Here is a 72,089-nt window from a genome sequence, read left to right as displayed (position 1 = left end):
CTTCGATCATTCAACCATATAATGTAGTTTCGATTACTTGTGTCTATTTCGTAAAACATTTATAAAAGCGCATGTATTCTCAGTCCTAAAAATATATATTGCAAAAGCATTTAAAAAGGGAGCAAATGAAACTCACCTAATATATTTTGTAGTAAAAATACATATGACTATATTGAACAATGCAGGGTTGGCCTCGGATTCACGATCCTATATTAATTGTATATCTATTAACACATATAATTGAAATCGAACGAGTTTATATATAATGATATTAATAATATGCTTGTTATATTTTATGTTATTTAGGTAAATTTAATATATTTAATTTATATATTTTATATATATACTAATATTTATCTTTCTTTATAACAGGTTATAAATAAAAACTTATACTAGTGTTTTTATATGATAAAAATATATTTATGTATCAATTGATATCTTTTATAACTTAATTAGTATCAAAAAAAATATGGTGATATGTATTACTAATATTATAGAAATGGAATTTTTATATACGAATATATATTTGTACTAATATTGATAATGATCAGTGTTAACAATTATAATGATATTTCTTTTATAATTTTCTTGAAAACATTATATTTATTGTTAAAAATCTATTTTCATAATCCTACTAATTTTAAAATAAAGGTATTGATAATATTAATAATCATAATGATAATACTAATACATAATAATAATGATAATGATAATAATAACAATAATAATAATAACAATTTATAATAAAGATCATAGTAAAAATAATAATAACAATAATAATAATAATAATAATAATAATAATAATAATAATAATAATAATAATAATAATAATAATAATAATAATAATAATAATAATAATAATAACAATAATAATAATAATAATAATGTAATAATAATAAGCCTCTTTAAAAAAATTTGTCACAAACGAGACTCGAACCCGCGACCTCTCGATTTCACAAACACTCCTAAACCATTCCACCAATTTCTATTTTTCTGAATTAAAAGAGATTTCGTTTTTATTTAACCCAGAATATAGTCTGTTCCCTCCTTCTTCTTCTTCAACCTCACAGTGATTCAATTCCATTCAGTAATTACCCAATTGAGTTACCAGATTCAATATGATTTTTAAAATAGAAACAGAAACCTTTAAAACATGTTTTAAATAAATTAACAAACGAGAATTAAAAGAAATCAAAACAGTCGCTGAAAAAAAAAATGAAGAACACAACTTCAATTTTTAAAATAGAGATGTTTTGAGAACTCACAATCTTCATGAAATATCTTCCAAATTGTTCCAAGAAACTGTTTGAATTATCAATTGGATCAGAAACATCAATACAAAGCCAAATTTTTATGAAGAACACGTCTGTTGACTATTTAATTTTAAACTTTGACTCTATAATTGGAACTCGATACAAGGAATTGAGAACTAAGATTTTATAGAAAGTTTTCTTGAAGGATTTCTAACAAAATTGCTTTGTTACATTTTTAAAAAAAATTTTGATTTCGCGTTTTCACCAAAAAGTTGCATATACAGAGTATTTATTGTGTTCATCGTGTTTTTGATAAAATTTATAAAGTTTAAAAGCAGTAATCATGTGTTTGTAATGCAGTTGATAGTGTAAAATCAAATGGTATCACTTATTACTGAATTGGATCGTTTATAATAGGATTCGCTGGTTGACAGAATATTACCCTCAGTACAGAAAATAAATAAAAATATAAAAAGGGTTGAATATGATGGCTAATGATTTTGAACCCTATCTGATTAAATTCGTGTATTACGTACTGCATTAGATTAGGATGGATAACAATTGAGGGATAAAAACAAGGAAATAGAAAAGCTCGATCGTGATGTACAACAGAAAGCAGATTCTTTTTAATAACATTATTTATAATTAATATTATTATTAATAATTAGAAAATATAAATAAATATATTATTAATAATAATATTATTAGTATTAATGGGAATAATACAAAAAAATTTGCTTATAATTATAATAATAGAAAGTAATGATAATAATAATATTACTAACCAAGATATTACTAATAATAATAATGGAAATAATAATAATGATAATAATATCACTAATACTAATATTAATAATAATAAATAATGGTATTTATAATAATAATTATAAAAATGATAATGATGATAAAAAAATTTTATTTTTATTTTTAATGATAATACCTAATAATAATAATACTAGTAATGACCAGTTATATAATTCATTTTTCATATATATATATATATATATATATATATATATATATATATATATATATATATATATATATATATATATATATATATATATATATATATATATATATATATCGTAATAATATTAATATTAATAATACAATTAATAATATTAATATTAATACTAATAATGGAAGTATTATCAGTAATATTGATATAACAAATTATGCTTATCAAATATCATATTTATATATTATGTATTGAATTAATAACATTAATAATACTAATATTTCTTTAAACATAAAAAATAATAATAATATATCAATTATATTTTTAGTTGTAAGTAAGATTAATATTAGTTTTGTCATTTTTTAATAATTTTTATTTTATATATCCTATGATAACGTTTATTTGATATTGAATATTATATATATTACTAATTGAAATTATATATATACATATAGATTTATAATAATATCATGTATATGGTTGTATATATATTCTATTTAATATAACTTAATTATTGTGTTTACTATTTTATGTTTTTAATTTTAATTGATTAAAATGTATCTTATTTATTCAAAATATTATCTATACACTTATATTTATATATATATATATATATATATATATATATATATATATATATATATATATATATATATATATATATATATATATATATATATACACACAATTGTTCATGAATCGTCAGAATTTGGTCGAGGTTAGATGAATGTATGAACATAGTTTAAAATCCTTGAAATTCAACTTAACAAACTTTGCTTATCGTGTCAGAATAATATAAAGATAAAGTTTAAATTTAGTCGGAAATTCCTCGGTCATCACAGTACTTACCCGTTAAAGAAATTTTGTCCCGAAATTTGAGTGAGGTGGTCATGGCTAACAATAAAAATGTTTTCATGACCAATATGAGTTGATAATTAAAGGTTTATCATCATTGAATAATAATGATAAAATAATTCGATTATTCTAAGAATATGAATGAAGCTATAGCAAAAGAGTGAATTGAAGAAAATAAGATTTTCCTTAGCTTTTGACGTAAACAGGGTTGAATTCCGGAATTCAATGGATTTATAGAAAATCTTCGAAATCAAAAAGATTTTATTCTTCGGTGAGTAAGGAATTTAATATCTCTATAATTAAATACGATGATCTACCTCGATTACTCTGTCTGATATTTCCATTATAAATTAAGCTCTTCCGTTCCATTACTCTCACCATTTCTATACTTTCTTTCTTAGTTCATACATCCAAAAGATTGTGAAAATGCTTAATCCAGATCTAATCCTTGATATTTTCCTAATTATCATTTCTATCATCCTTCTTTTCAATCTTCCACCAGAAGAATTTGTTTACTTCTACTATTACCTTGGGGTGATACTATTCTTAATTCTACCGTATCTTTATGTTGCTATTCGTATTAATATCCACGGTTTGTAATCTCCGTGTTGTTATTGGGCTTTATATTTTCTCTTATATTTTGAAGCTTTTTGCCTTTTTATATCTTCTCGACCTCTACTAAAGCGAGTAACGGTCCAGAATTCGTAAGTATGGAATTTCGAATGGTCTTAATGTTCTAAACAGGAAAGAATGTAATAGCACAATTTGATTTGTCAAATTACCAGAATTCAATAGATAAGATAGAACTATCAGGAAGATATATTCTTGATATGTTTGGAGATTAGGTAGAATGTAAGAGTCGTGTAACATGGCATATGATGACGTTATGGTCTGTGAATCATCACGTTTCATCAGAAACTCAGTATGACTTACTGTAATATAATCACGTTGATCAAGTGTCATTATATTATACTAACTCATGCATCAGTTTCCAACATTACTTCAATAACATTCATATTTTAAGCTCGAAAGTTTACAGAATATAGAAACTAACAGTTTTTATATGATGTAACACTGATAGCACGAAGAGATTAATGATTTCAGATAAGAATAGTTATAAAAATATCTTCAGAAATAAGGAGGATATTTATAATGAAAGATACGATGATATCTTGGAATTTCTAATATCGAAGGATGGTGAAGAAAATTTGTCCGCAAGAGTTTGGATTCAAAAGCAAGGTATTTGCTAAAGATTTCATCAGAAATAGAATCATCAGGATTCTTAATGTAGAAGTTTAGTCCTTGTGTTTTGTTCAGAGACTCCTTCATAGTTTGCTCAATCAGTTTTTCAGTTTCAAACTTTTTCTGAGCTTTGCCAATATACAATTCTTTATCATCAACTTTTGGCTGTTGAGGTCGTTTACCGTTTTTGTTGCTTCATTTAACTTTTTAAAATTCAGAGTATTAATTCACAGTCTGGGTGTTTTTTAGAATTTCAGAATGGAAGATCTTAGTTCTAAGAGATAAATGTTATATGGATACATATAACAGTTAATGTGGAAATGTTGCGAGACTCACAATACAGATTTGCTGATTCCCGGTAATTTGTATGGCAATTCTTGTTACAAGATGCGGATGAGTACATGATGAGACTTCAATAGATAAATATAGTGATTTGTCAGAGGGATTTAAACCAAGGAGCGACGAGGTTGCTGGTACATCTGCTGGTAATATGGTGGAATATAAAAGGTTCCCTGATAACAATAAAAGAGCACGCATATATATCAAGGTTATAGTAAGGCTAGTCCGACTGAAAAGTCGAAGTTAACTTGCTGGAGCTGTGACAAATTTAGCTAATTTGAAAAGAGATTGCCAAGTTATTTTCAGTAATAACAACGTTAAAGGAATTGGCACAGCTACATGTGAAACGTTTACTCAGTTTTCGAGAGTTTTTCAGGTGCATAACTATATGTATCAATCTTTCTTTCTGTAGATGAAGTGCGGTTGGTTCATCCATTGAGATGTTTTCAAGAATCATGAAAGGTTTGAACGCAGATTGTAATCGTCCAGATACAAGTGAAGTTTAAGATGAAGTCAAGTGGCAAACTTGAAGAATTGTTTAGTTTCATATGTTATAATCAATATTTTAATTCATTTTAATTATCCAATCTTGGTAGTCCACAGTTTGCAGTCTACATTAACTAACTCAATAATTCATATAAAGTTTATAATATTCGAATTAATTAATACGTATCGTGACTCGTGTACATGTCTCAGACTCGATCACAACTCAAACTATATATATTATTTGAGAATCAACCTCAACCCTGTATAGCTAACTCCAGCATTACTGCATATAATGTGTCTATGGTTATTCCAAATAATATATATAGATGCGTCGATATGATATGTCAAAACCTTGTATACGTGTCCCGATATTTAAAGTGAGTAAAATAAATAACAGAAATTAAATGACGATAAATAAAATTGCGAGAATTGAAATTGCGATAAATAAAATGCGATAAATAAATTGCGATAAATAAAAGGTAATACGGAATTAACAGTTAGCTAGGAACAATTAGCTAAGAACAGTTAGCGTGGATTCTTAACAAAATTTCTCATAGTTAAATTCTTTGTTTCTAACAAATTTTATTTTGTCCAATGTTTTCTTCATTATGCCACTTGTTGAATTCTGATAAATCAAAATCCAAATATGAAATTGAATGAAAATGATTATTCTGTGGTGAACGGTTACGTATATCTGTGGATGTAAGTAGGATAGTAAATGACTGTTGAATCAGATTTGAAGAATGTACAGTGTAACTTATTAATACGAAATCTAAATATTCCTCGGGTATTACCTACCCGTTAAAATATTTTCACCATTAACAGTTTATACAATAAAAATTTTAATTACAATCTTTATGAAAACATATATACATATATATTTTCTTCAGACGTAATCATGGATTTAATGAGTCAATGTGATATTAAACTCATCAGATTTACAGCTAGAACTAGAGTACATAATCTCTAAATCATTAGAGATTATATAATCGCCATGAAGGACGAAGATAGTTTATGTAGAATGATTCGTAGAACGATGATTATGCTTGAGGTATAGATTGCGAGGTTGAGATGTGTGATGATGTTGTTGTTGTTGGTACTGGTTATGCTGCTGGTGCTACTGATGGTGGTACTGTTGCTGTCGGTACTACAAGTGTTATTGGTGCTGAGGTTGGTGATGATTTTGGTCTAGTAAGTATAGCTTGTAAATCACGCACCATTCTTGTCAGGGTTTCTCTCCTACCCTCTATCATTTCTATCCATCCACTCATCTGATTCGATAGATATTGATTATCAATTCGAAGTTCCCTAACTTCTTCTGATATTCCCCTTCGATTGTTATTCAGAAGTAGAGGTTGAATATTTTTTGAGATTGCAGTAACGCGAACTTCGAGGTAGAAAACTTTACAAGAAGGGTGAATACAGTGTTGCGCATAGGTTCACCGGTGAGTACATCATTTTCTTCGATGTTAGGAGGTAAGTTTGGTTCGCGGTAGGGTTCGCCTTCTTCATTTCTCCATCGAGTGAGTAAGTCTCGGACCCATCCCATCTCCTCCAGAAAGAAAAATAGCTAAACGGTGGAGACACTTCGGGTTCATTGACTTCGGAGTCTACTTCAATATGCATCTCGAAATTGCTTCCGGAACTAATGGAATCTAAGCTAGGTGTAGTATCCATCTCTTATGATCAGTTAAAGGATTTTAGATATGAAATGATATTCGGTTATCAGATAATATTCTAATTATATAGAATATCTAATATAGTACAGAAGATCCCGTAGATTACGGAGGAAATTAAGGAAACGTGTCAGATAAAGTCTACAGTAACAGATACGCTGAGATATGGATTTGTCTATACACTATTCATGCAATCAATGCAGTAAGATGTGTCTAGACTAGGAATGATAAGCAGGTAATTTCCTAAGGATGATAAGTAGATGATTTTTGACACGAAATGATAAGCAAAACTTTTGACATGCAGACACGGTCGAAGTCCAGACTCACTAATGCATCTAAACAACTATCAGTTAGACACACTAATGTAAGACCTGGTTCGCTAAGACCACCGCTCTGATACCAACTTTCATGACCCGTCCTAATTCATCTGGACGAATAAATTACATTTGGTTACATCGCGAGGTACTTGACCTCTATATGATACATTTTACAAACATTGCATTCGTTTTTAAAAGACAAACTTTCATTACATCGACAGTTGACAGGCATGCATACCATTTCATAATATATCCAACTATAATTGACTTAATAATAATCTTGATGAACTCAACGACTTGAATGCAACGTCTTTTGAAATATGTCATGAATGACTCCAAGTAATATCTCTAAAATGAGCAAATGCACAGCGGAAGATTTCTTTCATACCTGAGAATAAACATGCTTTAAAGTGTCAACCAAAAGGTTGGTGAGTTCATTAGTTTAACATAAATAATCATTTCTATCATTTTAATAGACCACAAGATTTTCATTTCTCATAAATATACGTCCCATGCATAGAGACAAAATAATCATTCATATGGATTGAACACCTGGTAACCGACATTAACAAGATGCATATAAGTATATCCCCTATCATTCTGGGAAATCCTTCGGACATGATAAAACAACATCGAAGTACTAAAGCATCCGGTACTTTGGATGGGGTTCGTTAGGCCCAAAAGATCTATCTTTAGGATTCGCGTCAATTAGGCGTGCACTAATTCTCAAAATTAGTGATGTTCCCTAATTCTTAGGCTACCAAGAAAAAAGGGGCATATTCGGCTTCGATCATTCAACCATATAATGTAGTTTCGATTACTTGTGTCTATATCGTAAAACAATTATAAAAGCGTATGTATTCTCAGTCCCAAAAATATATATTGCAAAAGCATTTAAAAAGGGAGCAAATGAAACTCAACTAATGTATTTTGTAGTAAAAATACATATGACTATATTGAACAATGCTGGGTTGGCCTCAGATTCACGAATCCATATTAACTGTATATCTATTAACACATATAATTGAAATCGAACGAGTTTATATATAATGTTATTAATAATATGCTTGTTATATTTTATGTTATTTAGTTAAATTTAATATATTTAATTTATATATTTATATATATACTAATATTTATCTTTCTTTATAACAGGTTATAAATAAAAACTTATACTAGGGTTTTTATATGATAAAAATGCATTTGTGTATCAATTGATATCTTTTATAACTTAATTAGTATCAAAAAAAAATATGGTGATATGTATTACTAATATTATAGAAATGGAATTTTTATATACAAATATATATTTGTAATGATATTGATAATGATCAGTGTTAACAATAATAATGATATTTCTTTTATAATTTTCTTGAAAACACTATATTTATTGTTAAAAATCTATTTTCATAATCCTACTAATTTTAAAATAAAGGTATTGATAATATAAATAATCATAATGATAATACTAATACATAATAATAATGATAATGATAATAATAACAATAATAATAATAACAATTTATAATAAAGATCATAGTAAAAATAATAATAACAATAATAATAATAAGAATGTAATAATAATAAAATATAGTAACTACCTCCAAAGTGTAAGCCTCTCTAAAATTTTTTGTCACAAACGGGACTCGAACCCGCGACCTCTCGATTTCACAAACACCCCTAAACCATTCCACTAATTTCTGTTTTTCTGAATTAAAAGGGATTCTGTTTTTATTTAACCCAGAATATAGTCTGTTCCCTCCTCCTCCTCCTCCTTCTCCTTCTTCAACCTCACAGTGATTCAATTCCATTCAGTAATTACCCAATTGAGTTACCCGATTCAATATGATTTTTAAAATAGAAACAGAAACCTTTAAAACATCTTTTAAATAAATTAACAAACAAGAATTAAAAGAAATCAAAACAGTCGCTGAAAAAAAAAATGAAGAACACAACTTCGATTTTTAAAATAGAGATGTTTTGAGAACTCACAATCTTCATGAAATATCTTCCAAATTGTTCCAAGAAACTATCTGAATTATCAATTGGATCAGAAACATCAACACAAAGCCAAATTTTTATGAAGAACACGTCTGTTGACTATTTAATTTTAAACTTTGACACTATAATTGGAACTCGATACAAGGAATTGAGAACTAAGATTTTACATAAAGTTTTCTTGAAGGATTTCTAACAAGATTACTTTATTACATTTTTAAAAAAATTTCGATTTCGCGTTTTCACCAAAAAGTTGCATATAAAGAGTATTTCTTGTGTTCATCGTGTTTTTGATAAAATTTATAAAGTTTAAAAGCTGTAATCATGTGTTTGTAATGTAGTTGATAGTGTAAAATCAAATGGTATCACTTATTACTGAATTGGATCGTTTATAAAAGGATTCGCTGGTCGACAGAATATTACCCTCAGTACAGAAAATAAATTAAAATATAAAAAGGGTTGAATATGATGGCTAACGATTTTTAACCCTACCTGATTAAATTCATGTATTACGTACTGCATTATATTAGGATGGATAACAATTGAGGGATAAAAGCAAGGAAATAGAAAAGCTCAATCGTGATGTACCTTTAGGGTTCGTGTCAATTAGTGTTTCTCACTAATTCTTAGGTTATCAAGCATAATAATAATAAGTACAGAAATCCGGTATAACAAAACAACCATAGAATGTAGTTTCATGAACTTGTGCTTATTTTGTAAAAGATTTATAAATTTGCATGTATTCTCATCCCAAAATAATTTAGATAGTAAAAATGGGACTATAACTCACTTGTGATGATTCCCGAATAGATGGTAATAAGACTTGGCCTTTGACAAATTCACGAACCTAATAATAATATTCTTGTGTCAAAATATATATATAATTAATATTCCATACTTATGATACTTGTGATAATTTTAATTGTCCATTGTTAGTAGTCCAACGTTCGTAGTCCAATAGTCCGATAGTCCAACAGTATATATATATATATATATAAATATAAATGCGTATATTGTGTTAGAATTTACTAACACTATAATATATTGTCTTAATATAATAAGACACATAATATGTATATTGTCTGAAGCAATCCGCGACCCATTGTATACATGTCTCAGGCTCGATCACAACTCAAAGTATATATTATTATGTTAGAATCCACTTCGACCCACAGCTAACTCGAGATTACTGCCAATGGTGTCTTATAGTTCGTTCCAATAATATATATAGAAGAAGTCAAAATGACATGTCAAAACTTTGTATACGAATCCACGGTGATCAAGTCATATATGTATGTATATATATATATATATATATATATATATATATATATATATATATATATATATATATATATATATATATATATATATATATATATATATATATATATATATATATATATATATATATATATAGGTGCCTTACGATCTTTATTAAGACTATAATATATTGTCGTAGATGTGACGACCAGGAAATTTCCGAACAAATTTAAACTTGATCTTTATATGTTTCCGACACGATAAACAAAGTTTGTAAAGTTAAATCTCAAAATTTTTAAACTATGTTCATACATTCATTCAACCTCGACCAAGCTTCGATGATTCACGAACCATTATCTAATTGAATATGAATATGAATATGTATATGTATGTATATATATAGGTGTACATATTATAATTTAAAAAACATTAACAAAGTATTAGACGTATAATACTTATTATAAACATATTTTTTTTAAAATATATTTAGAATAATTATCGACGGAATTAAAAGATAATAACAAATGATTGAATTATCAGATACATTGAATTATGATTACAAGTCTTTGTTGAAAGGCCCACATTGATTTGAGAAAATCTTTCTATTTTAACAATATTCGGAAAATGGCAAAGTAATTTGTAAGTAAGAACAAAAGTGTCTATTATCAAGAATTAGACAAAAGTTAGTGGGAGATTAAATTACATAGTAATCATTTGATTTAGTTTCAAATGTACGAAAACGCTTTATGATATAATCGAACTTGAATATTTAAGATGTCTTCGATTGATTAATGTGAGATGGAATATTGGTTGTTAAGTATGTAGATAACTTATAACATGTATTTAAAACGTGTTTACGAATATTGAAGATATATATATAATTAATTTAGGGTCGTGAATCCGAAGCCAACCCTGCACTTGTTCAATGACGTTATATGTATTTTTACTACAAAATACAGTATGGTGAGTTTTATTTGCCTTTTTACCCTTTATATTTTTGGGCTGAGAATACATGCGCAATTTTTATAAATGTTTTACGAAATAAACACAAGTAATCGAAACTACATTATATGGTTGAATTATCGAAATCGAATGTGCCCCTTTTTAGTCTGGTAATCTAAGAATTAGGGAACAGACACCCTAATTGACGCGAATCCTAAAGATAAATCTATTGGGCCCAACAAACCCCATCCAAAGTACCGGATGCTTTAGTACTTCGAAATTTATATCATGTCCGAAGGAGGATCCCGGAATGATGGAGATATTCTTATATGCATATTGTGAATGTCGGTTACCAGGTGTTCAATCCATATGAATGATATTTTTATCTCTATGCATGGGACGTATGTTTATGAGAAATGGAAATATGAAATCTTGTGGTCTATTAAAATTATGAAATGATTATTTATGTTAAACTAATGAACTCACCAACCTTTTGGTTGACACTTTAAAGCATGTTTATTCTCAGGTATTAAAAAAACCTTCCGCTGTGCATTTGCTCATTTTAGAGATATTACTTGGAGTCATTCATGACATATTTCAAAAGACATTGCATTCGAGTCATTGAGTTCATCAAGATTATTATTAAAGTCAATAATAGTTGGATATATTACGAGATGGTATGCATGTCGTCAACTTTCGATGTAATGAAATATTGTCTTTTTAAAAATGAATGCAATGTTTGTAAAAATGTATCATATAGAGGTCAAGTACCTCGCGATGTAATCAACTGTTATGAATCGTTTATAATCGATATGGACTTCGTCCGGATGGATTAGGACGGGTCACTACAGTAGAACTTAATCACGACTATTATAAATTGTATTTCCATAAGTTCGGGAACAAGACATGTATAAATACATGTAGGATACAAGGTAAGTTAGCTAGGATAAGGTAAGCACCCATTTTTATTAATCAAAACAGTAGCTAAAAACAAACAAAAATATCCAATTTTGTTTTACACATAATTTATTCGTTACAAATCCGTTTTGAGTGATTCGACTTGCCATGGTTTTGTATAAAACCGTTATTTATTAATCTAAATATAAAAAGTATATGTTTTAGTCGAAAATATAGCTTAGGTGTCAAATAACAGAAGATAGTCATATCCGTCGTAAGAACGACATCTTGATGACCCTTTTGAAAAACATACTTTCACTTAGTGTTTAACCATGGATTTTGGATATTTTCATATCCATATAAAATAATATTTTTCACCAAAGGAAATATTTTAATTCAAAGTTTAAGATAGGTTTTTAAAATTAATCCCAAAACAGCCCCCGTTCGACTAAGATGGCGTATATTCGATTTTAAAGTGTTCGTCGTGTTTACAAGTTTTATATCCTTATGTTAGCTTGACATACTGTCATAATACTTGTGTTGAAGTATTTTAAAAGTCAAATTAGAAGGATTAAGTTTGTTTGCAAACAAGTTTAGAATTAATCTAAACTATGTTCTTGTTATTGTAAGTTATAAACTCATAATAAGATAGCTATATGAATATGAATCGAATAAGATTATGAATAAGGTTACTACCTCAAGTAAATTGAACAAAGTTGCTGAGATTAAAAGGATGTTCTTGATCTTTGAAGTGTAGTTGGTTTTGATTAAAAAGATTGGAAGTAATCTTGCAAACCTGGATGGATTATTGAAGTGTTCTTGAAAGAAATTTCTTATGATGTTTAAGGCTTGATTCTTGAAATGGTTTATGAGATATATGATGAAAGGTTGCTGAATACTTTGAGTATGTGTTTAAGAGTGAGTTAAAATGAAGATGTAAATGAAATGAGATGTGTATATATACACATACATACATACGTGAATATAGATATAGATATATGATATGTATAGTTTTGTTTTGTTACAAATAAGTCATGGTTAATGACAAAGGATGGTTCCCACAAGTCTCCATCATGTTTATACATGTCTAAAAACTGATTTAGGGCTGCTAAGATCAATAATTTGGTATGTATATACCAATAGTAAATACGTTTAGAAGCTGGGTATGATACGGGTATAAATACCGAATGAATACGAGTAGAATTCTTGATAGAATTGAATGAGATTATGAGTATAGCTATCTTTGTTGAGTATAAGTATGTTGATATATGTATTTAAGTCTTTCAAAAGTGTATTAATACATTTTAATACAATACATATACATTTAGTTTAAATTAGGGTTTAAGACTTCGAAAAACGTTACATATATGTATATTGTTTCGAAGTCTTTAAGTTAGTAGTCTCATTTTATATATATAACCAATTGTTAATATACTTAATGAGATACTTAAATATCATTTTAACAATTCTTAAATATACATATATCCATATATATATTCCATTAAATAATTATTACACGTTTTGACGTTCGTGAATCGTCAGACAACCTGGGTGGCCAAACGTTTGTATGAAATTCATTTCAAATAGACAAGTCTTAACAAGTTGGATTGATTAACATGTTGGAAACATTTAATTATGTAAATATTAATCTTATATATATTAGCGGAAAAATCCGGGTCGTTACATTACACACCCGTTAAATTAAATTTCGTCCCCAAATTTAGAATAGTACCTAGTTAACGTGCGATATCGGAAAACAAATATGGGTACTTTAGCTTCATTTGATCTTCTCATTCCCAAGTAAATTCAGGTCTTCTATGAGCATTCCATCGAACCTTAACGATTGGTATCTTACTTTGTTTGAGTCGTTTGACCTCACGATCCATAATTTCGACGGGTTCTTCAACGAAATTTAGTTTCTCGTCAATTTTAATCTCATCTAAAGGAATAATGAGATCTTCAGTAGCTAGGCATTTCTTCAGGTTTGAAACATGAAAGGTGTTGTGGAGGTAGCTCAAGTCGATAAGCTACCGGCCCAATGCGTTTTTCAATCTTGAATGGCCCAATGTATCTTGGGCTCAATTTCTCCCGCTTTCCAAAATGAATAACACCTTTCCAAGGTGATACCTTAAGCATAACCATATCACCCTCCTCAAACTCTAAAGGTTTTCTCCTAACATCTGCATAGCTCTTTTGTCGACTCCGGGCTGTTTTCAATCGTTCCTGAATTTGAATGATTTTATCGGTGGTTTCTTGGATAATTTCTGGACCTGTAATCTATTTATCCCCCACATCACTCCAACAAATCGGAGACCTGCACTTCCTACTATAAAGTGCTTCGAATGGTGCCGCCTCAATACTAGAATGATAGCTGTTGTTGTAGGAAAACTCAGCCAACGGTAGATGTCGATCCCAACTGCTTTCAAAATCAATAACACATGCTCGTAGCATGTCTTCGAGTGTCTGAATTGTCCTTTCACTCTGCCCATCAGTTTGTAGATGATAGGCAGTACTTAAATCTAGACGAGTTCCCAACGCTTCGTGTAATGCCTGCCAGAATCTGGAAGTAAATCTACTATCACGATCAGAGATAATAGAGATTGGTATACCATGTCTAGAAACAACTTCTTTCAGGTATAACCGTGCTAATTTCTCTATACCATCCTCTTCTTTTATTGGCAAAAAGTGTGCTGACTTAGTAAGACGATCGACTATTACCCAAATCATATCATAACCTCCTGCGGTTCTCGGTAACTTAGCAATGAAATCCATGGTAATGTTTTCCCATTTCCATTCTGGGATTTCAGGTTGTTGGAGTAGACCCGATGGTTTCTGATGTTCAGCTTTGACTTTAGAACAAGTCAAACATGCTCCTACATATGTGGCTATATCGGCCTTCATTCCTGGCCATCAAAAGTTTCTCTTGAGGTCTTGGTACATTTTCCCCGCTCCGGGATGTATTGAATATCTGGTTTTATGTACTTCATCTAGTACCACTTTCCTCAAATTCCCATTCTTTGGTATCCAAATTCTTTCAGCTAAATACCTGGTTCCGTCTTCTTGAATATTAAGCTGTTTTTCTAATCCTTTAGGTATTTCCTTTCCAAAAATTCCTTCCTTCAAAACCTCCTGTTGCGCATCTTTTATTCGAGTAGTAAGATTAGTATGAATAATCATGTTCATAGCTTTTACTCGAATAGGTTCTCTTTCCTTTCGACTCAAGGCATCGGCTACCACATTCAGTTTCCCCGGGTGGTAACGGATTTCACAATCATAATCATTTAGCAGCTCAACCCATCTACGCTGCCTCATGTTTAGTTTATTTTGATTTAAAATATGTTGGAGACTTTTGTGATCGGTGTATACGATAAACTTGACCCCATATAGATAATGTCTTCACATCTTTAATGCAAAAACAATGGCGCCCAATTCTAGATCATGTGTGGTGTAGTTTTGTTCCTGAATTTTGAGTTGTCGAGAAGCATATGCAATCACCTTCTTCCGTTGCATAAGAACACACCCAAAACCCATTCTTGATGCGTCGCAGTAGATAACAAAATCTTCCACTCTGTCAGGTAACGATAAAATAGGTGCCGTAGTCAACTTCTTTTTCAACAATTGGAAGGCACCCTCTTGTTCGAAAGTCCATTCATACTTCTTCCCCTTATGTGTCAAGGCAGTTAAAGGTTTGGCTACTCGGGAGAAATCTTGAATAAATCTCCTATAATAACCGGCTAAACCCAAAAATTAACTTATTTGCATTGGAGTTTTCGGGATTTCCCAGTTTGTGATGGCTTCGATCTTGGCGGGATTAACTTTGATTCCATTACTACTGACTACGTGGCCAAGAAATTGTACTTCATTTAACCATAAAGCTGTTCTTTTCTTAACAATTCTAACACAAGTCTCAAATGTTGTTCGTGTTCTTGGTTATTCTTCGAATAGATAAGAATGTCATCAATAAAGACAATAACAAACTTATCTAAATATGGACTACATACTCGGTGCATGAGATCCATGAAAACTGCGGGTGCATTGGTTAGACCGAATGGCATAACCATGAATTCGTAATGGCCATAACGAGTTCTGAAGGCTGTTTTTGGTATATCGACTTCTTTAACCCTTAGTTGATGATAACTCGACCTTAAGTCGATTTTGGAGTATACGCTCGAACCTAGGAGTTGATCAAATAGATCATCGATTCGGGGTAAAGGGTATCGGTTTTTTATGGTTACTTTGTTCAGCTCACGGTAATCGATACACATACAAAAAGACCCATCTTTCTTTTTAACAAATAAAATTGGAGCTCCCCATGGTGACGTACTCGTTCGGATAAAACCACGTTCTAATACTTCTTGTAGCTGACTTTGTAATTCTTTCATTTCAGTGGGCGCAAGTCTATATGGAGCACGAGCTAGGTGCGGCTCCTGGTATAAGATCTATTTGGAATTCAACGGATCGGTGTGGAGGTAGTCCCGGTAATTCATCCAGAAACACCTCAGGAAATTCTCTTGCAACAGGAACGTCATCGATTTTCTTTTCTTCTTTTTCAACCTTCTCGATGTGTGCTAGTATGGCATAGCAACCTTTTCTTATTAGATTTAATTTGGCATTACCCTTTTCTCCGTACACCATTAAGGGTAACCCGTTTTCTCTCGGAATGCGAATCGAATTCTCATGACAAATAACTTCGGCTTTCACCTTGGACATCCAGTCCATTCCAATAATTACGTCGAAGTTTCCCAATTCCATCGGTATTAAATCAATTGCAAACGTTTCGCTAACTAAACTAATTTTTCGATATCGGCAAATTTTATCAACCTTAATTAGTTTACCGTTTACTACTTAAACTATACACTTTTTATCCAAAGGCGTTAACGGGAAATTTAATTTGGCACAAAATACTCTACTCATATAACTTCTATCGGCACCCGAATCAAATAAAACATAAGTAGGTGTATTGTTGATAAGAAACGTACCCGTAACAAGCTCCGGGTCTTCCTGTACTTTCTCCCCATTAATGTTGAAGGCTCTCCCACGGCCTTGGCTATTTCCATTCCAACACTGGTTTATGGTATGGCCCGATTTTCCACATCCATAGCAAACAACGCCGTTATTATTTGTTCCGGCATTATTTGCTCCTCCGTTTCTATTTGGTCCGTAGACTTCACACTTTGCCGCAATATGGCCATTCCTATTGCACCTGATACACAACTCTCTACAAAACCATTCTAGATGAAACGTATCACACCTTGGGCATATAGTCCTTTGCTTTTTGTTGTCGTTGTTGTTGTTGTTGTTGTTGTTGTTGTTGTTGTTGTTGTTGTTGTTGTTGTTGTTGTTGTTGTTGTTATTGTTGTTGTTGTTGTTGTTGTTGTTGTTGTTGTTGTTATTGTTAGGGTTATTATTGTTGAGATGTTTGTTGTTGTTATTATTGGGATTGGGGTTGTTGTTGTTGTTGTAGTTTTGGTTGCGGTTGTTGTTATTGTAATTATTATTGGGATGGTTATTGCGGTTATTGTTGCGGTTGTTGTTGCGATTATTGTTATTGTTGGGGTGGTTGCGATTGTTGTTGTAGTTGTTGTTTTGATTGTTGTTGTTGTACTGGTGACCCTGGTCACCGCTTTCCTCCCATTTTCTCTTTCCCTATTTCATCATGGCCTCCTCGACCGCCTCTTTCTTTATCCTTCTTATAATTTGGCCTATCAATTTGTGGGATATACGGCTCGCTTTCTGCATTGTTGCAGGGTCGTTAGCACCTACATGCTCTTGGATTCATTCCGGCAACCCTTTTATGAATGCTTCAATTTTTGCTTCTTCGTCCTCAAATGCCCCAGGACACATTAAAGCCAGTTCATTGAAACGTCGCTCGTAGGTAGTGACATCTAACCCTTGGGTTGTCAGTGCTTTAAGCTCTGCCTTGAGCTTGTTGATTTTGGTTCTGGGACGGTACTCTTCCTTCATCATGTGCTTGAAAGCGGACCATGGAAGTGCGTAGGCGGTATTCTGTCCTACGTAATCCATGTAGGTATTTCACCATGTCAAAGCAGTACCCCTGAAAGTATGTGCGGCATACTTAACTTTATCCTCTTCTGCGCAGTTGCTGATTGCGAACACGGCTTCAACCTTCTCTGTCCACCGCTTTAGTCCAACGGGTCCTTCGGTTCCTTCAAACTCATTGGATTTGCAGGCTATAAAAGCTTTGTAGGAACATCCTACCCGGTTGCCATTGTTTCCTCCACTGCTGGAACCCGATTGGTTATTGTTGTTCATTGCATTTACCACTGCAGCCATATTTGCAGCGAAAGCTTGAAGTTCTTCTGTGTTATATTGTTGTTGTCTAGTAACAGGAGGAGCCATTTCCTTCAAAAATAGCCGAATGATTTAATCACATAGAATTTTTATAAGTAGCCAAAAAGTATTTTATAGCTTAATATGAACTTATTATTATAAAAGACTTTTCTTCATATTAGCGTTTTATAACTGTAATAATGTTCATACTTGGCAGCTAACACACAAATAACCTACTAAAATTCTAATATGAAAAACTATGGTAAGTTATTAAGTTAGTACGTAATAATAAGTTGTAATAATAATAATAAACCTTCCATGCTTATTCTTATTATTATACAATCATAAGGAAAATTACATCGCAAACTTTCATACAAACTTAAACATACAATATACTACATATTTCACAATGCATGGAATACAGGATAGCTGCCGATGGTTCAAGAACGGCGAGATTTCTTAGATGTTGACGTTGTTTCTTTCTCGGCCAAACGTTTGGATTTTCGTTTGGATAGTTCTTTTTCCAATTCCTCCCAATTGGTTCTTTTGGCTAATTATTTGGGAGCAAAACCACCAGTCGTTATACGAGCAGTCATTTTATAAACTAGTTTCTTAGATGGTTCAGGTGGATGATCACAAACATTTTGGGTCATAATAGGTTCATTGGGTTTGGGATCGGGTATAACCGCCAAAGATTTCCCAAATCACGTTGTGGTTCGGTAATTTCCACAACTTCTTCAGGATCCTCTTCTTCGGGTTCCTCCTCTGGATCTTCTTCCGGATCCTCTTCTGGAAATTGTGAATCTTCCCAATTTTCCCAACAATTTTCCTCTTTAATGGTAGTACCAAAAGTTAACTTTTCCGTTGGTTCATAAGTCGTATGCTTTGACTCAGTCTCCAAATCACTTGATAAGTAAATGAAATCTGAATCACTAGAGATGCTTATATGATCGGATGAAGTCATCTATCACATAATAGCAGGCACGTTAAGGAAATAATATATCTTATAATATTTACATATTAATATTCTTATGTTTCCAACAATTATGTTAAGCAATCATTTTTAAAACAAATACGGTCGAAGTCCACACTCACTAATGCATAAAAGAAATCCGTTAGACACACTAATGAAAAATTTTATGGTTCTCTAAGACCAACACTCGGATACCAACTGAAATGCCCCATTCATATTAATTATAAACGTTTCATATTAATTGGTTTCTTTGCGAGGTTTTAACCTCTATATGAGACGTTTTTCAAATCTTGCATTCATTTTAAAAAAAAAACAACCATAACCTTTATTATTAAATAAAGGTCTTAACGACATAATTTAGATTGTCTATCAAAGACAATCTCCTAAAATAAATAAGTTTTTACACAACCCATTACAATATGATCAAATATATTACAACAAACACTCCGAATGCAAGTTTAAACAATATAAACAATTATGCCGACTCCAAATCTTGACCTTGGGTTGGCATACGACAGCGGAAGCGTTTATAATATTCACCTGAGAATAAACATGCTTAAAACATCAACAAAAATGTTGGTGAGTCATAGATTTTATTTCTATATAATAATCATAATATTTAATAAGTCACAGGATTTCATTTAATTAAATGCGCAGGATCATTACAACTGCAAAAATCATTCATACGATGAGTCGCCTGGTAACCGAACTTAACATGGAGCGCTTAAGATATCTGGCATCATACATTCCACTATTTAAATGCATGACAAGAACCCTTCGAATTACTAAAGCATTTTCCCTATTCGAAAATGGGGGTGTTGGTGCCCGTAGATCTACCTTTAGGGTTCGCGTCAATTAGTGTTTTCACTAATTCTTAGGTTACCAAGCATAATAATAATAAGTACAGATATCTGATATAACAAAACAACCGTAGAATGTAGTTTCTTGAACTTGTGCTTATTTTGTAAAACATTTATAAATTTGCATGTATTCTCATCCCAAAATAATTTAGATAGTAAAAATGGGACTATAACTCACTAGTGATGATTTCCGAACAGATGGTAATAAGACTTGGCCTTTGACAAATTCACGAACCTAATAATAATATTCTTGTGTCAAAATATATATATATATATATATATATATATATATATATATATATATATATATATATATATATAATTAATATTCCATAATTATGATACTTGTGATAATTTTAATTGTCCATTGTTAGTAGTCCAACGTTCGTAGTCCAATAGTCCGATAGTCCAACAGTATAAATATATATATAAATATAAATGCGTATATTGTGTTAGAATTTACTAACACTATAATATATTATCTTAATATAATAAGACACATAATATGTATATTGTCTGAAGCAATCCGCGACCCATTGTATACATGTCTCAGGCTCGATCACAACCCAAAGTATATATTATTATGTTGGAATCCACTTCGACCCACAGCTAACTCGAGATTACTGCCAATGGTGTCTTATAGTTCGTTCCAACAATATATATAGAAGAAGTCAAAATGATATGTCAAAACTTTCTATACGAATCCACGGTGATCAAGTCATATATATATATATGGTGCCTTACGATCTTTATTAAGACTATAATATATTGTCGTAGAACTTAATCACGACAATTATAAATTGTATTTCCATAAGTTCAGGAACAAAACATGTATAAATACATGTTGGATACAAGGTAAGTTAGCTAGGATAAGGTTAGCATCCATTTTTATTAATCAAAACCGTAGCTAAAAACAAACAAAAATATCCAATTTTGTTTTACCCATAATTTCTTCGTTACAAATCCGTTTTGAGTGATTCGACTTGCCATGGTTTTGTATCAAACCGTTATTTATTAATCTAACCAGAAAAAGTATATGTTTATAGTCAAAAATATAGCTTAGGTGTCAAATAAGAGAAAATAGTCATATCCGTCGTAAGAACGACATCTTGATGACCCTTTTGAAAAACATACTTCCACTTAGTGTTTAACCATGGATTTTGGATATGTTTCATATCCATATAAAATAAGATTTTTCACCAAAGGAAATATTTTAATTTAAAGTTTAAGATAGGTTTTTAAAATTAATCCCAAAACAGACCCCGTTCGACTAAGACGGCGTATATTCGATTTTAAGGTGTTCTTCGTGTTTACAAGTTTTATATCCTTATGTTAGCTTGAGATACTGTCATAATACATGTGTTGAAGTATTTTAAAAATCAAGTTAGAAGGATTAAGTTTGTTTGCAAACAAGTTTATAATTAATCTAAAGTATGTTCTTGTTATTGTAAGTTATAAACTCATAATAAGATAGCTATATGAATATGAATCGAATAAGACTATGAATAAGGTTACTACCTAAAGTCAATTGAACAAAGTTGCTGAGATTAAAAGGATGTTCTTGATCTTTGAAGTGTTGTTGGTTTTGATTACAAAGATTGGAAGTAATCTTGCAAACTTGGAAGGATTATTGAAGTGTTCTTGAAAGGAATTTCTTATGATGTTTAAGGCTTGATTCTTGAAATGGTTTATGAGATATATGATGAAAGGTTGCTGAATACTTTGAGTATGTGTTTAAGAGTGAGTTAAAATGAAGATGTAAATGAAATGAGATGTGTATATATACACATACATACATACGTGAATATAGATATAGATATATGATATGTATAGTTTTGTTTTGTTACAAATAAGTCATGGTTAATGACAAAGGATGGTTCCCACAAGTCTCCATCATGTTTATACATGTCTAACAACTGATTGAGGGCTGCTAAGATCAATGATTTGGTATGTATATACCAATAGTAAATACGTTTAGAAGCTGGGTATGATACGGGTATAAATACCGAATGAATACGAGTAGAATTCTTGATAGAATTGAATGAGATTATGAGTATAGCTATCTTTGTTGAGTATAAGTATTTTGATATATGTATTTAAGTCTTTCAAAAGTGTATTAATATATCTTAATACAATACATATACATTTAGTTTAAATTAGGGTTTAAGACTTCGAAAAACGTTACATATATGTATATTGTTTCGAAGTCTTTAAGTTAGTAGTCTCATTTTATATATATAACCAATTGTTAATATACTTAATGAGATACTTAAATATCATTTTAACAATTCATAAATATATATATATCTATATATATATTCCATTAAATAATTATTACACGTTTTGACGTTCGTGAATCGTCAGACAACCTGGGTGGCCAAACGTTTGTATGAAATTCATTTCAAATAGACAAGTCTTAACAAGTTGGATTGCTTAACATGTTGGAAACATTTAATTATGTAAATATTAATCTTATATATATTAGCGGAAAAATCCGGGTCGTTACAAATAGATCGTCATGGATGCTAGTAATTGGATGCCTTCAATTGAAACCTACTGATTAGTTAAATACAGGAAACTTAATGTGATATGATAACACTTTATGATAAGGTCGGGTACTGTAGTCGTTTGATTTCGGATCAACGCTTAAAATTAAGTCAACTAATGCTTAATTTTAGATCCCAACTAACTTAGTTTTTTTTAAAAATTCATAGGTCCAACAAACACTAACTGAACTATTTCGAATGAAAAATCCACACCTACACGGACGACAATGCGTCCTGATAAGGTTTTCTCGACGACATGTCCTAGGGTTGTCGTCTGGTATAATTCGTGGTAGAAAGTTTTTTCGGACAAAACGTTGCATCTTTTTCGGACGACTAGGACCCACATTGACTTTTCTGGTCAACAGCTAACGATTATTTCCGAACGACATTTTTGTATGACATGTCGTTCGTAGAGAATATTAACTAAAATTAATTATTTAACAATAAATAAATTATATAATATTTTATCCATGCCTTTTCAGACGACATGCTGCATGAAAAAATGTCTGTCATTTTTGTCAACAATCAGCTTTGACAACCTTTTGGGTCACCTTTTTCTGACGACATGCTGTCCGGAAAAATGCCAGTCAATTTTTTAAAGGAACAGCAAAAAACTGCATAGTACCAACAGGTTAACACCGCACATTACCAAACACAACCTGCTATAGAATTTTTAATACCTAGGAAATCAAAACACTATAATAACATTTAATAAATGATTCAAATCTACTAAATTAAAACAATCAAAAGTAGTAATTACATCAAACACAACAAATTGCTCACCCTCCTCCTCCATCTTTGTCACTTTCCTCGTATAGATTATGATTTAAATTGAGAAACGGGAACATACCATGTAACTCTTGCATGATATTAAGTCCCAGATTAACAGAAAAAAATGGGGATACTATATTAAGCGTTTTTGACTCCATTGAACTCATATGAACCCTAACAACAACAAAACTCAATATCACATAAGTGGTATATGAGGGAGGTGAGATGTAGACAATCATTCCCTATCCGAGAATAAAGACAAGTCATTTCTCCGCCCAGAGTGCAAACACTCTCAAAAGTACAAAAAATCATCTCTCTCTATTCGACGGATAGAGAAATTACTTCCGAGTGAACTCATTTTATCCTAATCGACTCCATTTGAATCCATATTTACCCTAATTCATCCATTTGACCTTAATTGATTCCGTCTGACCTTATTTGAACTCCTATTGAACACAATATCTCTCGGAGGAGATTCAGGGAATGCAAACATACATTGAAATAAATCAAATCTATATAACAGTTTATATATATATATATATATATATATAGAGAGAGAGAGAGAGAGAGAGAGAGAGAGAGATAGACAGAGAGAGAGATTTAATCAAAAGGAAAGTACTTTTTTTGGGGGAAGTAATTTTTTTCGACTTTTACGAAATTGATTTTTCAGGCATCAAGATCACATGAAAATATGAACATTTAAAAAAAACACTTTGTGATGAATGTTATTATTTTGGCGGGAAAACGCTCGAAGAAAAAAAAAATAAAAACATACATCATGAGTAATATTATTCTTCTGAGTTTTTTTTTTAGGGTTTAAAAATTAGGTTAGTAATTAGGGTTTAGAAATTATAGTTCATAAATTAGGGTTTAGCTATTAGGGTTTAAAAATTAGGGTTTAAGGTTTAGAAATTAAGGTTTGGATTGAATTTTTAACATGAACGGTTTAGAGTTTAGGGTTTAGGATTTTTGGTTTAGGGACTAGAGTTTAGGGTTTACTTGAAATGCAATAATGATTAAAAATACAATATTATATATAAGTAAAAAACTTGACTTTCACATCATTTTACACGTGTTATTGGTAAATATTGTTTATAATTAATAAAATTTCCTAATTTTTCTAAATTTTTTTAACAAAGTTGTATATTATTATTACCCGCGGGTTTACCCACAGGTCACGGGTATCTGCGGGTCACGGGCATGGGCGAAATATTTTTACCCGCGGGCGGGTAACGGGTCTCTACGAGCAAAAAAACCAACCCGATTGGCGGGTCGCGGGTATATAGAACCCGTGCCCATTACCCGCGGGTGCCATCCCTAACTAAACCAAAACAGTAAACCCTAAACTCCAAATCGGACTAAATTTTTTTTTAAAAAAAAAAACTTCATATAAGATGAAAGAAAACAACGTTCAAAAGTATTATTAAGATTTAGGAATACCATTACTCATGATGAATATAATCAATTATTTCTTCAATCATTTTTTCGCCTAAATAATAACATTCATAACAAAGTGTTTTTTTTAATGTTCATATTTTCACCTAAACTTGATGTTTGAAACAACAAATTTCGATAAAAAATGAAAAAATTTACTTCCTCCCCAAAAACGTGATTCACTCTTGATTATGACCACACACACACACACACACACACACATATATATATATATATATATATATATATATATATATATATATATATATATATATATATATATATATATATATATATATATATAGGGGCAGGATCAATGGGGAAGTAACCAATCGGGGCGAAGCGGGGGGAAGTAAAAATTTTTTTTCGTTTTTTTTGAATTTTTTTTTCCGGCATCAAGATCACACGAAAATATGAACATTTAGAAGAGACACTTCGTGATGAATGTTATTATTTAGGCGGGAAAACGATCGACAAAAATAACATTCAAGATAATATTGTTCGTGAAGAATATGAACGTTTTTTTTCATGTTTTGTGAAGTAAAATTTAGCCCGATTTAGAGTTTAGGGTTTAGGGTTTAGAGTTTGGTGTTTTGGATTTATTCCATAAACCCAAAACACCAAACCCTAAACCCTAAACCCTAAACTCTAAACCGTTCGTGTTAAAAACTCAATCTAAATCCTAAATCTAAACGCTAAATCTAAACCCTAATCCCTAAATTTCTAAACCCTAATATCTAAATCCTATAAACCCTAATATCTAAACCCTAATATCTAAACCACAATAGCTAAAACCTTAAAATACGCTCGAAAAACACGATAATTGTTATATATTACTTTTTCGAGCGTTTTCCCGCCAAAATAAAAATATTTATCACAAAGTGTCTCTACTAAATGTTCATATTTTCATCTTATCTATAATGTTCGTGAACAAAGTTTTTTCAAAAAACGAAAAAAAAAAGTTTTTGCTTCCCCCCGAATGGTTACTTCCCTGTTGATCCTACCACTATATATATATATATATATATATATATATATATATATATATATATATACACACACAACATTAAAAGTAAGAAGATTCAAGTAATTTAAGAACATCTAACGATAGACTTGCTACCATGATTACTTTAAAAATTTTGTTTAGCCCTATTTTACGTGTTCTTTTCTGCATGAGCCTTGTTAAATTCGTCAGAGAAGCAACTTTCGAAAATGTCCCGTTTCTTATATTGTAACATTTTAAAAAATGATAGAAAGTAAATGCTCGATCTCCTCAATGTCCAAGAGTAAACAGAACTTTTTTATCACTTTAATACAAGTTGAAATCGAGTGGATAAGACATGTTTCCTTCTTTCCTATACATTAAAGTAAAGTCTAAATAGAATAATTAATAAAAGACAAAATTATCAAAATTGTCCTTGTGTTCATCTGTATTTTTATTTTTGTTTCATGTTTTAACAACGCTCCATTTGTCATCCTTAAATTAGTAAAAACGTCCCAATTTCGGCCCTATGCATCACATCTGTTAACTCTCTGTCAAGTAAGCCCCATATGCACACCACGTGACATTATTCCATTTATATTAAACGATTAACAGATCAAATTAGACATAAACCCTAATCGATTTCATCACCCCTATCAGCACGATCACATAAACCCAAATCAATCACATCTAATTCCATGAGTTTCTATTGTATTTGTGGAAATCAATTGGTTATTCGAATTTCAAAGAATTCAAAGAACCTCAGATGAAGGTTCTGTTGTTGCATAGCAACTGCATGCTTACATGGTAATCCATTCCCACCTCCGACAAGTACATGTCCAAAGCATAAGATCAACAATTTGCTGATCTAAGAATGCATCCATTACTTGGAATCTATCCCCACCATTCCAGGTAGGATTATACCTATTTGCACAGTTTTAATATGATCAAAGAACTGTGTTTCTGTGGGTGTCAAAATACCAGATGATCTGTCATTTACCTTTTGTACATTCACAATTCTTCTCATTAGATATTCTCTTACATACTCTAAACAAGTAATTATAGGTTTGTCCCTCCCATCCACCAACTTGCTATTAAATGTCTCATATAGATTATTTAATAACGTATCACAACATGCTCTACCTGTAAAGTGTGATCCGCTCTATTGATTAACTGAAATATCCTTTAAATACTTGTATGCCCCTTCATTCTCCCTACTAATGTGACGACCCGGGAATTTCCGATCAAATGTAAACTTAATCTTTATATGATTTCGACACGATACGCAAAGTCTGTAATGTGAAACCTTAAAAACTTTGAACTATTTTCATAATTGCATTTGACCCTTGAACTATTTATATGGATTCAGTGAACCATTGAATATATTCTCGACGATTCACGAACAACTGTTTGTAAATAAATAAATATATATATTTAAATATAAATGTATGTGTTGGAAAGTATAAAAATAAATGAATCATTAAAATTAAAATGTAAAAATAATAAATAAAATAATTAAGTGTAATTAAAAATGAATTTATATGATCACTATAATATTGTATTATTTATAAAGTGTAAATATTTAATAAGAGTTAGTATATAATATATTATGGGATTATTAAAATAAAGCTATATATAAATGTATATGGATTCTATAAATAATTATTATGATATATTGAATTATATATAATAAGTATAAATACTAATCATTCAATATAAACTATTATATAATATATTAGATATTACATAATTAATAATACATAAGATTGATATAGTAAATTTAATTACAAGTTAAGGTAAATGTTATATAAATATTATTGTTATTATTACATTCATTAATACTAATATATGTATTATCTATATAGTTATTAGTAATATAAAAATTTGTTATATCTATATTATTAGTATTATTCACATCATTAATATTAATGTTAATATCAATATTATTATTTGTATTATCGATATTAATATAGTAATTTATTTTTATTTATAATATTAATTGTATTATTAAAATTGTATAGTTATTAAATATTAAGAACCATTATTACTATTAAAATTATTAATTATCCTTACCATTGAAAAAATACAGTACTTCTATCATTATAATTATTGTTAGTGTTTGTTTTTATTATTATTATTATTAACATATATTAATTACTAATAGAAATTTAATATATAATATAAATACAGATAAATATAAATACATATACAATATACAAATATCGATATATATATATATATATATATATATATATATATATATATATATATATATATATATATATATATAAAATCAAATACATAAATACATATACATGTATATAATACGAATATATAGATATACAGCTATTTAAATATACACTGTTAAATCCATAAATCTACAGATACAGATAATACACATGTTTAATTAAATTAGCTGATATATAAAATCTGGAGTTGGTACAAACAGAATCAATGAATTTTAACCTATTCTTATTTTTTTCTTCCATTGCTGTTCCTGATTTGCAAGCTGTCGAACCACTTTTTGATACAAAACAAAACCTAACGAAATTGGTACTATATTACTATCTCATTTACACTTGATATCAGAATAGATTGAATTATGTAGATAGTATAAAAAAAAGAGCCGTTCACTCTGTTGTTCCACTTTTCAGCCAAAACGCGATATCGAATTGTTTTTCAAAATCCTTAAAAGCAGTTATGCTTGAAATCATCTATCTAATCTGTCTGTAAAGTCTTAATCCTGGATTCTTTAAACCAAGTGAGAATTTAAGAGTCAAACTTACGAATTCAAAAAGTCAAACATTTTGTTCATAGCAAAATTCGGAATCGTATGGATGATTTTGTTGAAATTAATGATTTATAAAGTTTCTATGAACCTTTTGAAACACAATTTGTATTATAAACTTTGTCTAAAACGAATGTTAAATCGAGTTTGAATTTTTTTTTTCTTCTTTCTTTTCTGTCGCGACTGCATAGCAGTGTTCATAATTTTTTTTTTTTATTATTCAATCAATAACCCATCCTTTCTGATTCTATATTGGTTGCAAGCCTTAAATGTTGTCACAAATTCGTTGTCTTAAATTTCTTGATCCCTGGTCGATTCAGTGATGAAGGAGATGAAGAGAAGGAACCAGAATAGTAAATGGGTTATGTATATTAGGAGACAATTTAAAACAGAAAGTAATAGGCAGTGCAGTGGTCGTGGGTGATGTCGGTTTAACGAGAGGTCTCGGGTTCGAGCCCGGGTTGGGGCATATTTTTTTATAGATGTTTTTAAAGGTATATCTCCTTACCAAAATTATTATTATTTTATTATTGTTAATCTAATTTGAGTTATATTATTAATTTTATTATTTAATGCCTATAATTATTATTATGATTATAGTAAGTATAATTATTATTATTACTGTTATTACTAATATTATTATTATCCCCACCAAGTATTATTATTTAGTATTATTGTTATTATCACCAAACATTATTATTATTAGGAGTATTATTAATATAAGTACTACTATTATTATTATGATTTGGATTGCGAACTGAGGTTATAGCAGCTTTAGTTATTAATTTAAGAAATTAAACATGGAGACTATGATTATGATTAACATAAGTAATATTATTAATATTACCTATTATTATGTATTATGTATTATCATAAAAGTTACTATTTTCATTATCATTACTTAATATTATTGTTATTATTACTAATATTAATATATGTAATATTACTATTATAATAATGATTATTATTATTATTATTATTAACATTATTAAGAACATAATACAATTTAACATTATAAATATTATTATAAATATCATAATAATAATAATAATAATAATAATAATAATAATTATTATTATTATTATTATTATTATTATTATTATTATTATTATTATTATTATTATTATCATGATTAAAAATATTAGTATCATTTTAGACTTATTATTATTATTATGAATAAAAGAATTATTATTAGGATTACTACTAGTAATAAGATTGTTATAATTATAATTATTATTAAGTATTATGTATTAATATCAAAATTTTTAATATCATTACCATTATTATTAAATTATCAATCTTATTAAAACTACTGATATTATCATTATATTTAATATTAGTAATATCATATTATCTTAGTATTATTAAAATACTGTTTTAACTCACAAATGTTACATATATATAAATATATTTAATATATAAAACATAACAAACTTAATATCTTATTTAGTTAAAATATATAAAATGAATACATACAACATATAAGTTATTAACATAAAAATGATATAACTAAGAAAATTATATATGTATTTATTCGATTACGATTATGTGTATTAATATATATATACACAAATGATATAGGTTCGTGAATCCAAGGCCAACCCTACTTTTGTTCATTGTCGTTCTATGTATTTTTACTACAAAATACATTAGGTGAGTTTCATTTGCCTTTTTTACCCTTTATATTTTTGGGCTGAGAATACATGCGCTGCTTTTATAACTGTTTTACGAAATAGACACGAGTAAATGAAACTACATTCTATGGCTGAATTATTAAACCGAATATGCTCCTTTTTAGTCTGGTAATCTAAGAATTAGGGAACAGACACCCTAATTGACGCGAATCCTAAAGATAGATCTATTGGGCCTAACAAACCCCATCCAAAGTACCGGATGCTTTAGTACTTCGAATTATATCATGTCCGAAGGAGGATCCCGGAATGATAAGGGATATTCTTATATGCATATTGTTAATGTCGTTTACCAGGTGTTCAATCCATATGAATGATATTTTTGTCTCTATGCATGGGACGTTTATTTATGAGAATTGAAAATATGAAATCTTGTGGTCTATTAAAGTTATGAAATGATTGTTTATGATAAACTAATGAACTCACCAACTTTTTGGTTGACACTTGAAAGCATGTTTATTCTCAGGTATGAAAGAAATCTTTCGCTGTGCATTTTCTCATCTTAGAGATATTACTTGGAGTCATTCATGACATATTTAGAAAGACGTTGCATTCGAGTCGTTGAGTTCATCAAGATTATTATTAAGTCAAATATAGTTGGATGTATTATGAAATGGTATGCATAATGTCAACTTTCGATGAAAAGAAAGTTTGTCTTTTAAAAACGAATGCAATGTTTATAAAATGTATCATATAGAGGTCAAATACCTCGCGATGTAATCAACTATTGTGGATCGTTTATAATCGATATGGACTTCGTCCGGATGGATTAGGACGGGTCGCTTCAGTTGGTATCAGAGCGGTTGTCTTAGCGAATCGGGTCTTGCATTAGTGTGTTTAACTGATAGCCGTTAGGATGCATTAGCGAGTCTGGACTTCGACCGTGTCTGCATGTCAAAAGTTTTGCTTATCATTTCTTGTCGAAAATTACTTGCTTATCATTCTTAGAGAATCACTTGCTTATCATCCTTAGTCTAGACACATCTTATTGCATTGAGTGCATGATTAGTGTATAGACAAAATTCATATCTTAGCATATCTGCTAATTCATATCTTAGCGTATCTCTTATTGTAAACTTTGCCTGACATTTTCTGTAGATTCCTCCGTAACTTATGGGATTTTAGTATTATATATGCATATGTAAATTATGTATTGCATGATACTAATCTACATCCTATAATTTATTTCTTATCGAAAATCCTTCATCTGATCGTACGAGATGAATCCCTCAACCAGTTCGAGTCCCTCAGATTCCGATAGCTATTCCGACAGCTATTCCAACATGGATATTCACCTAAGCTTCGGAAGCAGCGTCACCAGAATGAATCAACCAATCGGCCATCCCCAATTCATCTGATGGATTCGTAGACGACTTAACCGATGGAAAACCGAAGAAGGCGATCCCTTCCACCAACCGAATACACCTCTTGGCGAAGAACCTGAAGCACTTACCGGTGAACCCATTCGAAACACCACTTTCACACTTACTTCCAGAGTATCTCGCCCCGATTATATTCTATCTAAAATTCTAAACCTTATTCATTCGCTCGTTCCTACCGACAATCATTCCGGAGTAATAAGTCAACGAACTTCACGCTCGAGTAATCAATTTGGAAAATATGGTGCAAAACATACCAGCTTCAGCAACATCATCGGCACCAATAGTACCATCAGTAACAGCACCAGTACCATCAACAATTCATGTCTCAACATCTCATTCTGTACCTCGAGCATAATCATCGTTCTATATGACATTCTATAACATTTATCTTCGTACGACATGATGGATATGTAATCTCTAAATGTTTTAGAGATTATGTACTCTAGTTCTAGCAGTAAATCAAATGAGTTTAATATCATATTAACTCATTAAATCCATGATTACATCTGAAGAAAATATATATGTATATATGTTTTCATAGAGATTGTAATTAAAAATTCTTTTGTACAAACTGTTAATGGTGAAAATCTTTTAACGGGTAAGTAATACCCAAGGAATATTTAGTTTTCACCTTAATAAGTTACACTGTACATTCTTCGAATCTGATACAACAGTCATTTACTATCCTACTTACATTAACCGATATACGAATCTGTTCATCACAAAATAACTATTTTCATTCAATTTCATATTTGGATTTTGACTTCTCAGAATTCAATAAGTGGCATAATGAAGAAAACATTTGACAAAATAAAATTTGTTAGAAACAAACAAATTAACTATGAGGAATTTTGTTAAGAATTCACACTAACTGTTCCTAGCTAATTGTTCCTAGCTAACTGATTACATTTTATTTATCGCAATTTAATTATCGCAATTAAATTATCGCAATTTACATTCTCGCAATTTTATTTATCGTCATTTAATTTCTGTTATTTACTTTACGCAATTTATTTATCTTCATTTAATTTCTGTTATTTATTTTACGCACTTTAAATATCGGGACATGTATACAAGGTTTTGACATATCATATTGACCCATCTATATATATTATTTAGAATAACCATAGACACTCTATATGCAGTAATGCGGGAGTTAGCTATACAGGGCTGAGGTTGATTCTACAATAATATATATAGTTTGAGTTGTGATCAAGTCTGAGACGAATACGGGTCACGATACGTATTAATTAATTCGAATATTATAAATTAAAATATATATGAGTTATTGGACTGTTAACTGTGGACTATCGACTGTGGACTATCAAGATTTGACAATTAAAAATGAATTAAAATATTGATTATAACATATGAAACTAAACAATTCTTCAAGTTTGCCACTTGATCTCATTGTAAACCTCATTTGTATCTTGACGATTACAATATGCGTTCAAACCTTTCATGATTCTTGAAAACACCTGAATCGAGAGGATAAACCAACCGCACTTCATCTACGGGAAGAAAAGATTGATGCATATAGTCATGCACCTGAAAATACTCTGAATCTGATTAAACATTTAATACATATCTGTGCTAGCTCCTTTGGCGTTGTTATTACCGAAGATAACCTTACAATCCCTTTCCAAAGTAGTCAATTTTGTCACAGCTTCAGTAAGTCAACTTCGACTTTTCGTTCGAAACAACCTTATCATCAACTTGATATATATGCCTACTCTTTTATTGTTACCAGGGAACCTTTTATATTCTACCATATTACCATCAACGTTTAATCATCTAAAAACAAAAGTCTCATGAAACCACCTCGGATTGATAAAAGATGATTCAGATATCATATCATAGCATTAAATGTAGAGGAAATGGAAAAATTGTAGATGGTCTAAACGGCCAAAAGTTTGATGATAAAGAAAGGAGTGTTAGGAACGCTCGATAGAAAATTTAGTATTGAAAAACAGATTGAGATAACCATGAAGGAGACTCTGAACAAATCACAAGGACTAAACTTGTACATATAGAATCCTGATGATTCTGTATCTGATGAAATCTTCAGCGAACGCCTTTCTTCTGAATCTAAACCCCTTACGGATAAATCTTCTCTATCATACTTCGATATTAGAAATTCCAAGATATCATCGTATCTTTCATTATAAATATCCTCCATATTTCTGAAGATATTTTCATAACTATTCTTATCTGAAATCATTAATCTCTTCGTGCTATCAGTGTTACATCATATAGAAACTGTTAGTTTCTATATTCTGTAAACTTTCGAGCTTAAAATATGAATGTTATTGAAGTAGTGTTGGGAACTGAAGCATGAGTTAGTATAATATAATGACACTTGATCAACGTGAATATATCACAGTAAGTCATGCTGAGTTTCTAATGAGACGTGATGATTCACAGATTATAACATTACCACGTACCATGTTACATAACTCTTTCATTCTGCTTAACTTCTAAACCTATCAAGAAAGTATATTCTTGATAGTTCTATTCTCAGTGATTCTGGTAATTTAACAAATCAAAATCGTGCCATTTCCATTCCCTTCTTAGAACATTAACAGTGTTTATTCTGAAACTTATATCTGCGAATTCTGGACCATTACAAGAGATGCCTAATCGCAAGAAGAAGAAATGGAGGGACAAAGCTCCAAAATAGAAATTAGAGTATAAATCGCAGCAAATAGGAAGGAGTATTAACGGTGGACGACAATGATTATAGGAAACAGAAATAGGGACATTGAAATACAAGGGGGATATAAATCCGATAACAACACATAAATTACAAACCGTGTATATCAATGTTTATCGCAACATAATGACACGGGAGAATTATAAGTACTATAACCCCAAGGGCAAAGTAGAAGTAAGAAGACTCCTCTGGTGGAAGTTGGAAATGAAGAATAATGGTCACGATAGTAAGGATAAGGACAAGGATTAGAACTGGATTAAGCATTTTCACAATCTTTTGGATGTATGAAATAAGAAAGAAAGTATAGGAATGGTGAGAATAATGGAACGGAAGAGCTTAATTTATAATGGAAATATCAGACAGTGTAATCGAGGCAGATCACCGTATTTAATTATAGAGATTTTAATTTCCTTACTCGCCGAAGAATCAAATCTTTTAGATTTCGAAGATTTTCTTTAAATCCCTTGAATTCCGGAATTCAACCCTGACTCTGTCAAAAGCTAAGATGAATCTTTACTTTCCTATTTCACTCTTTGGTGATAGCTTCATTCGTACTCTTCGAATAATCGAATTAATTTTATCCATATTACTCAATAGTGATAAAACTCAATTTATCAACTCATATTCGTCATGAAAACATTTTCATTGTTAGCCATGACCACCTCACTCAAATTTCGGGACGAAATTTCTTTAACGGGTAGGTACTGTGACGACCCGGGAATTTCCGATCAAATTTAAACTTAATCTTTATATGATTTTGACACGATACGCAAAGTCTGTAATGTGAAACCTTAAAAACTTTGAACTATTTTCATAATTGCATTTGACCCTTGAACTATTTATATGGATTCAGTGACCCATTGAATATATTCCCGACGATTCACAAACAACTGTTTGTAAATAAATAAATATATGTATTTAAATATAAATGTATGTGTTGGAAAGTATAAAAATAAATGAATCATTAAAATTAAAATGTAAAAATAATAAATAAAATAATTAAGTGTAATTAAAAATGAATTTATATGATCACTATAATATTGTATTATTTATAAAGTGTAAATATTTAATAAGAGTTAGTATATAATATATTATGGGATTATTAAAATAAAGCTATATATAAATGTATATGGATTCTATAAATAATTATTATGAAATATTGAATTATATATAAAAAGTATAAATACTAATCATTCAATATAAACTATTATATAATATATTAGATATTACATAATTAATAATACATAAGATTGATATAGTAAATTTAATTACAAGTTAAGGTAAATGTTATATAAATATTATTGTTATTATTACATTCATTAATACTAATATCTGTATTATCTATATAGTTATTAGTAATATAAAAATTTGTTATATCTATATTATTAGTATTATTCACATCATTAATATTAATGTTAATATCAATATTATTATTTGTATTATCGATATTAATATAGTAATTGATTTTTATTTATAATATTAATTGTACTATTAAAATTGTATAATTATTAAATATTAAGAACCATTATTACTATTAAAATTATTAATTATCCTTACCATTGAAAAAATACAGTACTTCTATCATTATAATTATTGTTAGTATTTGTTTTTATTATTATTATTATTAACATATATTAATTACTAATAGAAATTTAATATATAATATAAATACAGATAAATATAAATATATATACAATATACAAATATCGATATATATATATATATATATATATATATATATATATATATATATACACAAATACATATATAAACTTCAGTTATATATATATATATATATATATATATATATATATATATATATATATATATATAAAATCAAATACATAAATACATATACATGTATATAATACGAATATATAGATATACAACTATTTAAATATACACTGTTAAATCCATAAATATACAGATACAGATAATACGCATGTTTAATTAAATTAGCTGATATATAAAATCTGGAGTTGGTACAAACAGAATCAATGAATTTTAACCTATTCTTATTTTTTTCTTCCATTGCTGTTCCTGATTTGCAAGCTGTCGAACCACTTTTTGATACAAAACAAAACCTAACGAAATTGGTACTATATTACTATCTCATTTACACTTGATATCAGAATAGATTGAATTATGTAGATAGTATAAAAAAAAAAGAGCCGTTCACTCTGTTGTTCCACTTTTCAGCCAAAACGATATCGAATTGTTTTTCAAAATCCTTAAAAGCAGTTATGCTTGAAATCATCTATCTAATCTGTCTGTAAAGTCTTAATCCTGGATTCTTTAAAACAAGTGAGAATTTAAGAGTCAAACTTACGAATTCAAAAAGTCAAACATTTTTTTCATAGCAAATTTCGGAATCGTATGGATGATTTTGTTGAAATTAATGATTTATAAAGTTTCTATAAACCTTTTGAAACACAATTTGTATTATATACTTTGTCTAAAACGAATGTTAAATCGAGTTTGAATTTTTTTTCTTCTTTCTTTTCTGTCGCAACAGCAGTAGCAGTGTACATAATTTTTTTTTTATTATTCAATCAATAACCCATCCTTTCTGATTCTATATTGGTTGCAAGCCTTAAATGTTGTCACAAATTCGTTGTCTTAAATTTCTTGATCCCTGGTCGATTCAGTGATGAAGGAGATGAAGAGAAGGAACCAGAATAGTAAATGGGTTATGTATATTAGGAGACGATTTAAAACAGAAAGTAATAGGCAGTGCAGTGGTCGTGGGTGATGTCGGTTTAACGAGAGGTCTCGGGTTCGAGCCCGGGTTGGGGCATATTTTTTTATAGATGTTTTTAAAGGTATATCTCCTTACCAAAATTATTATTAATATTATTATTGTTAATCTAATTTGAGTTATAATTATTAATGTTATTATTTAATGCCTATAATTATTATTATGATTATAGTAAGTATAATAATTATTATTACTGTTATTACTAATATTATTATTATCCTCACCAAGTATTATTATTTAGTATTATTGTTATTATCAATAAACATTATTATTATTAGGAGTATTATTAATATAAGTACTACTATTATTATTATGATTAGGAGTGCGAACTGAGGTTATAGCAGCTTTAGTTATTAATTTAAGAAATTAAACATGGAGACTATGATTATGATTAACATAAGTAATATTATTAATATTACCTATTATTATGTATTATGTATTATCATAAAAGTTACTATTTTCATTATCATTACTTAATATTATTGTTATTATTACTAATATTAATATATGTAATATTACTATTATAATAATGATTATTATTATTATTATTAACATTATTAAGAACATAATACAATTTAACATTATAAATATTATTATAAATATCATTATTATTATTATTATTATTATTATTATTATTATTATTAATATTATTATTATTATTATTATTATTATTATTATTATTATTATTATTATTATTATTATCATGATTAAAAATATTAGTATCATTTTAGACTTATTATTATTATTATGAATAAAAGAATTATTATTAGGATTACTACTAGTAATAAGATTGTTATAATTATAATTATTATTAAGTATTATGTATTAATATCAAAATTTTTAATATCATTACCATTATTATTAAATTATCAATCTTATTAAAACTACTGATATTATCATTATATTTAATATTAGTAATATCATATTATCTTAGTATTATTAAAATACTGTTTTAACTCACAAATGTTACATATATATAAATATATAAATATATTTAATATATAAAACATAACAAACTTAATATCTTATTTAGTTAAAATATATAAAATGAATACATACAACATATAAGTTATTAACATAAAAACGATATAACTAAGAAAATTATATATGTATTTATTCGATTACGATTATGTGTATTAATATATATATATACACAAATGATATAGGTTCATGAATCTAAGGCCAACCCTACTTTTGTTCATTGTCGTTCTATGTATTTTTACTACAAAATACATTAGGTGAGTTTCATTTGCCTTTTTTACCTTTATATTTTTGGGCTGAGAATACATGCGCTGCTTTTATAACTGTTTTATGAAATAGACACGAGTAAATGAAACTACATTCTATGGCTGGATTATTAAACCGAATATGCCCCTTTTTAGTCTGGTAATCTAAGAATTAGGGAACAGACACCCTAATTGACGCGAATCCTAAAGATAGATCTATTGGGCCTAACAAACCCCATCCAAAGTACCGGATGCTTTAGTACTTCGAATTATATCATGTCCGAAGGAGGATCCCGGAATGATAGGGGATATTCTTATATGCATATTGTTAATGTCGGTTACCAGGTATTCAATCCATATGAATGATATGAAAGGACCCGTTCATATACATTATAAACGATTCACAATAGTTGATTACATCGCGAGGTATTTGACCTCTATATGATACGTTTTACAAACATTGCATTCGTTTTTAAAAGACAAACTTTCTTTACACCAAAAATTGACGGCATGCATACCATTTCATATTACATCCAACTATAATTGACTTAATATTAATCTTGATGAACTCAACGACTCGAATGCAACGTCTTTCAAAGTAGGTCATGAATGACTCCAAGTAATATCCTTAAAATGAGCTAATGCACAGCGGAAGATTTCTTTAATACCTGAGAATAAACATGCTTTAAAGTGTCAACTAAAAGGTTGGTGAGTTCATTAGTTTATCATAATCAATCATTTCCGTAATAGTAATAGACCACAAGATTTCATATACATAAATGTTTTAATAAAAATATTCTAAGTGGTTGAGCACTTGGTAACCATACTTAACATTTAATCAACGTCGCATATTCTCTTTATTATGAAATCTCACTACATTGTACCAAGTGTAGTCACTGAAAACGAAGTACTGTGCAATCGTTGAATACTGGTCGTCCAGTCCGGTTGGGGTTGTCAGGCCCGATAGATCTATCAACAGGATTCGCATTTACAATACCGCATGTAAATGGTAGTTACCAAGCTATTAGGGAAAAATATGCAAAGTGGTACAACTCAACGTAGAATATGTTTTTAGTACTTGTGTCCATTTCGTAAACCCAAAAATATATATAAAAGGGGAGTAATGAAACTCACTTTTGCCTTGAAGGTATTTAACACGACTTGGTCTTCGATAGATATCACGAACCTAACCATATATATAATTTATCAACATATTTTCTTTTCAAGTAATCGTTATATATATATATATATATATATATATATATATATATATATATATATATATATATATATATATATATATATATATATATACTTTTAATGTTTTCTTAGTCCGTAGTTAGCAGTCCGATGTTAGTGGTCCACAATTAGTTGCTCAATAAAATAAATAAAGACCCCATCGTATTCGTATTGATCAGAATTAATCTCGACCCATGGTACCATGTTGTCAAATGACGTGTTGCGTACATAAAGTACTGTGTTGTCAAATGACGTGTTGCGTACAATCATGAGGTCTTATGATTAATCTTCTCGTGTTGTTTACGGGTGGTCCTGAAATATATAAAATCAAATCATAAGTAATTATATATATAAAATATTATATTAATTAGAAAATATATGATTAATTTACTTTTTCTCCAAATATTTTCGTAGCTAAACTAGCTTCGGATACCCAATCTTGTTTTAGTCGTAGTTTCTTCATTACAACTCCGTTTTTGTTGGTTCAACTTGCCACTTCCTTGGATCGAGTCAAATTTTAAGAATATTAACTGAAAATACCTTAGTTTGTATTTGAAATCACAGGTTATAGGTCAAACTTTGATGAAACTTATGAAAGTGATCATTTTCCATCATAAAAACAACATTTAATGATCATTTTTTCTAAAAATACTTACACTTTGAGTTAAACCATGAAATTTTTATGTGTTAACATATTCATAAGAAATATCATTTTTCCAGAACATAAACTTCCAATTCAAAGTTCAAGATGGTTTTTAATTATCCAACCCAAAACAGCCCCCGGTTGCACTCCGACGATGTAGATTCAGTTTTTAAGATGTTCTTTGTAAAACCAAGTTATATCTTGTTAAGTTAGCATATCATTATGATATATTACAGGTCTTGAAGTGTTTTAAAAGTTAAGTTAGATGGATCTATTTAGTTTGCAAACAAGTTTGAAATCATTCAAACTATGTTCTTGTTGTTAAAATTTTACAACATAAAATAAGATAGCTATATAAATATGAATCGAATAAAATTATGAACAAGGTTACTACCTCAAGTTACTTGGACAAAGTTACTGTAAGAGATAAGAAAAAAATCTTGGAATCAAAGAGTGGTGGAGTTAGATCAAAAGGTTGGAAGTATACTTCTTCAAATGGGTGGTTATTTTCATATGTTCTTGAAAGAGTTTTCTTATGGTGTTTAAGGCTTGTAATTGAAGCTAAATGATGGGGAAAATGCTTGGAGATGATCAATTATGAAGTTAGGAGTATTTTGAGAGAGAAATGAGGGTGTAGGTATGAGAAAATGGAGTGAAGAAATGGTGTTCATTCATAAAAACGTTTTTAGTTTATAAAGAAAGAAAAGGATTCCTAATTTTGTTTTCTTACTAATAATTCATGCTACTTGACAAATCCTAGTTACCTCATATCTAGGGCAGTAATAATGTTGATTAGGATGTTGATTTTATGTGTATATACCAATAGTAAATACGTATAGAAGCTGGGTATGATACGGGTACATATACCCTAGATATACGTATAGAAATCTTGAGGAAACGGAACGAGGATTCAAATATAGCTATCTTTTGTAAATATACTTATATTATTTTATTTATAAAAGCCCTTTAAAAGTGATTAAATACATATCTATACGATACATGTATAAACATTATAATTTTTAAGTCAAAGAACGTTACGTATAGTTATCGTTTTGAAAACTTATGTTAGTAGTTTCAAAATATACTTATAACTCATTGTTATTAGTACACAATGAGATGTTAAACCATCCTTAAATCATGTTAAATATATATAAATACATATATATACACAAACGTATATTTATCGTATGTTATATAGTTCGTGATATCATCGGTCAAATTAGACGGTCAAACGTTGTGTAAAACTCTTTTCAAAAACATAAGTCTCAACAATTTGGATTGCATATCATGTTGGTAAGGTTTAATTTATGTAAATATTAATCTCATAAGTATAAAATGATCGGAAAAATCCGGGTCGTTACATGATATTTTTGTCTCTATGCATGGGACGTTTATTTATGAGAATTGAAAATATGAAATCTTGTGGTCTATTAAAGTTATGAAATGATTGTTTATGATAAACTAATGAACTCACCAACCTTTTGGTTGACACTTGAAAGCATGTTTATTCTCAGGTATGAAAGAAATCTTCCGCTGTGCATTTGCTCATCTTAGAGATATTATTTGGAGTCATTCATGACATATTTCGAAAGACGTTTCATTCGAGTCGTTGAGTTCATCAAGATTATTATTAAGTCAAATATAGTTGGATGTATTATGAAATGGTATGCATAATGTCAACTTTCGATGAAAAGAAAGTTTGTCTTTTAAAAACGAATGCAATGTTTATAAAACGTATCATATAGAGGTCAAATACCTCGCGATGTAATCAACTATTGTGGATCATTTATAATCGATATGAACTTCGTCCGGATGGATTAGGATGGGTCGCTTCATCTAAGCTCATCTATTGATGCATGAAAGTCAGCTATAGTTGATCTTGTTACACATTTCCACACTAAATCCTTGATTACACCACCTTTAAATTTACCCCTCATGTTTTCAAAGATATGTCTCAAACAATATCTATGCTCATCACTTGAAATTTTTTTTTTTGCCAAATCAGGTAGTAAATTCTATTAACATCGATAGGAAAAATTAAATTAGTAGTCAAACATGTACATCAATAAATTAACATGTTAAATACTAATGCAAACTAATACAGAAAAAATATAAACTACTTAACATGTTACCTTTTGCCTATCTAAAATAAATGTGAAATTACTCCTTGAATCCAAATCTAAATCATCACCAATACAATTCAAGAACCAGCTCTAAGAGTTACTGCATTCAACTTCCAAAACTGCATAAGCTATTGGGTAAATTCCATTATTAGGATCTACTCCTACAGCAGTTAAAAGTTAACCTGGGTAAGGACCTTTTAGATGACAACCATCAAGTCCTAATAACTCTCTTTTACAAGCTCTAAATTCTTCTTTCAATAAACCCAAACATATGTAAACCCTTTTGAACACCCTAGTCTCAGCAGATATATTAAGTTCTGATAAGTTTCAATATTAATTGATGTGTTAAGATTTCTTTTTTGCAGCTCTTGGCAGTAGTCTCTTAGTCTTAAATATTGTTTCCTAAAGTCACCATTTATCACTTTCTTTTCGTTTGCCTTAACCCTATAAGCTGTCATCTTCTTTATCCCTAACTCATTTTTTGAGACATTATATCTTGAATAGCACTAGCCTTTAGATCAGGATCTGCAACTAATATGTCACGAATTTGTTTGGAAAGAAAGGTGGAAGTACACTGCACAAGTTGTCTATTTTTCAGACATTCAAGCTCATTTTTTAAAGTCTTTACAACTCAGGTGTCTCAATTTTTCCCTTTGATACTAGTAAATACCAGGGGCATTTTTTTCCAATTACATGTTCTCGACATTTAACCACTATCCTAACCTTGTCATTTTTTACTTTCTTCAAGTCTCTACTTGTTTCAATGGCATGAAGTGTTATTCTCTCTTTTACTTCTTTTGATGTCTCAAATTCTTGATTAACATATGTTAGGAACCTGAAGTTGTATAGTGTTAATGTGAAATATGCTTAAATGAAGGTTCCTTAGAAGAGGGCTATATAAGGAACCTATGTAGTCCTAATTAGATAGCCACTGTATTGTAACTGAGTTCTAGAAGCTGTGGAATGTAAATTTTATCGATTCTCTCTAATATCGAATCTGTTCTTCACTTACCGAGTCTCACTCTAACTCATCACATCTTCTAATCTCACCATGATTTGACCTATCATTTGGTATTAGAGCTTAGGCCTTCATCACATGAAGGAGATCTTTATGAATATTCATGAATGTTTTCCCTCCACCTTCAAACCTTCAAACACCAAACACATACATCTTCAACCAAACCTTTAAATCTTCATCATCTTCATCATGAAGATATGAAGATCTTCGAAATTCTATGAAAAATTTTCGAAAATTTTTTCGATACCGAATCTCACCAAAACACATCCAAACGAGATTACACCGAACCTTATCCAAATCAAAATCAAAACACAAACACATTCAAATACGATTCAACCGAAACCGAATCTATTTTACCGAATCTCACTGAAACTTATTCGAATCTCAAATCCACAACACAAATTCACAAACATCTCTGAAATTTATCCAAATCATTTACCGAAATTACACCGACACTTTTTCATATCTAATTCACAACATCAAATCATCACAACACAATTTATTTCACAAAGTTTTATCATTAAATTTCAGATTCAAAACAGAAAAATAAATTTCACAGATTCATGTTTACAGCTACAGTACTTATGCTCGAACTTCATCATCTATGCATAAATTTAAGTATCATCATATGATGTTCATTTCAATGAATTGAGTTCAGAAACATGAATCCTAACAGAAACTGAAGCTTCGTGATTCCTCAAAATAGATTAACATCAACACATTCTTAGTGATTGATCTCGTGTTCTTCGTTTAACCGAATACGCATCTGTTTTGGCATCCGAAATAATCTAAGGTGATATATTGAAATCTACAAATGCAGATCTGTTATAAATCATATCGTGATGCTGTCAATTAATTTTGAAGATCTAATTCTCAGTATCATGTTCGAATTTGCGAGTCAAAGCTTCATGAAGAAAAGTCAACAGTCTTCTTCAATCATCGAATTCAACATTTCTGTGTTATTTCTATCCAATCTAATGTTACATGGAGACTGAGTAATGGATTTCGAGTAGTATTCGTGAAGGAATTGAGATCTAAAATGTATTGAAACACAAAATCCGATTTCATGTTCATCCTCTTAGCCGTCGCTACTGTAACAGTTTTTAAAATCAATTCTTCGATCCTATTATTCGGTTACTATTGATGCTTCATAAAAACTACTAATCGCTGGTTTTGGAATCACTTACAAGTGATTTTCAGATCTAGTCTAATCGATTGAAGGATCCTTGATTCATATCCATGACGGTTTGAAGATGAACGAATGATGAAGATGATGATAACAGTACATTCGGTATTACTGATACATCAACTTTTGATTTAGTACTGATTTTATTCAGCTTCGGTATACATGATTCGATCATAATTCGGTATTTGCTCTGTGACGGACCGAAAATTTCTGACCAAATTTAAACTTAATCTTTATATGGTTCCGACACGATAAGCAAAGTCTGTAATATTGAAATCTCAAAAACTTTGAACTGTGTTCATGTATTCATTTACACTTCGACTGCTCTCGATGATTCACGAACAATTAATTGTAAATAGATATGTGTGTGTGTGTATATATATATATATATATATATATATATCTAATAATTTGAAATATATATTGAAGTATTATATGTTATTGTTATTAAAAAAATAAATAGGATATTATAATAATTATATAAAATATATCTATATATATAAATAAAGTATATTAAAAATAAATATTAAATGATTGTATTACTCGCTTGATGTTTCGATCGATATTAAACAAGTTATAAACAAACTTATGTGATTTTAAAATAAACGGTGATCCGAAAATGAGCTATATAAATTTTAGGCTTACTAAAAATATATTTAAAAACTAATTAATAAATTTCAACACTTTTTATATTTTACCTAAAAATGAGAGGGACAGTTGATGTAATTTTTATTTAACAAATTAATGATCGAATTTTATACCATAATGACCAAAATAAATAAATGTAGTTAATCTAAAAATTTAGAATTTTTAGGAGTACTTTTATATGTAAACTGTTTAGCAAAGAAGCACGATATAATACTCCCCAAAATAGTGTCGGTAATTAAAATCCAAAAGAACCCGATGGCTTCACTATGCTTGATATTTTTTCAATCTCAATTTGTATGCTTATGATAAAGATTATGATTATTATATTATGTATCATTATATATATATATATATATATATATATATATATATATATATATATATATATATATATATATATATATATATATATATATATATATATATATATATATATATATATATATATATAAAGACCGGCTTCTTGCAACTTTCATCAATAATCACCAACGATAGTGAGCAACCATGGCCACCATCGGCTACTACTACTCTCCACCGTATCCATCACCTTCTACTACACCACGTCTATCACCTCCTACATATGCCACCATCACAAAACCTACTTGTGTTCTTTACTTCCCTTCCTTACCTTGTTTAAACTAAGCCATAAATAACCAACCATCGAACACCCAAACCACTACTGCTGCAAATTGCTTGAGCTCACTGCTGCTACATATCTCTTATGTTTAAACCATCGACCTTTCATCCTATAATCACCGTTACATATTAATCAAATATTTATGGCTGCATATACAGCTGCACATGTTGCTGTTAACGTTCCTACTTCTTGATCGAACAGCCAAGGACCTCAACATTTGACAACCCAAAACACTCTAGTACGCTGCAACATTTTATGTTTCTTGTTTCTTCTTTCTTGTTTCTATTTTTACAAGTCACTCATAACCATCAAGACTTTATTATTATTGTTCTCCCCTTTGAAACCCAAAACCTGCAAACTGTTCCTATTATTAGTTTTATTGTTAGCCTATCCTATGTTCTGTTGCAAGGAGGCTCAACCCAACACCGTGGACAAAAACGACATCAACAAACCCACATAAAACATAAACAAACTATCATAATCGATTAGGGATAAATGTTGTTTTACTATTTATGCCTTTGAACAAACCGGTATCTATGTCTGTTACACAACAATATATTCAACTAAACCCACCTGCAACTCGCAACAACTGCTACTTCGCTGTGTCTTCTGTTTCCTGTTCGAATCCCTCAACAAAACAAGACTACTGTACTATATTTTTTTTTCTGTTCCGAATTCTATTTAAATAACAGATTAAATGAGGAAGATTGATGGCAAAGGTGATATTTATATTCACTGTATTGATGATGAGTTGAAGGATGATGTATACGGAATAAGGGACAACAAAGATGATGACAGCTATTTTTTTTTCCTTTTCGTTTGCTGACCCCATCGTGGAGAAACTGAATTACTTTTGGGATTAAGGTTGTATACATGGGCTTATATACATCTTGGGCCAAGTATTGTCTATTATATATGAAGGGCCGTGAATATGGTGTCTAAAAGGGCTGCTATGATTCAAGTATTACTTGGGCCATAACTTGAAAAATCCATCGTTATGTTTTCTGGTTGCTACTCGTTGACAACTCAAACCCATACATCATTTAATTGTTAATGATTAGGTGATAGTTAAGATGATTAGATGATGTGGTTTGTATGATTTGATGATATATGATGATGATGGTGATGATAGATGAAGAGATTTGATGATGATTTTATGCAGGAAATAAACCGTTATGTATATGTTAAATAAGTTGAAAAGCGAGTTAATACAGAAAACATAAATGGTCGAATGGTTTAGCAGCGGGTGTGTTGACCGAGAGGTCCCGGGTTCGAGTCCCAGCCTGGGCAGTTTAATTGTTTTTATTGATTTTAAGGTATTATTTGATACCTTTATTATTATTATTATTACTATATTTATTAAAAAATTATCATTTGAATTATCATTTTTTTTAGATTATCATTATTATTATTACTATCATTATTAATATCAATATTACTATTATTATCATTATTAGAATTATTAATTACAAAAATTATTATTAGTATTACCATTAATATTGTTATTTAGTGTTATCATTATTATTATAAGTATTATTATTATCGTTATAAAAATATTACTCTTTTATTATTATTAATTTTATTACTATATGTATTAATATATATATATATATATATATATATATATATATATATATATATATATATATATATATATATATATATATATATATGAAATGTATTAAAAACATAAATTATATAAAAAAACAAAAAATATGTTTTAAACATGATCATATATAGAAATATTAATTTTGATTGCATTATATAACACTTTTATGTATATATATAAAATTTAAAATAAATGACATATATATAATCTAATTAAATTATTTTAAAAAGAATTGTATATATATAAATATTAGATATAATAATAATATTTGTGTACTATTATTATATGTGTTAACATTACTTGATAAATAATTGATATAGGTTCGTGAATCAAAGGTCAACCCTGCATTGTTCAGTATAGTCATATGTATTTTTACTACAAAATACAGTATTATGAGTTCATTTGATTCCCTTTTACTTTTTACATTTTGGGACTGAGAATACATGCGCTGTTTTTATAACTGTTTTATTAAATGCTTTTGAAATATATTTTGAACTGAGAATACATGAAATGCTTTTATAAATGTTTGACGTGATATGACACAAGCAAAACATTCCTCGAATGAATTATTATGCAGACAGAAGTTCTGTTGATTATGATTGAATTAGCTGGACGTGATAATTGCCACTAATTGATGTGAATATTTCCCCTTGATTATTATTGCTTGGTAACCCAAGAATTAGTAAATGGGTATGGCCCTAATTCACGCAAATCCAAAAGGTAGCTACCGAGTTTAACACCCCCACCCAGAATGTTCACTAGACGGAAGAGTTAGTGGGCGTGGTGTTTAGTACTTCGAAGTTTATATATTATACAGACGAGATGTTCTGTTTTTGGGGATATTATTGATGCGCATTATATGTTAAGGTCGGTTACCAAGCCAAGCTATGAAAGCAAAGTGAATGTTATGTATCGAGAGAATGATTTTATACACAGGTTATGTGTATGTTATTTTTGTGCACGAGATATGTGTACGGTTACTAAGATTTATGAAAGATGATTTCATACACGAGAAAGGTGTATTGTATTTAAAAGATATCGCATGTACATTATAGGTGGGTATAGGATTCGGGCCCATTTGTACCATGCTACATTTAAATCTTGTGGTCTATCAAAATGATGAATTTTATTGTTTACGATAAACCTATGAACTCACCAACCTTTTGGTTGACACTTGAAAGCATGTTAATTCTCAGGTATGAAAGAAATCTTCCGCTGTGCATTTGCTCATTTTAAAGATATTACTTGGAGTCATTCATGGCATATTTAAAAAAAAGACGTTACATTCGAGTCGTCGAGTTCATCAAGAATATTATTAAGTCATTTATAGTTGGACAAATTATGAAATGGTATGCATGCCGTAAACTTTCGATGTAAAGAAAGTTTGTTTATTAAAAACGAATGCAATGTTTGTAAAATGTATCATATGGAGGTCAAATACCTCGCAATGAAATCAACTATTGTGAATCGTTTATAATCGATATGAACGGGGCATTTCAGTATTGTAACATCCGTGTTACATCCGTCCCACATCGGTTGGAGAGGGGAACGAAGCATGCCTTATAAAGGTGTGGAGACCTTTCCTAGCATGACGCGTTTTTAGACCACAAGCGCAGCAGATCCCATGAGAACTCTGCAGTTAAGCGTGCTCAGGCGAGGGCACTACCAGGATGGGTGACCTCCTGGAAAAGTGTTCGTCGTGTGTGGTCGCCAAGAAAAATCCGTGAGCAACCTACGGGGGAGACAAGGGTACGTCCATATCTCTACAAAGCGGACAATATCATGCTACGGGGAACGTTTTACCTAGGGTGTTACAGATGGTATCAGAGCCAGGCCCCGGACCAAACGTGCACAGCGAGGACGCTGTGTCCCATTAGGGGGAGGATTGTAACATCCGTGTTACATCCGTCCCACATCGGTTGGAGAGGGGAACGAAGCATGCCTTATAAGGGTGTGGAGACCTTTCCTAGCATGACGCGTTTTGCGACTACAAGCGCAGCAGATCCCATGAGAACTCTGCAGTTAAGCGTGCTCAGGCGAGGGCACTACCAGGATGGGTGACCTCCTGGGAAAGTGTTCGTCGTGTGTGGTCGCCAAGAAAAATCCGTGAGCAACCTACGGGGGAGACAAGGGTACGTCCCAATCTCTGCAAAGCGGACAATATCATGCTATGGGGAACGTTTTACCTGGGGTGTTACAGGCTCTTTGAATTTGACTCGGTATTGATGTTCATCTGCTTTTGGTGGCAGTTACAACATTCGGTATCTGCTTAACTCACAGTAACTATGGATTGTGTCGTCATGGATCACTCATTGGGCTACCGAATCTAACTTAGGCCCAATAACATACTTTATTCATTGGCTTACCGAATTGGGCCTAACAAGCCTACCGAATATCAAATGGCCCATTTAGTGGCCCATTTAAAGCTTGATCTGCTTACCGAATCTGATATCGAGTCCAACAAGAGTAGTTCAGTTCCAATTTTGAGATTTATTCAGTTTCAGTCCCTGTCAGATTTGAATTTTTTGCAAAGACAGTCCATATACCGAATCTGGCTACAAAATTGACAGTTTTGGCCCCTGAAGCTTATCAGAATTTTCAGGCCTAGTCCTTTACCGAATCTGGACCTCCAATGTAACGACCCCACACGTTATATTAAGAAAACATGCATATATTTTTTTTATATAACAAGTCGTTAAACACATCGAACCACTGGATCATTAATTAAATGTTTCATGTTCAAAAGGCGCATACATCTTAATTAAAAGTTTACATCAACATTCGGGTTCAATGACCCATTTTACAATTTCTAAAAATGTAAGTTTCGACTGATTAGTTTAAGTTCCAAACATCACTAGAGCATGGGTTTGGGGTTAAACTACCCAAACATTAGGTTGAACTTCCAAAAGCATCCACAAGGCACTAAATAGGGAATGCCTAGTCCACAACTTTACCCTTGCCACGATCCGCGCCCGCATCTACTCGTATCCACGACATCATAAAATGCATATAATCGCATATAATTTCATATCAAGAGCTAGTATCGTCAAATCGTGCAACTAGCCACATCAATAGCATAATAATCATAATAATAATTAAATGCTAACATCCATAATTATAAACCATGGTTAACCAATATTCACTAGGGAATGACTTCGCGTTCGAGTCATCGATGTTCATAACAACCGTTAGCACCCAAAAACGGCTATGGTATGCTAACCCCCGAGGTGTTCCAAAAACGGCTATGACATCACCTCCAAGTGTTCCAAAACGGCTATGGCATCACTTAGTCATCGTATGAGCATAGATAAGCTAAAACTCATACCATGTGCACAAAACGGCTTTGTACACATTTATCTAATGTGGACAAAACGGCTATGTCTCACATCTATGGTCACAAAACAGCTATGTGACACCATTAATACGGGCAATTAAATCACACACAAAACGGCTATGTGACACATTTATCTAATGTGGACAAAACGGCTATGCCTCACATCTATGGTCGTCTTTGGGAGATTCCAACAATAACTTGCAACCTTCAAAGCAAGTCAGCTAATACAATTAATGCCCAATTAATACACATAACAAGTTGGACTATTTACCAACTACCCTCACTGGTGCATTTATGACCCAAAAGAGTATTTATGACCCATTTCAAGTCAATCACGACCCAAATAACAAATCTTTCACTAACACCTAAGTGTGCTAGTGACTCAACAACATAACAACCTTACAACATCAAATTTCATGGCTAAACCCTAGATTTCAAAACTTAGGGTTTCCATTCAACTAGTTTACCCGAAAATCGCCCGTTTAACCCTAAAATGGGTTTTACAACAAAACCCATAACCAAAACTAGTCATAAAACAACTAAAAGTAGAAACTCAGAATTAACACTTATTACTACTATCAAATCGTAGCTAAGAACGAGGAGAACAAATTTCCTTCTTGCTCCAAAGATCGAATCACAATTCTTCACCCTCAAATCTCACTTTGAATCTAAGTGGGTTTTATATTTTGAGAGAAAAGAGAGAAAGAAAAGAGAAAAAAAATGAAGAAAAAGAGATATGTGGCTGGAATTTAAAGCCACAATCTGATCCACACACAAAAAGATGAAAATACCCTCGAGTCACCCCTTTTTAAATATGAAAAACGGATCAGATCTGCAGTACGGTCGCAGCGCGACCACACTGGACCGTGGCGCGACGTTTGAGGCGATTTCATCCCAGCTTTTGATGCTTCCTGATCCTGATTCATGTGTAACGCCGCGACGCTATCCCACAGGTCCACGGCGTGACAAACAAAGCATTTTGTCCAATTTTCGATTAACTAAGTCCAAGACTCGTAGCATGACTCGTACCCTTCATACCCGCTTCGCATATACACTTAGAGTCCACCACAAAGTCTCACTCGACTTAATACCATCATAAACCATGCATATACTTATACATGTATACATTCTCACACACACACACACACACACACACACACACACACATATATATATATATATATATATATATATATATATATATATATATATATATATATATATATATATATATATATATATATATATCGTGTACTTCAAACTAAATCTTTAAATCATTTAATCACATATACAACCAAGTATAAAAGTTCTTAAGATCAAATACGTACCTTAGGACATGTATGAAAAACGAGATGTTACATCCAAAGCATATTTTCCACTATTTTTGAGGCACGGATTCACATGGCTTTTCTCATACGCGTTCTATATGATATTTTGGAGATTTGCCGAGCACGTCAACCATTTTAAACAATGAAGCTCTTATTTCATGCAAGCATCATTGTGGGGGGAGATATAGATATGGTTGATGTGCGTATGACTTCTATACATGTACGGTATGCGACTCGGACTTCAAAGAAATATATGTTTGTTTGTTTGGGGGGGGGGAGCTATAGACTTGATGAAGATCCTACATCATATGAGGGTTATCTTATGACTAGTATCGAAAGTACTCTTTGGAACGATGAAAGTTCAAGAGGCGTGTCTCGGTATTTACGTCATGACACTTTGATGAGAGCCCATGTACTTTGAGGGGGGAGCTACTAAAGTTTCAAAACGACTTCTCAATGCCAGCAAATTCTAAAGACATATCACAACTAAGTCAAGGGAGGGATTGGTGATAACATATTTAGTTTGTGATGTGTTCTTCAATGCACATTCCGCTGTGCACGGTAAAAGACCGTTGAAAGAACAATGACATCAAGTTTTGAAGATTTCAAGATCTTCATCAACGGCCATGCATCATTCGGGTGGGAGTTATTTAGCAATAGTTGATTCTTTCCTTGTAATATTGTATGTTTTACTAGGGAGTTAGTTTTTGAAAACCCGTCTCACTCCAGGGGGGAGATTGTTAGGTACCCGAGAAGGAGTAAAACGTGTTTCCATAGCCTTATGGAGGATCCTTTATACGAGGGCTATATAAAGGATCCAAGGCTCCCTAGATTAATTAACATTAGCCACCGATTTGTAATGTATTTAAGAGAGCCTTGGAATATAGTTGACTAGTTTGACTAATGCTCTTTACATTCATGTGGTTAATTGTTCACATTCATGGTATTCATGAGATCTAGGATCCTACAATTGGTATCAGAGCTTCCAGGGAGTGATTCTACATCACTATATCGATCCAGAGATTGAAGATTACAGAATCTGTATGTTCACGATTAGATTGAATCAAATTCGGTATACTCGAATTTGATAATCTGACGTTCTAATTCTCGTGATAAGTTCAGCGAAGGTGTATTAGGTTGATTAGAAAGAGTTTCGATCTTCATTACAGCTTTTTAACAACAATTATGAAGAATTAAGTTAATTTTTAGAGTTCGTGGCTAAAAATCTCAGTATTGATCAATTCCAGCTTGATTCTGTATTTTAGTAAAGGTTTGAGGATACAGTTCTGTTCTTGAGGTGATTAATCAAGTTTTTGACGGTTCAATTTCATCAATTCTTCAAGTTTTGAAGATTCGATCAACACTCGGTATCTTAACTGCCATACTGAGTCTACTTCAAAGTTAATAATTCATGTTAAGTGTTGCAGATTGTGGTGTGTTTGTAATTCTATCACATTCGATTTGATCGTATGCATCTAATTGGTGTGGTTTGAGAAAGGATTCGATTGAATTTCTAAGATTTCATACTTAGACTTGGTTTGTCAACTGCTACAGTTGACATTCGGTATCCTATAAATTCGATATCTTTGATATTCTGTGTATTACTAACTTGTTTCCTTGTGCATCAAGGTTACCGAATCTAATTCAAAGGAATTGGATTGTGTTTGCAATCAAAAGTTTACAGAATTTGACTACCGAGTTAAATACCAAACCAGAGTCTCGGTATCACTTAATACATTGGTTTTAAGTGTTCTAAGGCTTCAATTGTGGTTACCGAATATATACTAAATCTGGGTGTGTTACTTGTGTCACTGATCAGTTTCTTATACAGAATATGGTTTACCGAATATTTACCAAATCTGCTACAGTATCGAACCACTTACCGAGTCTGCTACAGTACCGAACTAGATATCGAATCTGACATTTTTGTTAGATATTTGTGAACCTTCATTCTAGATTTGTGTAATACCGAATCTTTATCGAATCTACCTCAATTTCAAGATGTCTACCCAAGATACTTTGATCACTGGATCAGATTCCCGACCTCCAGTGTTGTTTGATGGCAAGTACACTTAGTGGCTCCACCGTATCACTCAGTACATAGACTACAAGGGTGAGAAAGCAAAGTATATATGGGCTTCTCTGAGAGATGGTCCAGTTGTAGAGTATCATCCGGATACTGGTATGCCAATTCCAGTCTATGAACTTTCTGGTGATAGACGTGAGAGAGCTCAGGGGTGACATAGAGGCAAAGAATATTGTTATGCAAGCTATCCCGTATGAGTTGTTTGAAAATGTTAATAGCAACACCATAGCAAAAGACATATGGAATGAGATCAAACGACAGCAAGAAGGTTATGACATATCCGATGTTACTAAAATGAATAAGGCTCTTGGATTTTATGAAGATTTCAAGCAGGAACCCAAAGAATAACTCAAGGATACCTATCGTCATTTCACTGGTGTTCTCAATGAGTTGAAAAGGTGCAAGATTATAAAAGTGAATGTTGAAGTCAACATGAAGTTCCTCAAAAAGCTCAATGATAATTGGCTTCCTTATGGAACAATTATTCGATCTACCAAAGAGGTTGATAAGATGACTATTCATGAGCTTGTTGGAGTTCTTATGCATTATCAACCAGAGGTGTCTAAACTTCAAGAGGGAAGGAAAGGTTCGTCTCCATGTGATCCTCTTGCTCTCATTGCTAAAAAAAAGAGCAAATCATTTTCTACTTCCAAAAGCTTATCCAAGAAAGTGCATGTTGAAGAATTAACTGATTCTAAAGAGCTAAATCTTTTTGATGTTGATGATTCTCACCTTGAATTAGTCAAGATGGCCTCCATGTTCACTAAAGCCTTGAACAAACACAAGTTCAAAGGCAAATCAAGCAATCAACGCAAGAACTCATCTTCATCCTCCTACTACAAGAAACCTGATCAATCAAAATAGCAACATGCTGATGATTCTAAGAAGGATGATTCAATCTGTTTCAATTGTGGCAAAGCTGGTCATTAATCTCGTGAGTGCAAGATGCCTAAGAAAAAGGATGCATCTTACTACAAGAAGAAAATGTTGATGGCAAAGATTGTGGAAACTGAAGGAGTGCTGAAACCATTTGATGATACTTGGTTCAACTAGACTGATGATTCAGATTCAGATGTGGAACATGCAAATGTTTGCAAAGTGACCAAGCTCATCAAAGCAAAGGAAGTAATGGAGAATTCTGACTCAGTATCTGATGATGATGAAGTACAATCAACTGAAATCTCAATTGATTTTATCAAAATGCAAAATGACCTGATGAAGAACTTGGTCTCAATGTCAAAAGAAGTTAAAGGTTTAAATTCTGAAAACAAGGTTTTGAAAGATAAAATCAAACTAAATGAGACCAAACCTTCATCATCCAAAACACAATCGGAGTTGCAAAGATTGAAAGTCCAACTCAGCTCTACGAAAACTGAGTTGGAAGATTTTAAAATAATAATTCATCCGATTAAAGTCGAAAGGACTGATTATCGTCTAAAATCGGAATGACTTGCGGAAAAAGTATAATTCTTAGAAAAAGATCTTTCTGATCTGAAAAACCAACATGAACCCACACTTTCAAAGGTAAACAAGAAAATTATTCAATTGAAAGACACCATAATTGAGAAGAACACTGAAATTTCTTCATTGTCAAAAGAGTCTCTTCAAATGAAAGCTCAACTTGCTCGATATGAGGAAAAAATCCATCGAATAGAGCAATCTAAAGCTATCATTGATATGGAACTTTCAAAACAAACAATTTTCATGAATAGACCAAAAATGATATATGGTGAAAAGTGGGGGTTGGGTTATGAAGATCCTAAGATTTTAGATGATGCTTCCAAAAAGATTCCAGTATTATATTATTCTGATTATTTTCAAGCTGGTTTACCATCTCATTTTGTGCATGCTTCTGATGCTGATTTTGATGATATTATTGTTAATCGCAAATCTAGAAAATATCATCAAATTAGCTTAACGTATGAGAAAATTAATGCTAAAATGGGTAAATCAAATCTTGATTTCTTGAAGGAACTTGTTGAAACTGAAAAGAATATGCAACGTGATAATTATGTGCCTAAGCATAGACTGGTTTATATCCCTACACTCATGCTAGAGAAATACATTTTAATGCTTGAGAATGAAGTGTTTAACAAACCTAGTTCTAGAATTATTACCATAGATGAAGTGTTTGAAGAACCAACTTTTGATGTGAAACCAATTCTACCGGCCTTACCTGCATATTCTTTTGCTGATGATGTTTTCTGTGAAGACCTAGCACATGAACTAACTGTCTTCTTTGAGACAAAATCCCCAGGTCAAAATTCTTTAGATGAAAAGATAGAATTTCGAGATGAACCAACTGTTGAACCTTTGATAAATTTTAATGCAACAATTGATCATATGAATGAATTTTACGCAAACATACCTGCTGTATGTAATTTGAGTCGTATATTAGATATACTTGAAAAGGAGAATGTTGAATTGCAACTTAATTGTAAATTATTAGAACAAATGCTTGCTTTGGGTGATAAATTGCCTCCACTTCCTAAGAAAGAATGTACTTATGCTTTTAAGGAAGGAGAAGTGATAGTTTCTGCTGAGAAATTATGTCTTGAGATTAAAAGCTTAAAACAAAAGATAATTCAACTAAAACAGGCTAACACACTTAAGCACCCATCTACTGTTGAAACAAATGTGTCTGAATGTGTTGGTGGAATTACTAAGAAGGGGAAAGGGTCAACAACATCTAAGGATGTTAAACCCATTACTATTCTTAAAAATCCTCTACGTTCTCAATTTGGTAACTGTGTTTCAAAAGTTGTATCTTCAACACAATTTGTTGTAAAGAAAGTTCATTCTCAAGATGGTTCTGCGTCAATAAAAAAGATTCCTATGATTCCAATAACAAATAAATCAAAGGAGAGTCTTTTAAAGAAATCAGTCAAGTCTAAACAACACACAAGTCCTAAACCTGATTTGAGTGAGTATGATGCAAAGGAACGTAAAATCAAATTGGAAATTTTGTAAAATCAATCATCTCATGTGTCAACTGAAAAGTTTGGACGTCTAACTAACAGAGGTGTTTTTCGTGTCACAGGTCATAATTCAAACTTGAGTTACAAGTCTGTATGGATTCCTAATTCAACGACTAAGAAAGTAGCAAACTGAAATGTCCCGTTCATATTGATTATAAACATTCCATATTAATTGATTTCATTGCGAGGTTTTGACCTCTATATGAGACGTTTTTCAAAGACTGCATTCATTTTTAAAACAACCATAACCTTTATTTTATCAATAAAGGTTTTAAAAAATTACGTAGATTATCAAATAATGATAATCTAAAATATACTGTTTACACACGACCATTAAATAATGGTTTACAATAGAAATATATTACATCGACATATGTTTCTTGAAAGCAATTTTTACACAATATCATATAAACATGGACTCTAAATCTTGTCCTTATTTTAGTATGCAACAACGGAAGCACTTAATATTCACCTGAGAATAAACATGCTTTAAACGTCAACAAAAATGTTGGTGAGTTATAGGTTTAACCTATATATATCAAATCGTAACAATAGACCACAAGATTTCATATTTCAATACACATCCCATACATAGAGATAAAAATCATTCATATGGTGAACACCTGGTAACCGACATTAACAAGATGCATATATAAGAATATCCCCATTATTCCGGGACACCCTTCGGATATGATATAAATTTCAAAGTACTAAAGCATCCGGTACTTTAGATGGGGTTCGTTAGGCCAAATAGATCTATCTTTAGGATTCGCGTCAATTAGGGTGTCTGTTCCCTAATTCTTAGATTACCAGACTTAATAAAAAGGGGCATATTCGATTTCGATAATTCAACCATAGAATGTAGTTTCATGTACTTGTGTCTATTTTGTAAATCATTTATAAAACCTGCATGTATTCTCATCCCAAAAATATTAGATTATAAAAGTGGGACTATAACTCACTTTCACAGATATTTCCTTCATCGGAAATAAGACTTGGCCACGGATCGATTCACGAACCTATACAAATATGTACATATATATCAAAGTATGATCAAAATATAATTACAACCATTTTTATTATGTTTTAAAGATTTGAGTGTATTAAGTCAACTGTCCTCGTTAGTAACCTACAACTTGTTGTCCACAGTTAGATGTACAGAAATAAATCGATATATATTATCTTGAATCAATCCACGACCCAGCGTATACACATCTCAGGCTAGATCACAACTCAAAGTATATATATTTTTGGAATCAACCTCAACCCTGTATAGCTAACTCCAACATTACTGCATATAGAGTGTCTATGGTTGTTCCAAATAATATATATACATGGGTCGATATGATATGTCAAAACATTTGCATACGTGTCTATGGTATCCCAAGATTACATAATATTTTAGAATACATGTATAATACAATATAAGTTAGCTAGGATATGATTTGTATAGATTTGTTAAACATTTCCCGTAGCTAAAAAGATCAAAAATATCCAATCTTGTTTTACCCATAACTTCTTCATTTTAAATCCGTTTTGAGTGAATCAAATTGCTATGGTTTCATATTGAACTCTAATTTAAGAATCCAAACAGAAAAAGTATAGGTTTATAGTTGGAAATTTAAGTTACATGTCAATTACTAAAGAGGTAGTCATTTTCGTCGAAAGAACGACATCTTGATGACTATTTTAAAAAAACATACTTTCACTTTGAGTTTAACCAAGAAATTTGGATATAGTTTCATGTTCATATGAAAAATCATTTTCCCAGAAGAACAACTTTTAAATCAAAGTTTATCATAGTTTTTAATTATCCAAACCAAAACAGCCCCCGGTTTCACTATGATGGCGTATATCCAATTTTATGGTGTTCATCGTGTTTCCAGGTTTTAAATCATTAAGTTAGCATATCATATAGATATAGAAAATGTGTTTAGTTGATTTTAAAAGTCAAGTTAGAAGGATTAACTTTTGTTTGCGAACAAGTTTAGAATTAACTAAACTATGTTCTAGTGATTAAAAGTTTAAACCTTCGAATAAGATAGTTTTATATGTATGAATCGAATGATGTTATGAACATCATTACTACCTCAAATTTCTGGATAAAACTACTAGAAATAAGAAAAATGGATCTAGCTTCAAAGGATCCTTGGATGGCTTGAAAGTTCTTGAAGCAGAATCATGACACGAAAATAGTTCAAGTAAGATTTTCACTCGAAATAAGATTGTTATAGTTGTAGAAATTGAATCAAAGTTTGAATATGAATATTACCTTGAATTAGAAAGATAAACTACTGTAAATAATAAAGGTTCCTTGATCTTAGATGATTACTTGGAATGGATTAGAAAGCTTGGAAGTAAACTTGCAAACTTGGTAGTATTCTTGATTTTTATGAAACTATACTTATGAAATTTATGAAGAACACTTAGAACTTGAAGATGAAACTTGAGAGAGATCAATTAGATGAAGAAAATTGAAGAATGAAAGTATTTTTAGGTGTTTTTAGTCGTTGGTATATGGATTAGATATAAAGGATATGTAATTTTGTTTTCATGTAAATAAGTCATGAATGATTACTAATATTTTTGAAATTTTATGAGATATTTCATGCTAGTTGCCAAATGATGGTTCCCACATGTGTTAGGTGACTCACATGGGCTGCTAAGAGCTGATCATTGGAGTGTATATACCAATACTACATACATCTAAAAGCTGTGTATTGTACAAGTAAGAATACGGGTGCATACGAGTAGAATTGTTGATGAAACTGAACGAGGATGTAACTGTAAGCATTTTTGTTAAGTAGAAGTACTTTGATATGTGTCTTGAAGTCTTTCAAAAGTGTAAGAATACATATCAAAATACAACATGTATATACATTCTAATGAAGTCGTTAAGTCTTCGTTAGTCGTTACATGTAAGTGTTGTTTTGAAACCTTTAAGTTAACGATCTCAATTAATGTTATTAACCCAATGTTTATTATATCAAATGAGATGTTAAATTATTATATTATCATGATATTATGATGTATGAATATCTTTTAATATGATATATACATTAAAATATCGTTACAACGATAATCGTTACATATAAGTCTCGTTTCGTAATTCTTGAGTTAGTAGTCTTGTTTTTACATATGTAGTTCATTGTTAACACACTTAATGATATATTTAAATATCATTTTATCATGTTAAATATAGTGTATCAATATCTTAATATGATACATATGTATTTAGTAGACGTTATCATAACGATAATCGTTATATATATCATTTCGAGTTTCTTAACTTAGTAATCTCATTTCTTATGTATATCATACATTGTTAATATATTTAGTGAGATAATTACTCATCATAATCTTATTTCAACCATATATATATGTCTATATATACCACAACATGTAGTTTTTACAATTTTGTAACGTTCGTGAATCGCCGGTCAACTTGGGTGATCAATTGTCTATATGAAACTTATTTCATTTAATCAAGTCTTAACAAGTTTGATTGCTTAACACGTTGGAAAAATTTAGTCATGTAAATATCAATCTCAATTAATATATAAACATGGAAAAGTTCGGGTCACTACAGTACCTACCCGTTAAATAAATTTCGTCCCAAAATTTTAAGTTGTTGAAGGTGTTGATGAATCTTCTGGAAATAGATGCGGGTATTTCTTCTTCATCTAATCTTCACACTCCCAGGTGAACTCGGGTCCTCTACAAGCATTCCATCAAACCTTAACAATCAGTATCTTATTTTGCTTAAGTCTCTTAACCTCACGATCCATTATTTCGACGGGTTCTTCAATGAATTGAAGTTTTTCATTGATTTGGATTTCGTCCAATGGAATAGTGAGATCTTCTTTAGCAAAATATTTCTTCAAATTCGAGACGTGGAAAGTGTTATGTACAGCCGCGAGTTGTTGAGGTAGCTCCAGTTGGTAAGCTACTGGTCCGACACGATCTATGATCTTGAATGGTCCAATGTACCTTGGATTTAGTTTCCCCCGTTTACTAAATCTAACAATGCCTTTCCAAGGTGAAACCTTAAGCATGACCATTTCTCCAATTTCAAACTCTATATCTTTTCTTTTACTGTCCGCGTAGCTCTTTTGTAGACTCTGGGCGGTTTTCAATCGTTGTTGAATTTGGATGATTTTCTCGGTAGTTTCTTGTATTATCTCCGGACCCGTAATCTGTCCATCCCCCACTTCATTCCAACAAATCAGAGACCTGCACTTTCTACCATAAAGTGCCTCAAACGGCGCCATCTCAATACTAGAATGATAACTGTTGTTGTAGGAAAATTCTGTTAACGGTAGGTGTCGATCCCAACTGTTTCCGAAATCAATAACACATGCTCGTAGCATTTCTTCAAGCGTTTGTATCGTCCTTTCGCTCTGCCCATCAGTTTGTGGATGATAGGCAGTACTCATGTCTAGATGAGTCTCTAATGCTTGTTGCAACATCTGCCAGAACCTTGAAACAACTCTACCATCCCTATCAGAGATAATAGAGACGGGTATTCCATGTCTGGAGACAACCTCCTTCAAATACAATCGCGCCAACTTCTCCATTTTGTCATCTTCTCTCATTGGCAGGAAGTGTGCTGACTTGGTGAGACGATCAACTATTACCCAAATAGTATCATAACCACTTGCAGTCCTTGGCAATTTAGTAATGAAATCTATGGTAATGTTTTCCCATTTCCGTTCCGGGATTTCAGGTTGTTGTAGTAGACCTGATGGTTTCTGATGTTCAGCTTTGACCTTAGAACACATCAAATATTCTCCTACATATTTAGCAATATCGGCTTTCATACACGGCCACCAAAAGTGTTTCTTGATATCTTTATACATCTTTCCCGCTCCGGGATGTATTGAATATCTGGTTTTATGTGCTTCTTTAAGTACCATTTCTCTCACATCTCCAAACCTTGGTACCCAAATTCTATCAGCCCTATATCGGGTTTTGTCTTCTCGAATATTAAGATGTTTCTCTGATCCTTTGGGTATCTCATTCTTCAACTTTCCATCTTTTACAACCCCGTGTTGCGCCTCGTTTATTTGAATAGTAAGGTTAGTACGAATAATTATATTCATAGCTTTTACCCGTATAGGTTCTCTGTCCTTTCTACTCAAAGCGTCGGCTACCACATTCGCCTTCCCCGGGTGGTATCGAATCTCTAAATCATAGTCATTTAACAGTTCAATCCACCTGCGTTGTCTCATATTCAGTTGCTTCTGATTAAATATATGTTGGAGACTTTTGTGGTCGGTATATATAATACTTTTGACCCCATATAAATAATGCCTCCAAGTCTTTAATGCAAAAACAACAGCACCCAATTCCAAATCGTGAGTTGTATAATTTTGCTCGTGAATCTTCAATTGTCTAGACGCATAAGCAATCACATTCGTTCGTTGCATTAATACACAACCGAGACCTTGCTTTGATGCGTCACAATAAATCACAAAATCATCATTCCCTTCAGGCAATGACAATATAGGTGCCGTAGTTAGCTTTTTCTTCAATAACTGAAACGCCTTCTCTTGTTCATCCTTCCATTCAAATTTCTTCCCTTTATGCGTTAATGCAGTCAAGGGTTTTGCTATTTCGGAGAAATCTTGGATGAATCTTCTGTAGTAACCAGCCAATCCTAAAAATTGACGTATATGCTTCGGAGTTTTTGGGGTTTCCCACTTTTCAACTGTTTTGATCTTTGCCGGGTCCACCTGGATACCTTCTTTGTTCACTATGTGACCGAGGAATTGAACTTCTTCCAACCAAAATGCACACTTTGAAAACTTAGCGTACAGTTTTTCTTTCCTCAATACTTCTAGCAAAATGTTCTTTGTGCTCTTGATCATTCTTTGAGTAAATAAGTATGTCATCGATGAAAACAATGACAAACTTGTCAAGATATGGCCCACACACTCGGTTCATAAAGTCCATGAACATAGCTGGTGCATTAGTCAATCCAAACGGCATAACCATAAACTCGTAATGACCATAACGCGTCCTAAAAGCAGTTTTTGGAATATCATCCTCCTTTACTCGCATTTGATGATATCCAGAACGTAAATCAATTTTCGAATAAATCGACGAGCCTTGTAGTTGATCAAATAAGTCGTCAATTCTCGACAGTGGATAACGGTTTTTGATGGTAAGTTTATTCAACTCTCTGTAGTCAATACACAACCTAAATGTACCATCCTTCTTCTTGAAAAACAAAATAGGAGCTCCCCATGGTGATGTGCTTGGTCGAATGAAACCACGTTCTAATAGTTCTTGAAGTTGGCTTTTTAGTTCTTTCATTTTGCTGGGTGCGAGTCTGTAAGGAGCACGAGCTATTGGTGCAGCTCCTGGTACAAGATCTATTTGAAATTCAACAAATCAATGTGGAGGTAGTCCCGGTAATTCTTTCGGAAATACATCGGGAAATTCTTTTGCGACGGGAACATCATTGATGCTCTTTTCTTCAGTTTATACTTTCTCGACGTGTGCTAGAACATCATAGCAACCTTTTCTTATTAGTTTTTGTGCCTTCAAATTACTAATAAGATGTAGCTTCGTGTTGCCCTTTTCTCCATACACCATTAAGGGTTCTCCTTCTTCTCGTACAATGCGAATTGCATTTTTGTAACATACGATCTCTGCTTTCATCTCCTTCAGCCAGTCCATGCCAACTATTACATCAAAACTCCCTAACTCTACTGGTATCAAATCAATCTTAAATATTTTGCTACCCAGTTAAATTTCTCGATTCCGGCATATATAATCTGCTGAAATTAATTTACCGTTTGCTAATTCGAGTAAAAATTTACTATCCAATGGCGTCAATGGACAACTTAATTTAGCACAAAAATCTCTACTCATATAGCTTCTATCCGCACCCGAATCAAATAAAACGTAAGCATATTTATTTTCAATAAGAAACGTACCCGTAACAAGCTCCGGGTCTTCCTGTGCCTCTGCGGCATTAATATTGAAAACTCTTCCGCGGCCTTGTCCATTCGTGTTCTCCTAGTTCGGGCAATTTCTAATAATGTGGCCCGGTTTTCCACGTTTATAACAAACTACATTGGCATAACTTGCTCCAACACTACTTGCTCCACCATTACTCGTTCCGACATCATTTGTTCCTTTTGTTCTGTTAACCCCTGGTCCGTAGGCCCCACACTTCACCGCGCTATGACCATTTCTTTTACACTTGTTGCAAAATTTGGTGCAGAACCCCGAGTGATACTTTTCACACCTTTGGCATAGCTGCTTCTGATTGTTGTTGTTGTTGTTGTTGTTGCTGCGGTTGTTATTGTTGTTGGGATGATTGTTGTAGTTGTTGTTGTTGTTGTTGTTGTTGTTGTGCCGTTTGTTGTAGTTGCGATTGATGTTGCGATTGTTGGGATAGTTGTTGTTGTTTTGGTGACTCTTATCACCGTTTTCCTCCCACTTTCTTTTGACTAACTTCACGTTGGCCTCTTCGGCCGCCTGTTCTTTAATTCTTCCCTCAATCTGGTTCACTAGTTTGTGAGCCATTCTACATGCCTTTTTTATGGCGGCAGGCTCATGTGAACTTATATCTTCTTGGATTCTCTCCGGTAACCCTTTCACAAACGCGTCGATCTTCTCTTCCTCATCTTCGAACGCTCTCGGACACAATAGGCACAATTCTGTGAATCGTCTTTCGTACGAAGTAATATCGAATCCCTGTGCTCGTAACCCTCTAAGATCTGACTTGAGCTTATTGACCTCGGTTCTGGGACGGTACTTCTCGTTCATCAAGTGCTTGAATGCTGACCACGGTAGCGCGTAAGAAGCATCTTATCCCACTTGCTCTAGATAGGTATTCCACCATGTTAACGCAATACCTGTGAAGGTATGCATAGCGTACTTCACTTTATCTCCTTCAGTACACTTACTTATGGCAAACACTGATTCAACTTTCTCGGTCCACCGTTTCAATCCGATTGGTCCTTCGGTCCCATCAAATTCTGAAGGTTTGCAGGCAGTGAATTCCTTGTAGGAGCATCCTACACGATTTCTTGCACCGTTAGCTGTATTGCTAGATTCAGAGTTATTGTTGGTATGTAGTGCGGCCTGTACTACGGCTATGTTTGAAACAAGAAAGGCACGAAATTCCTCTTCGCTCATATTCAAGGTGTGTCGAGTAGTCGGTGCCATTACCTTCAAAATAGTCAAATGAAACAATTTAATCATACAGAATATTAAGAGTAGTCAATAGTATCTCGTAGCATAATATGAACTCATTTATAAAAGCTTTTTCTTCATATTAGCGTTTTATAAGTTTAAATTCGGGTACTACCTACCGGTTAAGTTCATACTTAGTAGCTAATATACAATTCAACTACTACAATTCTATATGAAAAACTGATTATAATAATATATCACATACAAATATTCTTCAAACTTACAACTTCGCTATATTACATGTAACATGAAATATAGTACACTATGATACAGGAAAGTTTTGAAGATAAATCTAGTTAATACGCAAGTTGTTCAGCAAAGGAAATAAAGACACGTAATTCATAAGTCCAGAAACAAGTCATGCATTCTGGTTTTACTAAGACGACTTCCCATCCTTGGTCTTGTGGAAAATAACCGTTATGACCATTAGCTAGGCAGCATGTTGTAATGTCGTCAAAAAGGACGAGGGTTTCATAATGTCCAACAGCCCCGTAATAATCTAAAAACCTTGTTTCTCACCCCAACTACTGAATCCGTCACTTATGATTAAGTTTTATTTAAAAGCTGCAATCCGATGTTCTTTTTCTCACTTTGGTAAGAAGCGAACATCACTAACCCGTAAGCATAACATGCTTCTTTTTGTTTCATGTTAGAAGCTCTTTTTAATTCACGAAATCCTATGTTGGGATATGTTGAGTCAAAATAGGTTCTTAACCCGTAGCGTAAAATTGCATTTGGGTTCCCCTCATTTAACGCTTTAAAGAAAACACGGCGTAACTTAAAGTCTCCCCAATGTGATATACCCCACCTATCAAAGGAAAGCCTTTTATAAACTAAGGCATTTCTGGAAAGTCTTTCAAATGTTTGACAAGTTAATTTCGCCATAACTAAATGTGCTAATGAATTCTGACCGACTCTAGACAAGATTTGCTCAATCATATCCTCTGGTAGGTCTTCTAAAATATTCGGTTGTCTACCCTTAACGTCCATTTTGTTTTTATACTGTAAAATAGACAAGGATTAGATTCATAATAACTAATAATACAAGCAATTTTTACATAGAACATAAAAGTACAAGCACACTACAATACATTTATTACACAACATGCTCACATCCCTCTAATATGAATCACTGGTTTCTTCCTCTTCAGACTTGGTTCTTTTTCCTAATCTTCTAGGGATATATGATGTTCCTCTAATACGAGTCGTCATTTTCCACATTGGTTTAGAAAAACCTGGTGGTTTAGAGGTTCCCGGTTTATTGTCACGATATTGAAAATACGGGTGTTGACGGTACATATAAAGTTCATCGCGGTCGGAATCAGATTTCTCTATTTTGATGCCTTTTCCCTTATTATTTTCTTTTGTCTCATTAAATTGGGTCGGGGTAATTTCTATAACATCATCGGAATCCTCATCAGGATCCGATTCATCGGAAAATTGGTAATTTTCCCAATATTTTGCTTCCTTAGCGGAAACACCATTGACCATTATTAACTTTGGTCCATTGGTTGAGGATTTTCTTTTATTTGACCAGTTTTCTGTGGTTCCTACTATTCCCCCCTCCGGAACCTCTTCTTCTTTCGGTTCCTCTTCTTCTGGTTCCTCTTCTTCCGGTTCCTCTTCTTCCGGTTCCATTTCCTCTTCTTCCGGTTCTTCGGGAACTTGTGAATCTTGCCAATATATATTCGACTCTTCGTTATTATTAGGTGAGTCAATGGGATTTGTGCTAGAGGTAGACATCTATTACACAATATCAAACATGTTAAGAGATTAATATATCACATAATATTTACATGTTAATAATATATAGTTTCCAACAAAAATGTTAAGCAATCATTTGTAGCTTTAGTTGTAGATAGAACTTGTATTTGTGTTAAGACTAAGAACATGATGTAACCTTGGTTCATCATCCTTCTAAAACTCTTAAGTGAGTTGTATTTCTGCTTAGTCTTGACATTGTGTGTTGATGGTTGAAACTTGGTCAAAGTGATGCTAAAATATCAAAGAGTTTTACACTTGAAGTTACACGCATCAAGGATGAGAACCGTGATGAGCATCAAGCACCAAGAAACCCACCAGAGCACTTGTTTGCTACTTTTCAGGGTCTGATCAAACTCCCAGGACTTCTGGAAAATTGATTTTCAGATATTTCGTTTCGAGTAAATGACTTTTCTTTTAGGACTCGCCTAAATCCGATATACGGTTTAGGATTTATAGCCTTCCGAAAATCACTACGCCCTTGTAACGACGTGCTAAAAATTCTGACCTACTCGCGCTTAAACCATCGCCACGGTCAAACGACATCGAGTTAGGATCTAACAATTGGATAGCAGTTAGAGGACTCACACACGGAGCCTTTACCACTAACCACGCGTCTTTTCAGTTTGTATAGATGTCGTAGCAGCTTTCCGAAGACATCCTTTTGTTTCGATCTCTATTCTTTTTGAAAACTTACTTTAGCTTTTATGAATGATGATGATGATGATGATGATACTTAAGACTTAATTTATTCACTTTTAAACTTTTGGGGACAATGTACTGACTTAGTGACCTTTGACTTAGGTTGACGACCTTTTGGACCGACTTACTAATTGCATACTTTTCATATCAACTTTTACTGCTTATTCACTGTGAGTTATAGCTTCCTTTTTACTTTAACTATTTTTGGGACTAAGAATACATGCGCTTTTTATGTTTTACATACTAGACACGAGTACTTAAACTTTATATATGTGTGGGTGACATAACGGCACAAAGATTCCCCTTAGCTCGGTAACGTTTAGTCATTGGTTTATGAACTGGTGAACGCGAATCTAAGATATGAATCCATAGGGTTTGAAATCCCCACTAGGGCTAGTCGCACTAGCATTCAACGGGTGTTTAATACTTCGTAAACAGACGCACTCGCCAAGTGTACTTTTAGGGAGTAATATTACGTTAAGTTAGTTACCGACGGATAAGCATATACTTTTCATACTGTTTTGAATACGAAATCTCATGGTCTACATTACATTACTGATTACAAACAAGCTATAGCTCACCAACATTCGTGTTGACCTTCTAAGCGTGTATTTCTCAGGTGCTTAGACGTTGTTGCTTCCGCTGTTAGACTTGCTTTCTTGGTGTTATAGACTTGCTGTTACAGACTCACTGTGTTAGACTTCCACTGCATTACTTAGAGATTTCTCAATCATGGAACTTTTATTTTACATTCGCAACTTATGTTATTTTGAATAATGGCTTTGTAACGACCTTTGTGTGATGTTATCTTTTGTAAAACTTTATCCTTTCATGAATGCAAAACTCGTTTTAAAACAGCATGTAGTATTATACTGTGTAATGGACCTGTTGTTGACGATTCGTACAGGATGGTTTTGTACGGGGCGTCACAATCAATCAATTTAATCGTTTAAAAGTATGGCGATTAGTTCCAAGACCAGCAGGTCAACGACCAATAGGGGTTAAGTGGATTTCAAAAACAAGAAGGATTCTGATGGAATTGTGGTTAGAAACAAGGCACGTCTTGTGGCCAAGGGATATCGACAATAAGAGGATATTAATTATGATGAAACGTTGGCTCCGGTTGCTAGGATTGAGGCTATTCTTCTTTTCCTTGCATTTTCTTGTCATATGAAGTTCACGGTGTTTCAAATGGATGTCAAAACTGCTTTTCTGAGTGGTCATCTTCAAGAGGAAGTTTATTTTGATAAACCAGAAGGCTTTGTCGATCCCATTCATCCAAACCATGTCTACTACTTGGAGAAAGCTTTGTATGGTCTGAAGCAAGCACCGCGTGCATGGTACGAGACCTTAACAAAGTACTTGCTGGATAATGGCTTCTCTCGTGGAACGATTTATACAACACTCTTCATCCGTAAAAACCACGGTCACATTCTCTTGGTTCAAAATTACGTTGATGATATTATTTTTTGTTCCACGTCCCCGTCCCTATGCAAAGAATTTGGTGACCTTATGGCCAACAAATTCGAAATGAGCATGCTTGACCAACTAAATTTCTTCTTGGGGTTACAAGTAAAACACTTACCAAACGGGATTTTTATCAGTCAGACAAAGTATATCAATGATATGCTAAAACGTTTTAAAATGAATGCTTTAAAACCAATGACAACCCCAATGAGGACATTACTGGATGCTGATGCTAATGGGAAACCCTTTGATGTTACGCTTTATCGAAGCATGGTTGGCTCTTTAATGTATCTGACTGCAAGTAGACCAGACATTACACTTGCTGTAACTGTTTGTGCCCGCTTTCAGTCGAACCCTAAGAAATCCTACTCCAAAGCGGTGGTTAGGATGTTTCAGTACCTAAAGGGTACTCCTAATCTTGAAATCTGGTATCCACATGGATCTGATTTCAATCTCACTGCTTATACTGATGCGGATCATGGCGGTTGCCATGTTGATAGAAAAAGCACATCTGGATCAATTCAGATGTTGAGGAATAGGTTAGTTGGTTGGTCATCCAAGAAACAAAACTGTGTTTCTTTATCAACTGCTGAGTCTGAGTATATTGCTCCAGCTTATTGTTGTTCACAAGTTTTGTGGATGCAAACTCAACTCCTAGATTATGGCTTTAAGATAACTAAGACCCCGATATACTGTGATTCACATAGTGCAATTGGCATAACTAGCAACCCGATTCAGCATTCTAAGACTAAACATATAGATATTCGTTATCATTTCATTAAGGACCATGTTGAAAAAGGAGATGTAGAGTTATACTTTGTGCCTACCAAAGTGTAATTATCTGACATGTTCACTAAACCCTTAAATGAACTTAGGCTAAAGTTCTTGATCAAAAAGATTGGCATGGTATAATATTGTGCTTAACTTTTCTTAGCTATATTGGGCCTTATACCTGGGATCATGTGTTTAGGGGGAGTAATACTTTTCTAGGGTGAGCAACGGATACCTTATGCTTTAGATATGATCTTTCAAGGGGGAACCTTTAGATTTCTGATAACTTCCAGGGTTTATTTTTCAATGGTTATGAAAGGGGGAGGTAACTGATTGATATCATATTTTAAGGGGGAGTTATTAAATTTTCTTGCGAAAGGTCAAAATGGTGATAAACTTTACTGTATATCACATTTTGAGGGGGAGAAAGGGAGAAAATGAAAAGAAAATTGATTTTTCAAAAGTGAATTCATAAACTCTTTGTTTCATATCTGAAATAATTCACTAAGGCTTGTATACATTTCAATATGAAACCCGTTTCAACATTTGGTATCACTGAAGATTTGTAATTCGTACATATTTCAAAGTTTTTCTAAGTACAAATCTTGTTTTTTAGAAAACTCTTAAAAATCGGAAAAGATAAAATCCAAAAAGAATTATTTTCACTGAATAAATGCTATTTTTAGCATTTTACCGAATCTGATAACCAACAGTGCCGATTCGGTAAGTTCAAAGATTTCAAAAAATTGTCTCAGAAATGTTCTTCATTGAAAATATGATAAACTTGGTTAAAGATTTGTCAAAATTTGAAGTCAAATGGATTAAAATTTGAAAATGGACTGCTTTCGGTATAATAGGCCCATTCGGTAGAGCCCATTAATTGAAAATCTTCGATATCTATAAAAGGAGGGTCAAAGTCAAGCTTTCTCTCTCACTGTTCTTAATTACATACCGAGTCTGATTAAACATACTGAATCTGCCTAATCTACCTAGTCCGTCCTTCTCTATCTTCAAATCTTTGGTATTTCTTTGTTTTAATCAAATTTAGGATTCACATGTTGTAGATCTAAAATAAATACATGATTATTAACCAGAAAAGATCAATAAAAACAAGATTATGATATTTAATTTTGAAATTGTTGATTATACCGAATCTGAAGTCTGAGTTCTTAAATCTTTGATTAAACTCAAATGATTAGGTTGATTGACATGAAATCTGGTCTAATCTGTGCTAAGTTGATTGATCTATCAATTAACCGAGTCTGATTACATGTTTAATTGATTGTTTGATGGATTCTGTACATACCGAATGTGTTCTTGCTACAGTACCGCGGCTGTTCAATTGATTGACATGTTTTCCTGTGTTAATTGAGGTGTTAATTGATTATGGTTAAGATTTGCATGATATGAGACTGAATATGCATGTTTGAGTGATTATCTGTGAATTTTGAAGATACAGATCTGTTCTTGGCTTGATACCGAGTCTACTATTTGGTACTTTGAAATAATTTGATTCTTGTCTTGAAACACTTAACATGTTTTATTCTAAGTCTTTGAATTGAAAACTCAAGCTTATTTGGTTATAGAATCTAAAGTTTTCATGAATACCGAATCTTCTTGGATTGTGTTGAATAATTGACTAAGTGTTGTTCTGATTCCTTATGGTATATATTTGATATTACATGATAGGGTGTAATGTGATGA

This window comes from Rutidosis leptorrhynchoides, chromosome 9 (assembly GCF_046630445.1).
Source record: "Rutidosis leptorrhynchoides isolate AG116_Rl617_1_P2 chromosome 9, CSIRO_AGI_Rlap_v1, whole genome shotgun sequence".
In the NCBI taxonomy this organism is placed as follows: domain Eukaryota; kingdom Viridiplantae; phylum Streptophyta; class Magnoliopsida; order Asterales; family Asteraceae; genus Rutidosis; species Rutidosis leptorrhynchoides.
This window is presented reverse-complemented; position numbering follows the sequence as displayed.